Source organism: Pinus tabuliformis, chromosome 5_2 (genome assembly GCF_031772625.1).
Source record: "Pinus tabuliformis cultivar Carrire ecotype Pingquan chromosome 5_2, CPIR1, whole genome shotgun sequence".
NCBI classification, from domain to species: Eukaryota; Viridiplantae; Streptophyta; class Pinopsida; order Pinales; family Pinaceae; genus Pinus; species Pinus tabuliformis.
The window spans coordinates 461847951-461920039 of NC_142306.1; positions in this window are offsets into that span (position 1 = coordinate 461847951).

Genomic DNA, 72089 nt, shown 5'->3' on the forward strand with positions numbered 1-72089 from the left:
CACCATATAAATTTATTTATTTATATTTTAATTTAATAAAATCATAATTATTTTAAAAAATCAATTAAAACTATTTTAAAGAATTCTAAATAATATCTTATCTTTTTTAAATCAATTACACCAATTCTTTTTTCACTGCATGTGAATCATATTTAAATTTAAAAAACACGTTGTTATTTAATAATTAATAGTATATTTCATTAATCAATATCAACTTCAGATTTGGAAGTTGCAACATGTCTCCCAGCTATACCATAACATTGCAGCAATAAACAAATCCGGAAAATGATAAGTCCATCATGCATGTGCAAAGCGAATTTTCAGATTATAGAGAAAGGGCAGTAAGTTCTTGTCTGATTAAATTAATGGAACCATGATAAAGGGGGCGTCTTCTCCAATACCCGTATCGGTGAGATTGAGATCCTACAATAATTTAGTATTCAACGAACGAAAGGACATTTATACAGACTGTCTTATTTATTTATTTAACATGGGTTTAACTAAAGTTGGCAGTGGTCACGCATGGATTAGAGAGAGATAATGGCAGAGATATCTCAAGATGCTCCACATTTAGGGTTTAAAAAATGCGCAGCCAATAATGCCATTGGATCAATACGCCGTACCAAACGTCAGCACTTTCAGCTGCATGTTAATGGCATTTCTGAGAAGATTCGGATCGAATGTTCATCCAAATAGAAGACGACAAAATATGCGCACAGAATGCTGGGGAGACAGTGTCAGAGGAATCGACGGAGTGAGCATAACGAAAAGGAGGCTCATAATCCCATTTGTTTACCTCGGCCAATAAAGTGATTTTCGTATCTCTTTTGGCTGCGCTCGTCCCCAATTTATTAGAAATTTATATGGTGTTTGTTTGCTTTTTCCTCATTTTCACTGTTTACAAAGATTGCCTTTACCTTCTGGGGGAGATTCAATACCTTTTTTTATATGTGATATGCTTGCATGTCCATGGAAGTTGTTTTTTAACATCTGCTTTGTTTTAATATAAACATGGATGGACCCTTAAGGAAATTGATCAAACAGCCCAACCTTGCTAAATGTGGAAGTTAGATCTGTATTATTGGTTTCCAAATGTAACTAGGTATTTTTGTGTCAGGTTTGCTGGAGAAATTGATCAGAGCAGGGTAAGATAAAAATTTCACATTCGAAGTATTCTGGCGGATTATGCGATTTTAATAGTTATTTTGACTATTTTAATATGTCAAAGAAAATTGGCCCATCAAATTTTGGTGCTTATTTTGATTATTTTAATACAGAATGTTGATAGAATATTTTTTTGGCCCAAATCATATCATGGCGGCCCATTTTCATCCCATGCATAAAAGAATTGAACTTATGATAAATATAAAAGTTGGTGGGTATTACTGGTCTGATGTAGATATGCATTTTTGGTTAGGGTTTTCCCTCAGTTAATTTTTTGAAGTAAAATCCAATTTATGATTGTCTTTATTGATTATTTTTATATGAGACTTAATCCATGAATATCTTCCATGTGTTAATAACATATTTACTCCAATGTATATTTTTTCTTTGAATATTATTTAGATAGTTTTTATTCTTATATAAAATCTTATTGTTAAATTAAAAAATGTCGTAAATAAAACGAATAGAATACATATAATTTTTTATTCTTATATGAAATCTTATTGTGAAATTAAAAAATCCTTAAATAAAATAGGTAAAGAAATAATTGTGGCACTAAGTGTCAAAAATACAATTAATGATATATAGATAGTTGGTTATTCTTATATGAAATCTCATTGTTAGATAAAAAAACATTCCAAATAAATAAATAAAATAATTGTGATATTGTTTTTCTTAAATTTCAAAAATACAATTAATGATATATAAATATATGAAACTATTTACATTATAATATAATCAATTAGTAAATTTATTTTTGTTGGTCAAAGTAACTATATTATATTATCAAAATTTCAAAAACATCCTACATCAACAATTGAAGTGTATATATCGGTGCCGCCACATCAGGCAGGCAAAATAACAAGCTTAAGAGCTAACAAGAGAGTTGCTATTAACAAGATTGAGCCGGCAAGGAAGCCAAGACAACCCTCGTTTTTGGTTATTTCCAAAACAAAAGTTACACAAGAAGAGAATTTGCCAGAATTACACATTACGGAGGAGGGCTGGGGGAAACTATTGTGGGCCGGCAAAGAACAGTGCCCTCTCATGTGTGTGGTAGTCGATATGCTCTACTAAGGTCTCCAACACACGGATGTGGTCATTTGTTTGCCGACACTGCCACTGAAGGTTGTGTAGAGAGTTCAGGAGTTCATTATGCATGTCTTGGAGGTCGTTGATGTAGGCCACCAATTCATTATGATTGTCATAGCGCTGCTCCCTAGTAGTTTCCATGCTGAGGTGGAGAGTGTTTAGTTGAGCCGCTATGGAGTCCGAGGTAGTCGGGGCCTCTATGTGGCCCTTGGAGTGATCTGGGTATATGGCTTCCTCTGCACTAGAATCGTGGCTCTCAGTTGACTCCAAGCCTGAACTAGGTATGTCCTATGGGGGATGATTCTCTAGACGTTGACCGAATCCTTCTCTATAGGCACGACTTCGTTGCCGGAGCATGCAGCATGTCAGGTCCCTAAGTCATCATCGCACTTGCGCGAGTTTGGCACACATGATGGGTGCATTTAATCGACGAGTTGAGGATGAGTCATCACAGCGCGGGGGTGGACGAGTCGGGCGGTCGCATAAAACTGATGCGTTGGGATGTGTGCACCTAATCTACGAGTAGGTTCAACCAACGAGCTGAGCGGCACGCCCACATGGAGAGTAAAAAATTGGCTAAATATGGGAGAGCGTATGTCGATTTGATTATAGCGGACCGACGAGTTAGAGGAGCACCCCCACACTTGGGTTGAAGCATTAAAATATGACTAAGTGCCAAATTATGGGTCAGTTTGGCGGTGACACAGCCCACACCCATGGATGGAAAGCATATATGTAGGCGGGCAGATAAGTGGAGAAGGACATCATCTAAGTCCTCAACACATAGCACAGTCCAAGTTTGGGTGGACGAGCAAGCTAGAGGGTGGATCAGCACATGGTGATAGGCAGTAGCAAAAATTAATGAAGGGCCTGAGCGAAGGTGCAGTCTAGCCGCAGGTCGAGTGACAGCACAGTGTAGAGGGGCGGGTCTGTGGGCTGAGTCGCAAAGTGGAGGGTGAAGGTTGTAATGTCGTGGAGGTCGGAACAGTGGGTGGGTGTGGGCAATGAGTTGGCCAAGCCAACACGACTGCAACCCATGTGACATGATATAACAGAGGGTGGTGTGACCGGTGAACAGATAAGTAGTTGCAGTGGTATTTGTGACAACGAGCCAGGTAGCTGGGGCAGGGTTGCACAGTGCAACGGCTAAGTCGGGTGGACTGGCCAAGCTGCATGACAACGCATTTTTCTCTATGTTATGAATTATAACTTGGTCGAGTTATCTAGCGAGCATTGTAAAACAGATTTATAAAAGATTATTATTGTTATTACATATGTGTAATGTGTCTCTTTCATTCTTTGTGATGGTGAATATGTATGTTTATTTTGCAAACTAATAATGAAAATGATGAAAGATGAATGTGTTAGGCGTAGTCTAGGAAATGACCTAGAAAATAAAATCTTTAGGCATTTAGTCGGTGCCGCATGTGGACTAACTCATGAAAAAAGAATTGGGGGCATGACAAATGGTATCAGAGGTAAAAGATGCAGAGACCTGGTATGTATGTAGCCTGATGTTTTGGAAAGGAAATCTGGGATTCACAGTTTCAAGTTTCTAGACTTGGAAGTTCATGGCAAGAGTATCCAAGCGTTGGTGGACATAGGTCCCACACATAGCTTCATGACTACACGTTTGGCAAGAGAAGTTGGGTTGCAGATTATTCCTTCTAATGTGAAAGTCAAGACAGTGAACTTGAAGGCTAAAGTGTCACAATTGGAAAATGAAGTGCTAATTTGGATTGGAGACTAGCAGGGTTGTTTGGACTTCACGGTGATGGAGATGAATGACTTTAACATGATATTGGGGAAAGATTGTGTGAAGCTAAATAATGCAATTATTGTCCCCTTTTGCGATGAGATTATGTTGATTAGAGTCTCATGAACTTGGATGTTTCCTACTCATAACTAAAGGAAGGAAATCAAGGTGCAACATGTTTCTGCACTATGTTTGGACAAAGCTATGCAGGAGTCAGATGTGGAGACATATGTGATAGTTATCAGGGAGGTTGATAGCGATGATGGAGTGGGGACGCCTGCTCCACCTGAAATTTCTGATTTATTGGCCAATTATGTAGATCTGATGCCCGATGAACTACCAAAGACACTTCCACCAAGACGTGCACTAGACCATTGCATCGAGCTAGAGCCAAGGAAGGAACCTTTGGCAAAAGTTCCTTATCGACTATGAGGATCGGAGTTGGAAGAATTGAAATGACAGTTGAAGGAGTTGACTGATGCAGGTTTCATAAGACCTACAAGGTCCCCATATGGAGCTCTAGTATTCTTCCAGTGAAAGAAAGACACAAATGAGCTATGGATGTGTTGTGATTATCGTGCTCTTAACAAGAAAACGGTAAATAACATAGATCCTTTGCCATTAGTTGTAGATTGCTTCGACAGTCTTGAGAAAGCTCGAGTGTTTTCCAAGGTAGATTTGAGGCATCGGTATTATCAGAGGCGGATAGCGGAAGGAGATGAGAGGAAGACCACAATTGTAACAAGGTATGGAAGTTTTTAATTCCTTGTTATGCCATTCGGGTTGTGCAATGCTCCTGCCACATTTTTTAATTTGATAAATGATGTACTACGTCCATATTTGGATTCGTTCATAATAGTATACTTGGATGATATCATGATATACAATGATAACATGGAGGATCATAAGAAACACTTGGCTTTGGTGTTTGAGGCATTGAAGAAGAATTAGTTTCACTTGAAGAAGTCAAAGTGTATGTTTGTCCATACTGAGATTCTGTTCCTTGGGCACATTGTGGGCCAAGGGCACATATGGATGAAGCCGAGTAGAGTGAAGGCAATAGAGGATTGGGCTGAACCTAAGAATGTCCATGATATGAGGGTGTTTTTGGGGATGACCAACTACTAGTGGAAGTTTGTAGAGGGGTGCTCCAAAGTGACCTCGTCACTAATAGACCTTTTGAAGAAGGATAAACGATCGAATTGGATGGAGAAATGTCACAAAACATTTGAAGACTTGAAGAATAGGATGGTTTCAACACCAATACTAAAGTTACTTGATTTCGAAAGACTGTTTGAAGTAAACAGATGCTTTAGATTTTGCGATAGCAAGGGTTCTTATGCATGATGGGCAATCAGTGGCGTATGAGAGTCGAAAATTGCAAGATAGGGAATGAAGGTATTAGGTTCATGAGAAGGAGATGATTGTGATCATCCATTGTTTACAGGTATGAAGGATTTACTTGATTAGGAAGCCTTTTGTTGTCAAGACTGACAATGTTGCAGCAAGTTATTTTTCATCGCAATTGATGTTGTCCACAAAACAATCTTGTTGGCAAGAATTCTTGGCAGAGTTCAACATGACTATTGAGTACAGGAAAGGTAGACTCAATGCAGTTGTAGATGCCCTTAGCAGGAATGGATAGTTAGCCACACTTGGGGAGGAAGAAGACCAGGCAACACGAAGTAGGAGTCGGGTACAGATGACCGATGAGATGCAGAGTAAGCTTTGAGCAAGCATTGAAACTGATACCCAAGCATAGAATATTGTCAAGCAGGTGAAGGAGGGGAAGACACGAAATTTATTTCTACTAGATGGAGTCTTATTCTTCGGGAACCAAATTTACATTCTGAAGAAATCTGGACTTAGGAGACACCTTTTGAAGGAGTGCCATGATTCTCCATGGGCTAACCACCCAGGGCAACGTTCTTCTCTGGCATTATTGGAGAGAGGATTCTTTTGGGAGAATATGCGGGAGGATGTAGAGGAGTATGTGCATACATGTATTATTTGTCAGCAGGACAAATCAGATAACTAGAGACAGGGAGGATTGTTGTAGCCTTTGTCGATTCCGGAGATACCATGGATGAGTGTTTCAATGGACTTCACTACCCAATTACCACATGTACAAGGGTATAATGGGATTTTGGTCATGATTGATCATTTTTCCTATTGGGTTGTGTTATATTCTTTCCATGACTAGCCTAAGTAGTTAACTGGGGGGTTAGAGGGGGAGGTGGAGCCCCCCCTTCGTTACGTCGATTGCGTAGCGGAGGGGTCATAGGGGGTTTGAGGGGTGCAGGCAACCCCACTCTATGTGGTTTGGGGCAACACCATAGAAAATTTTGTTTTTGGACCCTATATTAGGTTGGGCAGACTTACCTATGTTTTTATGCATGTTTTTCACACATGGTTTTGGACGCGATGGTTTTCGATCCATTGTTTTAGATGTGATGGTTTTCAGTCCACAGTTTTGGATGCGATGGTTTTCAGTCCATGGTTTTGGATGCTTCAGCATGTATAAATATGTATTGTAGCATTGAAAGGAACATAATGAAAAATCAAGCTGGTAGTCCCAGTTTTGGGATCCAAGCGAAAATCTCTATGTATATGTGTTTTATGTTTTATGCTCTCACATTGTTTATTTTTCCATTTTATTAGAATTTGAATGCAGATAATTTCTGTACGGGGTTAAAACCTACATTTGGTATCAAAGTTGTTTTGGCTTTAAGGGAACGACTCTGTTGTTGAGGGGTTTTGCTTGGGCCTGTCATAGACCCTGTTCAGTGGGAGATCTACAGGATTGATTCTAGTGGTGAAAGACGATGGCGAGTAGTGGAAAGATAGAGATCGAGAAATTTAATGGTCAAAGTTTTGAGTTATGGAAACTCAAGATGGAGGATTTGTTGGTGGATAAAGATCAGTGGGTCGCTATAGATCTAGGTACTATACCAATGAGAGTGTCTGATGAAGAATGGAAGAAGCTGGATTAGAAGGATAAGAGCACAATAGGATTGTGTGTCTCAGATTCAGTATTGTTGAATTTATTAGGGGAAGCTATGGAGAAGGCTTTATGGGACAAGTTAGGGACATTGTACCAATCTATGTCTTTGGTGAATAAATTGTTCCTACGGAAAAAGCTATATAACCTGAGGATCAAAGATGTAGACTCGGTGACAGAACATCTGAATGCATTTAATGCTGTGGTATGTCAGTTATTATCTATTGATATTAAAATTTCAGATGAAGATAAGCGCATCAGTTTGTTGTGTTCTCTACCAAATTCGTGGGATAATCTAGTTATTGCAATAGGTACAAATGCAACTGCCTTGTAGTTTGATGAAATAGTTTCATCCTTATTGACGGAGGAGATGAGACGGAAAAATATGGAGAGCCAGAATGATGATGGCTTGTCTGTATGAGGACGGTCCCAGAACAGAAACAAAAATAAGTCTTCGAGTGGGAGATCTAAATCTAGAGGGAGATCTAAATGTCTAGGAAAATCTGTAAAGGTGGTGTGCTGGAAATGTGGAAACAAAGGGCACTAGAAAAGGGATTGTAAATCTAAAGCTCCTGATAAAGGAAAGAGATCAGATGATGATTCTTCTTTAGAGGTGAAAACCACCTCATATGAAGGTGGGGATGTGTACCTAGCTTCTTCAAGTACACATGTAGATCATGAGGCATGGTTGATTGACTCAGGTGCATCCTTTCACTTCACTCCCCATAGAGAGTGGTTCAGCGAGTATGAGAAATATGATGGTGGTGATGTCTTCTTGGGGGATGACAAGAAGGCTAGAATCATTGGTCGTGGAAAAGTAAAGTTGAAGTTGCAAGGTGGAAGGGTTAGAACACTTTCGAGTGTTCTACATATTCCTAGATTGGTTAGAAATTTTATTTCCGTAAGCAAGTTGCATGATGCAGGTGCAAAAATAGTGTTCAAGAAGGATATCTGCAAAATGGTTTGGGGAGCACTGGTATTGATGCGAGGAGTTCATATTGGAACTCTGTACAAGCTGCAAGGTAGCAATATTATTGATGGGTTCAATAGTTCTATTGTTCCTGAAAGTGGAGCAAAAAATCTAGTGGTCTTTGGAGAGAAGACCATGCTGTGGCATCAAAGGCTTGGACATATTGGAGAGAAGGGCCTTCGAATACTTCATGGTAAAGGTATCAGTAATAGGTCTCTGGATTTTGATTTTTGTGAAAGTTGTGTATAAGGGAAGCAGAAACAGGTGAGTTTCCCCTCTGGCGGTAAGAGGGTGAAACATATATTAGAGCTTGTGCATAGTGATATGTTTGGACTTGTGAAGGTTCCAACATTGAGTAAGTCTATGTACTATGTATCATTTATAGATGAATTCTCAAGGAATACATGGATATATTTCCTTAAGAATAAATCTGAAGTCTTCGATAGGTTTAAAGAATTTAAGGCTCTGGTGGAAAATCAGACAGAGAAGAGGATAAAGGTGTTGAGGACAGATAACAGTGGAGAGTTTTGCAGCAAGGAATTTGAAGAATTCTGTAAGAAGTGTAGTATAGCATGGCAAAAGACTACTCCATACACACCTGAGAAAAATGGAGTTACAGAAAGAATGAACAAGACATTGATGGAAAGGGCAAGAAGCATGCTCAGTGTTTCCAAGTTAGGACAAGAATTCTGGGTAGAGGCAGTGGAGACTGCATGTTACCTAGTCAACAGATCACCTTCATCAGCATTGGAGGATAAGACTCTACAAGAGGTATGAACTGGTAAGAAACCATTTGTTTCACATCTGAGGGTATTTGGATGTGATGCATATGTAGAGATTCCAAAGAAGAAATGAACCAAGTTGGATAGTAAATATAAAAAGTGCATCTTTATTGGGTATAAGGATGGTTTAAAGGGTTATAAGCTTTGGAACCCAGTAACAAGGAATGTTGTGTACAACCAAGATGTGGTGTTTAGAGAGGTGAAACACATTGTTAAACATGAAGTCCAAGCAAAGGAACCTGAGAAGATAGAGTTCCAACTTAAGGAGGAAGATTCAGACTCTACAACAGAGGAGGAATCAAAAGATGAACAGCCATAAACTTTGGGTGTGAGAAGATCAGTTCAAGAAAGAAGGAAGCCAGAAAGGTATAGTCCATCAACTTTCTGTTCAAAATTTTCTTTATCTATTACTGACAATCATCCCATAACTGTGAAGGAAGCAGTAAATTTAGAGGATGGAAAACTCTGGAAAGAGGCCATGGTTGATGAAATGGCATCTTTTTACAAAAATGTGTCTTGGAATCTGGTGGAGTTTCCGGCTAGAAGGAAACCCATTGACAGCAAATGGGTGTTCAAGAAGAAGACAAATGCAGAAGGAAAGGTGGAGAAATACAAAGCTCGGTTGGTAGCAAAAGTTTATTCCCAGGTGCAGGGAATTGATTTTAGTGATATTTTTTCTCCTGTTTCCAAGGTAACTTCTATTATATTAATTTTATCTATTACTATTGCTTTTGATTTTGAGGTAGAATAGATGGATGTGAAGACAACATTTCTTCATGGGGATCTAGAAGAGGAAATCTACATGAAGCAAACTGAAGGCTTTGCGGTGAAGGGTAAGAAAGAACTGTTATGCAAGTTAAAGAACTCTATGTCTGGGTTAAAATAGTCATCAAGGATGTGGTATCAAAAATTTGATACATTTATACGGGGACTTGGCTTCACTAGAAGAAAAGCATATCACAATGTGTATTTTAAATTAATTGGTGACCATGTTATTTATCTAGTCTTGTATGTGGATGATATGTTGCTGGTTGGAAATGACAAAGAAATTATCCAGGATTTGAAAACCCATTTGTCCTCCAAATTTGACATGAAAGATCTTGGTGCTACAAACTATATTTTGGGAATGGAAATTAAAAGATATCAGACAAAGAGGAAGCTCTGGTTAAACCAGAGGAAGTATGTCGAGATGATATTACAGAGGTTTATTATGCAGGATAGTAAACTGGTGAAGGTTCCTATTCCTATAGGTGTAAAGTTATCTACTGAACAATGTCCCAAGACATAAGAAGAGGAAGAGGACATGTCCCATGTTCCATATGCAAGTCTAGAGGGTAGCCTGATGTATGCAATGGTCTGTACTAGACCAGACATTGCACATGTAGTGGGAGTATTGAGTAGGTTTATATCAAAACCAGGGAAGGAGCACTGGACAGTAGTGAAGCGGATTTTTAGGTGTTTGCATGGCACTAGTTATTATAGTTTTTTCTACCAAGGAAGACCATGATTGGACAAAGTGTTGGATATTCACGGATTTGTTGATGCAGACTGGGCTGGAGATCTAGATCAGAGAAGATCTACAAGTGGGTGTGTGTTTAACCTATTTGGAGTTGTAGCCAGTTGGATGAGTAAGAGACAATATGTAGTGGCACTATTAACTACAGAGGCGGAATACATGGCAGCCTCTCATGCAAGCAAGGAACCAGTTTGGTTGTAGAGATTGTGTTTAAGTATGGGGTTAGTATAGGGAGCTAGAAGGATAGATTGTGGCAGCCAAAGTGCAATTTTCTTAGCAAAGAACCCTGCATATCATTCAAAGACAAAGCACATTGATGTTTAGTATCACTTTGTGAGGGATATGATAGAAGACAAAAAGGTGTTGCTAGTAAAGGTGGACACTTTGAAGAATACTACATATGCATTGAAAAAATATATGATGTTTGAGAAGTTCTCTTGGTTTAGAGAAACAATGGTCATTGTGAGGCTAGATAAATGACTAAGCTCTCTTGTGGCCCCCTGTGGAAAGAAAACAACAAGTGGAAGAATGTTGGTTTGTGTTATATTCTTTCAATGAATAGCTCACGTAGTTAACCGGGGGGTTAGAGGGGGGGCAGAGCCCCCCCTTTGTTGCGCCGATTGTGTAGTGAAGGGGTCACAAGGGGTTTGAGGGGTGTAGGCAACCCCACTGTATGGGGTCTGGGGCAGCGCCCTAGAAAATTTTGTTTTTGGACCCTATATTAGGTTGGGCGGACCTACCTATGGTTTTGTGCATGTTTTTCGCACATGGTTTTGGAAGCAATGGTTTTCGATCCATGGTTTTCGAAGTGATGGTTTTCAGTCCATGGTATTGGATGCTTCGACATGTATAAATATGTATTTTAACATTGAAAGGAACATAATGAAAAATCAAGCTGGTAGTCCCAATTTGGGATCCAAGGGAAAATCTCTGTGTATATGTGTTTTATGTGCTATGCTTTCACATTGTTTATTTTTCCGTGTCTTAGAATTTGTATGTAGATAATTTTTGTACGGGGTTAAAACCTACATTTCCAAGTATGTCATCTTAATTCCAATGAAGATACCATGTGAAGCCGAGAAGAATACTGAGTTGTTCTTCCAGAACATTGTGATATATTGGGGGATTCCATTGAGTATTGTATTGGACAAAGATCCGTGATTTACAGGCAGTTTTTGGACCACCTTGTTCAAGTTGATGGGGATAGAGTTGTTGATGAGTTCGAGTTACCATCCGTAGAAAGATGGGCAAACCAGGCGAATTAACGAATTTCTCGTGGACTACTTGAGACATTGTGTGATGTCTAATTAGAATAATTGGCCTTAACTCTTGGATGTAGCTCATTTTAGCTACAACATGCAGAAGAGTTCCATAACCAAGTATAGTCCATTTGAGTTGGTGAATGGACAGTTGCTAGTTTCTCCTCACACCGTATTATCGAGAGGTTTCTTAAGGAGTCCACATGTGAAGAGATTTATGACAGCATGGGAGGAGACCTTTGAGTTATGATGGTTACGCTTACATGAAGCTGCAAGTAGGATGAAGAAATGGGCAAATAAGGATAGACGGGATGCACACTTTAGTGAAGGAGATATGGTTTTTCTTAGGATTACCGAGGATTAGTTTCAGCCACCGAAAGGGACTGCGAGATCTTTGATAAGGAAGTATGAGGGGCCATTCCAAGTGAAGAAGCGAGTGGGAGAAGTTGCATATGATTTGGAGCTTCCAAACAACATACATTCGACACATCATGTTTTCCATATGAGTTAGATGAAGAGGTGTCGACTTGATGCACACCATCTAGATATGACAGAGCTACCGAGAGGGCCAGCCATGATTATTGACACACTGAACCTTCTTTTGGAGAAGATCGTCGCTCTTCGAATGACAGGTCTTGGGAGTAACATGTGACAGAAATTCTTAATTAAATGGAGGGATGAACTGGGGGAGAGTAGTTGGGAGACATAGGATTCACTATGGAGAAGGAGGAAGGAAATTGCAAAGTACAATGAGATGTTGAGACATGTAGCAGGATTACCGAGGACGAGAATGACTTCTGGAGGGGTAGGATGTCATGCCCCCAAGTCATCATCACACTTGAGTGAGTCGAGCATGCATGATGGGCATGTTTAACTGACGAGTTGAGGACGAGTCATCAGAGTGTACGAGTGGATGAGTCGTGCAATCACATGAAACCGACGAATTCCAACAAGCACATCTAACTGACGAGCTGAGTCAACCAAGGATCTGAGGGGCGCACCCACACAGAGAGTCAAAAATTGGCTAAGTATGGGAGAGCACGTGTCAACTTGTTTATAGGGGAGTGACGAGTTAGAAGGGCGCCCCCACACTTGGGCCGACGCACTAAAATATGACTAAGTGCCAAATGATGGGTCGACTTGGTGGTGACACACCTCACACCCATGGATGGCAAACATATATGTAGGCACGTGGTTAAGTGGAGAAGGAAACAATATGAGTCCTCAACATATAGAACAATCCAAGTTTGGGTCGACGAGGGAGCTGGAGGGTGGATGATCCCACAGTGATGGCAGTAGCAGAAATTAACAAAGGGGCCAAGCGAAGGTGTAGTATAGCCGTAGGCTCAGTGATAGCACAACGTAGAGGGGTAGGTTTGCCCACGGGTTTGTTGGCCGATTCACGTAGTGTAAGGTGGAGGTTGTAACGATGCAGAGGGTGGAGGCTATAACAATGCAGAGGTTAGAATAGTGGATGGGTGTGGGACACTAGTTGAGCAAGCCAAGATGGGCGCAACCTAGGTGACATGATATAATGGAGGACAGTACGACTGGTGAATAGATAAGTAGTTGTGGTGGTATTTGTGACACCGAGTTGGGTAGCTAGGCTAGCGCTGCATGGTGCACTGGCCGAGTCCGGTGGACCAGCCAAGCTGCATGACAGCCCAATTTTCTCTATGTTATGAATTATAACTTGGTCAAGTTATCTCCCCAACATTATAAAATAGATTTATAAAAGATTATTACTGTTATTACATATGTGTAATGTGTCTCTTTCATTCTTTGTGATGGTGAAGATTTATGTTTATTCCGCAAACTAATAATGAAAATGATGAAAGATGAATGTGTTAGGCATAGTCTGGGAAATGACTTACAAATAAAATGTTTAGGCATTTTGCCACTGCTACACATGGACTAACTCATGAAAAAAGAGTCGGGGGCATGGCACAATCGACTCCTCATATTCTCGTTACACGAACCTGGCTACCTAGAGAAACCCACCACACTAATTGAATATGAACCAAACACAAAAAGAAATAGCGTACCTCTCAGATTTCCTAGTGCAATTCTCATACACCTGCCCATTGGCGGCACGTTGCAAGTCATGATGGTAGACCAACCACTCTCAGGGAAGAGCTACACCCCCTGTTCTCTGCTTAACTAAAACTTCGGAGGAGAAATTACTTGCAATAAAAGGACCCAGAGTGAGGCAGGGGAAGAAAGATCCCATCACCCACTCACACAATTTCTGGGACTGCAATTCCCATTGTTGTAGCTTGTCCTATGCTCTTCCAAATCCCATGGCCAAAGAGGTTGCCAATTCCAATATCCTGCATACCCTTCAATCTTGAACCCATCCTACATCGTCGGCCCAAGCCCCTGCCTCAGCTAGGATGCCAATACCTCCCTGCTCTTCCTCACCCAACACTTCCTCCTCATTGCCCACTTGCTACAAATCACCATGTTCATGTCTCCTTCCTGCATTAAATAACACTCACGAGAGAGCCCGACTCCCAATAGCCATTAAATCGAGCATGTTGCGTGTGGAGGCCCAACTGACTCCATGCTCCAACCCGTAGCCACCTATCTCCTTGATTGCACACCCCCATCAAGATATAAATTAGTAAATTATAATAACGTAAATTTATCTTAAAATATTAAATTAAAAGAAACTTATATTTATGTATTGGATTATATCATAATTTTAATTTTATAAGTTATTTTAAAATTTATTAATTTCATTTTTGAAATTTAATTTACTAATATTAAATTATTTTACTTTATTAAATTTATCAATAATTTAAAATAAAAAGCTATAAATAAATAATACAATGAATATAATTTGTTAAAAGAAACGAGTTATTATTATTTTTTATTATTGTTATGGTTATAGATAAGTGTATTACTAAAATCAAATTATGATATTATTTTTTATTATTGTTATGGTTATAGATAAGTGTATTACTAAAATCAAATTATGATATGTCCTTTTCAGAAAATTGGGTAAAAAATTTAACCTTTTGTTTCATAAAATACTAACTATTTTTTTAATTTAATATATTATTTTATATATAGATATGTCTTTTTGTTTCGAAATAAGGATTCTCAAATTTTAATTTAATTATCAATTAAGATGATCATACGAACTTAACGTCCATAGAATATTTAAGAATGAAGGTTTTCAGACTTATAAATCATATTGGAAAAAATTATTATCAAAACAATTGTGTAGTTTTTATGAGACATCCCATATTTGTGATAAATGCTCCACTCGTCATGCATACACAAAATTTTCTGGAAAAAAAAAGTGAGAGTACAAGAATAGTTTAAAAGAATAGCTAAAAAAATTAACCAATTCTATTATCCTAACAACTCATATATTAATTATTTTCATCACTAATAATCTAACTATAATTGAGTTGATTTTATGATTTATTTTTTAAATTTGGTAATGTGAGATGTATCTTAAGATTTTAAGTTTGGCTTTTTCTTTATTAAACATTTATGTTTATCTACTTTTACCAACCATGTAATTTATATGAATATACTATTTAATATTCAAATATATATATATATATATATATATATATATATATATATATATATAGAGAGAGAGAGAGAGAGAGAGAGAGAGAGAGAGAGAGAGAGAGAGAGAGAGATATTCTCAGTCAGCGACTCAAAAAGCAAGATTAGTTGATCCCTTTGAGAGAAAATTCATAATAGTTCAAAATTTCTGAAAGCCTTCTATGCCTAGCTATTTACAATTATAGGAAAAAATCTAAAAAACATGAAATTTCAAGTATCTGAGGAGGTCATAGGTGTTGTGTCTTTAATGTTGTAACCATGTGGGGCCACAGATTGAGACTCACATTGTAAGTGCCTCTCCAAGTGTGCTATTTGAGCTTCAATGCTTTTGAGAGAATATCATTGTGATCTTTGAACATGTTGAACATCATTTAGGGTAGCAAATATAGTTTATTGTTCCAATTTCTTTTTATTCAAGTCTTTTCCAAGGAGAGTTTTGAGTTGCGACCACTAGGGTCGAGAAAAGTGAACCTCAAGATCCGGAGGAAGGTGAACACCTCTTCCACTAACAAATGGGGGTGAAGGTTGCTCCACTTCATTGTTAATAGCAGGCATGAAAAGAACCTCATCTCAATAGAGGTCATTAAGTAGTTAGGTTTGTCAACATCACCAGACAACAACCGTATCATTAGGTGGCTTTTGAAAGGACGAGATCTCCATGTTAGTCAACAATGTTGCCTACCCTACAATATGAAGCCTTTCATGGATGAGGTATTGTGTGATGTTGCTCCCATGAATCTTGTGACGATATATTAGGCCAACCATATTTACGGAAGTAGCATGTTGAGTATGAGTATAAACCTTGTAATGTTATTATTACTTTGGGTAGACAACTATATAGAATACCAGAGGTAGCCCCACATATTTCCATTTCTTTGATCTTTACTACACTATGTAATAATATCATCTTTCGGAATAGGAAATTTATCTTCCTACTGATTCACTCTAAAAGAAATGGAAATATTGTGGCTACATCCATGACCTCCACACAAGGCTCCTCCAAGAAGTGGTGGAAAGTGAATAAGATCATGGAAAAGTATAAAGACATCTTCTCCTCAGCCATGGGGCACCCCTCCACTATTAGATCAATTCTTCAATCAAATTGACCCTCAATGCACCGCTACCCAATGGAGTAATGTACCATTTCTCTCTTCTACAGAATGAGAAAATCAAGTAACAAATTCAAGAGCTACCCCAAAAAGGGCACATCCAACCAAAGTCCTCACCTTGTTGAAGCCCAATTGTACTTGTAGAGAAGAAATATGGGACTTAGTGACTCTACATTGATTAACGATCCCTCAAAAAAATCACACTCATGAATTGGTACCCAGTTCCTTAGGTTGACGGCCTCCTGAACTAGCTCAAAGGGGCCAAGTATTTCAGTAAGATTCATTTGAAGTTTGGATACCACCAAGTTGTAATAGAGCCAACTGATGTGTGGGAGACTCCATTCAAGTCCAAGGGTGGTATTTTTTAATGGTTGGTCATAAATTTTATTCTGAAAAATGCCCCATAAAATTTCATGAGGATGACAAATGATATATTGTGGCCTTTCACTGACTCATTCATTATTTTATATCTGGATGATATCCTCATATCCAACAAGATTTAATAAGAACAATTGTAACATATTCAATAGGTCCTCCATGCTCTAGGATAGTACAACCTATATGTTAACTTGGAAACATGGTCTTTTGACATGGACAAGATCCAATACCTGTGATACATTATTGATGAGAAAAGAGTGCATGTGGATTAAGCCAAGATCCAAGTCATTCAAGATTTCTTAGCATCAATGACTCTAATAGATCTTAATAACTTCTTAGTCCTTGATGTCACATGGAATGAGTCGTTCTTGGGGACAAGATCTACCTCCCTAGTATCTAATGATATCTAGTGACAAGCAAGCCAATCAAATCCTATCTTTCTCTAAATATGCAATTTATAAACAAAGGAAAACAAGTGTTTTAGGCCTACCTTGGGTCCAATGCAAGTTTGTGGAAGCCTCGCTCCTTTGAATCCAAATGAGCTCCCTTGTAGCGAATCTGCAAACACAAACAAGCACACAAATTAAATAGCACCTGAAAAGCCAATATCATAAAGCATACTTATCATGATGATCAAGGAATTCATGAAACAAATGACATAATACAATTTGTTGAGAAAAATGAATCTGATTGTATTAATTCAAATCAAAGAAGAACTTTACAACCTGTGCCTTGATGCTGTACAAGCTCCTCCTAGGGTCCAAAAAGAAGTCTCCTCTACTTTGACAAGTTTCACTCTCTTCCCAATGAAGCCAAGAGGTATGTGATCTCTCCTCTCAAGCTCAACTAGCAAGTCTCAATTCCACCAACATTTACCCTCAAAAAATTTCAGCTTCTAACCTCCCTAGCAACCAACCTAATGCCTTAATTTATAGTGCAATGGAGGGAAGTTACTAGGTCCACCTTCAAAGGGATAAATCCCTCCTTCAAAGGGATAGCTCCTCTCATCAAGGGATTAGCTCCTTCTCTTTTGGGATGCATGAACCACCTAAGAGCGAACCATCCACGTCAAAATTCATTCTAGAATCATATAGAATTAACCCAAAGTGAGTTTTTTAGAATAAACTTGCGCCTTTTTGACTTTCACACGGTCCGCACCCACTCCTTTAGAGATAGAGCAGGCAAGTCCATAGGTAATGTGAACAGGGGGTGTGGGACCGTAGGCAACAGTGAGAGAATGTGCGGAACCAGAACTTTAATGATTTTAAGGTCTTTCTCTCATTTTCAAAGCTTGACATGAAGAGCTGAGGTCTGAGACTTGCTTAGGAGGATAGTATGAATGATGATATACCCATACTGACTACAAATAGTCATGGTGACAATATTTTGTGTAACAGATTGCCCCCTAAAGTGCGAAGTCTGTAGTAGATGATGATTTCATTTATCATCTAGGAAGAGTGAAGTACTTTATCATTTCGAGGATCATCTGGTGGAGAGCCTGGTTGGAACCTGTAAAAACATTCAATGCAAAATATATATATGAGATCATATCATCGCTGAGGTAGGAATTCCCATACTCAGATCAAAACTGACTAGAAAACTAACTACTGCTCTGATATAGGAATGATCTTGTAATACATCACAAGTATAGACACATGTAGACACAGTATGGACGCAGCCATCTATTTATGAATAGTCCAAAGTATAATGAATACAAAATTCCTCGCAGCCTAGATGGTGGAAACTAGATCCAGGGTCTTCATTTCTACTTCCCGAAACAGTATGATTCTATCCATGTGAATGAATGTCTTGAAGTCGAACATGGTAGAAACCACTTAATTACCAGTCAATGATGTAAACTGTTAACAAGTGTGAGAGAAACCACCAGTAATGTCAATGGCTCTCAAAGTACTCAGTACAATCCATGAGATGTGAATAGATGTGCTGATGTCGAACATGTCACGGAATCCTTTGATCGAAGGTCAATGATGCAACCTATCATCGAAGGCGAGAAACCTGCCATTGAGGCATGCAGATCTCAAGGTACTGACAATTTCCAGATCATCTTTCTAGATAATGAGCTAAAGTTGATAGAAAGAGATCCGTTGTAGGCAAGCCCACAACAAGAAATCATAGATCAAGTTTGAAGAAATTTAGTTGCAAGTACTAACTCAGGGATGGTCAAGATGGATGATAGATATTTTGCAGATGAATGGCTTATTTGCACTGACCTCTTGAACACATAATGACACAGCAAATGATTTGGTGACAATTGACCCCAAGTTAATACCAAGAAACCGGTTGAAGACTTTCAATATGGTCTGATCAAATGTTAAGTAAAGGATTTCCCAACCCAGGTGAATAAAAGTGTCGTGTTCAAGAGTGGTTACAAAGTATGACAAACAGGCTCATTTTTCTCTCTTTTCCCCCACCATTTCTAGCAAGTACCTCTTTATTTTTGACAAGCTTGAGGAGGATAACATTTGCTTGATTATAAGCTCATCCTTCGGATGAGTCCAACTTAGTTTAAATTCGAACCCTAAGAAGGAGTGGTCCGTTCCTGTTTGTAATTGAACAAGTCCTTTACTATTAAATTTTAATGAGTCCAGTATAGGAGAAACTCGACGTTTTTCAATTTTAGAGAGTCTGAAAAAACTTAAGGAGACTCCATGGTTGACCTTTTTCGTAAATTGATGTCTCCCAAGCCCGAAAAAGTGTAAAATAATACTTGAGAGAACCGCTTGATCATTACGACCAAAGAGTAATTTTCGTAATTAGTTCCTCTGATCCGAAAAAGTAAAAAAGCAATCAATGACATGTCATTTTATAACCAATATTGAATTTGAAACGACAAAAATTCGGCAATCTTTTCATGTTTTTATGGTCAGAAAAAGAGTTGTAAGTGGACCGTATTTTTATTTCTGTTTTAACTAGTTTAAAAAGAAAAACTCAGCGATCTTTTCATGTTTTAGGAGTCAGAAAAGAGCTTAAAGGTGACTGTAATGTCTTTTCGTCGAAAATGACCGATTTCACCTGAAAAATCCGTTATCCTGAAAAAAAACTCAAACATTACTCATACCTGTTTAAAATGGATAAAAATGCTGCAAAAGTTACCTTTCTAAAGTGAAATATAAACAAACTAACAACTCATTTATTCAAAAAACTTATAAAAAGGGCTTTCATAAATTCATTTTTACCGCTTGAGTTTTGGGTGAGAAAATAGAGCTTTTGGTCAGAAACTTCCCATGAAGATTGCAGAAAATCCATCCGTTGGAATCGAGCGTCGTCTTGTCTAGGTAATCTACATCATCATTCTATTTAATTTCATCCATTTCAAATTGATTTTTAGGGTTTCATTTCATTTTTTAGGAGCTTTTAGGTCAAAAAACCCGCGCGCGGGGGTCCGCAGGTATAACACAGGGGACCTACAGACCCCAACGTTTTCGCATGAGGAAAAAAGTCGGGGTTCCGCACCTGCCCTTCAGGCAACGTGCAAACCCACCCACTGTCTCTAACAGAGAGGGTGCGTACCTCGCGCAAAGGTTTTTAAACATAAAAAAACTCAACTTTCACCCAAAATTTCAATTTTACATATTCTAATTCACCTTTTTGTTGAATGTAGAGTATACATCATGCTTGATTGGTGAGAACAGGAGCATGAGGACGTAGATCTTGCTACGATAAATCATCAAACTTCGATTGATGCATTGAAGGCATGCAGCTTATATAAATTCTGGGCCATACCTGGCATGAGGGCCTAGGTGGACTTTCTGCAGTGGCTGGTAGACAGGTGGAGCATACAAGACCAGTGCTTCTTCATTGGTGGTCACCAGCTCGAAATGGAGCAGGTAGAAATATACTTTTTGACTGGTTTGCCTAAGAGAGGTGAACACTTGACTCTATTCGGGACTAGGCCAGGTGGCCAGTCTGTCGATAACCTCCGGCTAGAGTTCTGTAACAACCAAACTAGAGAAAAAGGGATAGATATCAAAACCATATCCCTTCCGAACTCAAGGTAATAGCGTTTACTATTACCAGGCTCTGTGGGAGCGCAACACTACATGTAACCACTGGATCCCAGATGCGGATGGTAGTTGACTGCTTTCGAGGCACCAGCTTCAACCGGTGCAATGCTGTGTTGGCTAATATAAAAGGCCAACTAACTAGAGCCAAGAACGGACAACTGAAGACCTTTGGATATGGTGCTTTAGTCATGAGCTTTGGTCTGGAGAGGGTCCCAATGTTGGTCCCACAACACCTCACTGTTGGAGCTGGACTTCCTCGAGAGCCCAAACTGATGCGATGGGTTGCAGTTATGGCCTGTCATCCTGAGGAGGGGACAGAGGTCGTTCGATTCACACCTGAGTATTTCCATTGGTTGGAAAACCAGGTTTTTGCTATTCAGGACTTTCCTTACGCTGGGGTAGATTTTCGTGGTGACCCAGACATGGCTCTTCCACCAGGAGAGCAATGGGATGACTCAGGTAAAATCATTTTCAACATTTTCCTAATTTTTTTTTTTTTGTTTTTATCTCGTCCCAAAATTGATAGTAAAAGTTTCAAATGCAGATGTGGGTCCACGGTGACCAGCCGGTCTCCAGCCCTACGAGAGGAAACAACCAGCTGCAGTGGCACCAGCCCCACTGGACAAATCAGCAGAGACCTTGGCTGAATTGGAGAGCCATCTAGAGTGTTTGACAGGAGACATTCCGGAGACCGGCATAGATGACATTCCTCTTCGACTACAGCGCTATGTGATTAGGGTCCCAGGACCTTTCAGGAGGTTCCTTTGTAAGGTGGCCCGTACAGTGGTTTCTTATCGAGATCATCACTAGTGATAGGATGATCGCCTATTGTAGACACATATGACATTTTGCTTTTTGTACTATCATTTTTGCCAATCATAAGGTGTTTTTCAACCTATGATCGAGGACGATGTACATTTTGACACACTCCTATATTATACTATATCACTATTACCGGCTTATCTTGTAGAACATGTTATGGAATGTTTTTAAAATTATTTGTATAATTACTGCAAATGTCTACTTAACATTCGAGAAGCAATTGCATCTGCTAATGTATTTAAATATCTTGGAATATGCTGATATTCAATATAATCAAATTCACGTTCCAGGAGACACATTCTCAAAAATAATCTCAATAACACTGGATTTCTAATGGCATATACTCTATTAAGCTGTAATACAACGAGTTCAAAATCTAACCTCACTATCAAACTCCGAATCCCAAATGAAATAGATTCAGATAATAACTTAATCACTGCACTATACTCTGCAATGTTGTTCGTTGTTTGACTGAGGCTTACCCCATGCATAGATACCAACTCATCAGAGGGCGAATAAATAACCCAAGCTGTGGAAGAAATGTTCTGTGTATTACGACAAGCACCATCAGCAAAACCAATGTATGTTTGGAGAGGCGTCGAAATCTGCAATATCAAGAGTAAAACCAAGATAAGCAGGAATAATGAGAAAAAACACTCTCTAAGCTAAGCACACTTTTTAAACTAAAACACACCAGCTAGAAAGAAAAATAACCTAAGTAAAAATCTCCACACCGAGATTTTAAGCATAATACCTCTTCAGGTAAAGACCATTTCTGGGTTTACCTAAAGAGACCCCATCAAAGTCTACCAATTCATAGGCTCCTTTTGCCAGCTTCCGCTTGACAACATAAGGATCATGCCACATAGGAACGAATTTTCCAGCGCCTAATTTATCATTTGCTTGATCGTACAATAAGACTAGGTCTCCTTCCGAAAAATTTCGAGGGGTAACATTTCGATCATACTGAGCTTTAATACGTTTGGCATGAGTTTTGATCGCCAATGCAGCATCACGTCGATTCTCATCTAGCTGAGCCAAGTATAACAAACGTTTTTCCTCTTCGGAAGTGGCTGGAAGTAACTCGATGGCCATTTGCAATGACGGGATTTCGCATTCAATGGGTAACACAGCTTCCAGACCATAAACTAGTTGGAAAGGAGTGAAACTTGTTGATTTTTCTAATGAGGTTCGATACGCCCAAAGCGCTGAAAATAGCATGTTATGCCAATTCAACCTATGAATCCCAATGATTCGTCGGATCATGATGACTAGAACTTTGTTGATGGCTTCAACCAGACCATTAGCTTGTGGATAATATGGAGTTGAACTATCGTGATGAAAGCCAAGCTGGCTTGTAAGTTCAGTCATCATAACGTTTCAAAAATGATGCCCATGATCAGTGATAATCACTTGTAGAACACCAAACCTATCAATTATATGATTGAACACGAAAATCGCAGCTGTTTTTCAACTTGCCTCAAATGTAGGCATCGCCTCGGCCCACTTGGTAAAATAATCTACCGCAAGGATGATATACGCATGCCCCCCGGCCGAGTGAGGGTTACATGTAATAAAATCGATACCCCATTTTGCAAATGGATTGACGGCAATTATAGGGTGGAGAGGAGCAGGTGGAGCGCGCATCTTTCGATCAAAAATTTGGCAGTTGTGGCATTTTCGGACCACGTTAATACAATCTTTAAACAAAGACGACCAGAAGTAGCTAGCGCGCAATATCTTTTGGGCTGTGGCAAACCCAGACATATGACTGCCACACACTCCAGAGTGACAGTCATTCACAACCCTTTCAGCTTCCTCGTGAGTTAAACAATGTCGAAAAATAGAGTCCGCCCCATAGCGAGAAAGAGTATCTCCAATAATTCTGAATTGTTGGGATTGGAATCGTATTTTTTGACGTTTTGACCTTGAAATTTCTGGCCAAAATGATTGGGTCTAGAGATAAACGATGATATCCCCATATCATGGATCTAAAGTGCTGATTAGAAACAAGGATTCATCTGCAATGGGCTCCTCCACTACAGTTTCCGTGTCAGCACGCGGGAAGTCACACATTAACTCCGCAAAAACTAAATATTTCTTCGACTTAGACTTTTCAAATTCCAGGTCGAACTCCTGCAGGATCACAATCCATTTGGAGTACTTGCCCCCTAGCAATTTCTTGGTTAAAATATAGATCATAGGGTTGCAATCCAAAATTACTGTAGTTTTACATAGTAAAATGTAATGACGAAAACGTTGGATAGCTTGAACAGCTGCCAATGCCAATTTCTCCACATGTGAGTATTTTAGCTCAGTTGGATTTAAAGTTCGACTAAGGTAATATATCACATGTTCAGTATCGAATTCATCTTCCTGAACTAACACCATTCCAATGGTGGAATGGGAGGTGGCGAGATACAAGAAGTAGTCTTGGTTGTAGTTGGGAGGATGCAATAACGGTGCATGGGTCAACGCGTGTTTTAGTGCATCAAAAGATTTATCAGCTATCTCATCCCAAAAGAATGGAGTATTTTGTTTCAACAACCGGGTAAAACCCTTTGTGATCTCGGCGTAGTTAGGAATGAATCAATGTAAAAAGTTTGCTTTCCCTTGCAAACTTTGGAGTTGGCGAAGACTCGAAGGAGGAGGCAATTTTACAATAGCTTCAACCTTCGAGGGATCGACACGAATGCTGGCTTTCAAAACAACAAATGCCAGTAACCGACCCATTTCTATATAGAAAACACACTTTTGTGGATTCAACCTAATCCGATAATGCCTACACCTCATAAAGATTGCTCGTAAATGGATGAGATGATCAGCTCGATGTAATCAATGAGCAGGTAAATCATCAAGATAGGGTTGCACAATGTGCTTGATGTCATGAAACGTGTAAGACATGGGCCTTTGAAAAGTTTCCCCAGCGTTCTTGAGCCCAAAAGGTAATTTACAATAAGAAAATGTCCCCCATGGACAAATGAAAGCCGTTTTTGGTTGATTAGCAGGTAGATTATTGATTTGATTGTATCCAAAAAAACCATCCATGAAGGAAAATATTTCACTGCCGGCACAATCATCAATGATTTGATCGATATAGGGATTTGGGTAATTGTCTTTTGGACAGGCTCGATTAATATCCCTATAATCGATATATAATTCTTATTGTCCCTTGCTTTTTGTTAACAGGAACAATATTCGATACCCAATCCGTTAACGGAATCGGATAAATGAAACCTACTTTGAGTAATTTTTGAACTTCTGCTTTAATAGCTGCAGCTTTTCGCGGGTGGATCTGACGCAAACGTTGCCGGACAGGTTTAGCATCCGAGTAAGTTTTGATTTCATGAACAATGATTGCGGGGTCAATTCCTGGCATTTCCTCATATGACCAGGGAAACACGTCGCAGAATTCTTGAAATAGGGCCTTATATGTTTGAATTTCATCTTCCGTACAAGAGGTACCTATATGAATGTTTTCAACAATTCCAGGCTTAACCGAAATATCAATAGGAATAGTTCGAGAAATGTTTCCCAAATTTAACTCTGAATCAGGATTTTTCATTGGATTCTGAGGTTCCTTGACATATTCAGTCGTAAAAATAGATGAAAAATCATTTTCGAAACGGTCACTCTCGGGCAAAAACGAAGATCTATGATGAAGATCTTCCCATGGTAACTCATCGACACATAGGATTTCACGAATTTGCTCATCAGTGTGAACAAGTTCGGAAAACGTTGTTGAATCCGAGTTTGATGTTGAAAATGATTCCTCATGGACCACATTCATTAAGTCAATTTTGGTTGAAGATGGGTCGAAAAGCGACTGCACGGCCTGATACGCAATTTCATATGGACTCAAAGGCATAACATCACCAAATGAGTCTATCTCAGATTCGGAAGGTATGATCCAAGGATCATCATAAACAATAGTGTCTGACGAAATCATATGAATGGTTGTAGTAGAAGATGATGCGTTGATAGGAGGAAAAGGAAAAGTTCCTAGTAAACCAGAATCTTTAACTAGTCCTACTCCAACATCCTTATACAGGATAATTGTTTTGCCGACATGATGAATACTTTCAGAAGAGGCTGGGTCGGATGAAAAGTAAGTCAATTGGTCTATAGTTACGATCTTTCCATTATGAGGGAACTTTATAAGCCGAAATACCAATGAAACAACAACTGTCATAGCGTAAGACCAACTACGACCCAAGAGAAGGTTGTAATCTAGAGGGGCATCAACCACCTCCACATCTAGATTAATAGTTTTGCCTTCAACCCCTATAGGTAAATCCTGTAGAATGCCAAAAGGATGAAACCCACGGCCATCAAAGGCCTTTAGAATCGTCAGGGATTGATTTAGTGAAGGAGAACCAAGCAATCTCCAACACTGTATCGACATAATACACGTTGAGGCTCCCTCATCAATCACAGTCCTATAACAAGGTCTGCTTTTTACTAACACTGGGATCTGGAAAGCCATTTGATGAGGTAAGCGTGGCGTACTATTTTCTAGATCAAAAATTATAAAGTTCGAGTGCTGAACGTCAACAGCTCCTATAGCTGACAATAGTAATTTACGTTATGCTGGGCATGATTGCAACACTTCCAAATCCGACATTGCTGAAGGTGAAACAGCCAAATCTTCAACAATGTTATAGTTCTGAGCCGCTCTCACATGTGGATTGAAAGCTGACTTTCGAAGTATACCCTTGGTGGGCGGTTTGATTACTAAGTCTGGGTTAGGTTTCTCGATCTGTAGCGGATCGGAACCGGGAGCTGAGGTTGATGGGTTCGAATGAGAAGATTCTGCTTCCTTACCATCAACAGGACTTTTACTTCCATAATCATGCGATCGAGTCGCAATCCTAACATGGGACATCATCATTATGGGTTCTTTGGAGGCATTTGAGGAAGAACCTATCATCTTACTGTCTTGACTTGGAAAAGGATCCTTCAAAACAGCAGGCGTTTGGGAACCTTTGACAATTTTCACAACCTCTACACGATGAGGGCAATCTCTTGTAAAATGCTCTTCATAAAAAATGAGACAAGGATAACGAGGTTTGCGTTTCTCATCATTTGATTCCGCTTTTTCTGGTTTCTCTTTCGAATTTTTATCTGTTTTATTTTCTTCTTCCCTTTCTTCTTACCTCCGGATTTTGATTTGGCTGTAGATGACTCTACAACATGAATATCGGTGGAAATTTCCGCGGAAGAATCTCCTGCCGGGGAATCTGGTAAAGTTATGATAGGAGAAGAATTCTTGGAAGATTTCTTCTTACTTTTAGTATTAACCGTACCAATCATACCATCAGCGGCATGAGACCCTGAAGGACCTGCAGTTATCTGATTTTGTTTAGGAAGATCGGGGATTTTATCGTGTAACGTACCTGACTGCCTATAAACTAAGTCAAGGTACTGAGCTTGAGCAATTACTTGCTCCTCAGTAACGACTGCAGCCTTAGCTACATCCTCAGTGATCTTCAGTAACAAAGATTTTACAAACCATTCAGCTAAGATCTGATCCAGAATAAAAAATTTCACTAAACGTCATCGACGTCTCCATTCATGAATGTGATCTGAAATGTAGGTGGATGTTGACTGCTTTAATGAAGTTAATAATTCCGTGCCATTGTCATATCTGACTGGCAACTGAAAATGAGTTAAAAACGAAGTAGCTAGCTGACTAAAATTATAAAAAGTGGCTCGCGGTAACTCAATGTACCACTTGGCCGCAAGACCAATTAGAGTGTGCTGGAAAAGCCTTAAACGGATTGAATCATTTGAAATGGAATTAGACACACACCAGAGGTGATAAGTCATCACATGGTTCGACGGGTCCTCTCCCGATTTGCCTTCAAACTTAGGAATATCACTAGGCAAATTATTCGGCATTGGCGGCCAAAACGGAAGATAGTTAATTGGATCGTTCGTAAGGCGCGACAAGTCAGGCAAGTCCAAAGTTGCAATAAATGGTAACTGACGATTAGGGTCCCTAAAACTCTGGGTCATGAGACCAGCCCCAGGAGGAGGATATCCAGGATAACTAGGAATTGGAATTGCATTTGGGATATTATATCCTCCCGGAAAACCAATATTAACTAGACCGTATTGGGGTTGTCGAGGTTGTTGATATGTATACCCAGGGTACGGTTGATACTGATAGACTGGCTGTTGCACAGCAGGACTAAATTGGTACTGTCTCTGGTACAATTGATAAGTAAATTGAGGTTGACTTGTGACAACCGTACTTGAACCAGGTTGTCCTACAGGCATTTGAACCGAAGTTTGAATTGTGGATCCAGACTGAGGTAAAGATGTCTAAGGAGTAGATACAGGAACAGTAGAAACCAGAGTTGTCGATACTCCAGAAGTAGGTGGGGTAGATTGAACAGATGTTGCAGCAATTGCAGCAGCCCTTTGAGGCGGAGTACGAGGCGTACTAGGCCCAGGCTGAGAAACTACAGAAGGTGCAGAAGTTTGAATAGTAGACTGGACGGGTTACTAGGGTGAACCAGAAACCAAGGGTTGCCCAGTTTGAGATGACAACTGCACATTTGGTTGCAAGACCTGTTGAGTTTGAGATGGATCCCACACTATGTTCGTTCCGGGGTACGGACCCATAACAGGTTGAGAATATTGAGGACCATAACAGGGTTGAGGATAGGGTTGATAATTCAAAGGTACATTTCCAGCTCCTTGGACATATGATTGACCGGAAGGTGGTTGGTAACCTTGGGTTGGGTACTGACCTTGAGGTTGATAACCTTGAGGTACGTACTAATACTGGGGTTGACATTGAGGTACATATTGATACTGGGGTTGACCTTGAGGTACATATTGAGTCTGGGGTTGACCTTGAGGAACGTACTATCCCGTAGGTATGTATTGTCCTTGAGGTTTCGCCCCAAGCGCAAATTGGGTACCTTGAGGTTGCCCCCCGAGGCAATAATTGAGGACTTTAAGGCTGCCCCTCAGGCGGTAACTGGCCACCTTGAGGTTGAGGATTAGGAATAGTACCTGACATCATGAGAATATCTTCTACACTCAACGACTTAGTGTCATTATTTCCAGTTAATAACCCTTGTTCAATAGGTTGAGGAGATGCTCCCGAAAAAGTACCAGTAAGTGACTGATACCCAAAGGGAACAGAAGGACCGCCGTATAAAAAGGTTTCTGGAGATTGAGAAAACATTGACAACTGTCTTGACATATTTAACGGAGGATAGTAACCTCTAGGTGTTGGGTGAAAAGGAATACGAGGTGGTGAAAAACTTAGTCCTGGGTTTTCCAAAAAATTGGTCAATGAAAGATACCAAGCGTTGCTCCTAGGTGGACTGTAAAAGATCGATTCATGCTCCCTAAGTTCTATAACAGTTTGATTTTCAGGGATAGGGATACCTTCTTCTTCCGGAGTAGCAAGTTCTTCAATAGGTATAAGTCCAGAAGGAAGATTTTGGGTAATTATTCTTTCTAACCTGGGCGAACCAGGACCACTAGAAGTTGGAGAGGTAAATCCCGATGTTGGAGTAGCAGCAAATTCAGTTTCAGGTTCAGATATTTCAGGTTCCTCACCTAAATCACTAGTAGATGAAAAACTACTAGTAACTTCGGAAATAGACACAGATTGTGTATTATAATCTGCTACTAGAGCTTGATAATCAGGATGTACCACTAAGGAAGACTCTCCTTCTTCAGGTGACCCAACTCTACTGTCTCTAGGAGTTACAAGGGCTCATAACCCTTCAGGCTGGCTCGGTGAAAACTCAGGAGGTTGGCCCCGAAGTCTACAAGACTTCCTCGGTAATTCAACCATGATTAAATATTTTAACTACTTCACACGCAAACAAAGTAAAATCTCAATGAAAACCACATAAAGCCTCTAAAGAACCAAACAAATTTGGAATCACACACCTAAAGAATATAGGAGATCAAACCACACACAAATAGTAACTTTCCGTACTGAAAACACTAGTTAGTGATGAAATCCAACGTCGTAGAGTTCAATACAGAAATGGAAGTTGGAACAATTACCCCAGAAACCTGCTTAATGAATAGACTGGCACATGTTTCTTCACTAAACAGTCTTGAGTGAAGAGAACCCCCCAGAAAATCCAAGTGAGTCTAGCTGACATCTGCTCCAAGTACAGTGGGATCTTCCCGCTACCGTCACGTTAGGAAAGAATCCTATAGAATATGGTCACTATGGTTACCAACGGAAACAGATATACCTGGGGGAACAGTCTACGATCCGATATGCACGCAAGGGCAGAGTAACAAGCTCAATCCCCTTGAAGGCTCCTTAACATAATCCAAGGTTTACCAACAAGTGACCCCAGGATCCTCGACAATGGTTAATCCGAGGTTTACCGTTTTTAATACATGAATATCTGGCGTCGATCCCAATGAGGAAGGATTGACTTCCACATTGGTTCAGACATGATCTCGTGCTTCTCCTTTAAGAGGAGCTTTCCCAGAGCATAGATGCAACAATTGGATTTTTCTCCTACCGCAAGATACAGCTACGTGTTTGTTTTACTGTCTTGGAGAGTTAATTACTCCCTACTCCAAAATAATAGCCTAAGCTATGTTGGTGTAATAGAGCCCTAGAAATAAAAATATTACTAGATAGATTTTACTTTAAGTGCTATTTTTATTGGTTTTTCTTTAATCAAGAGGTGCGGAGATGAAACTTATGGTGTGAAGACTCGACTCGAAATCACTAAAAAAATGCACTTAAGATGATAAGCAATCTTTTCCCTTCAACGAATTTCTAGCTAGGAAAGAGTTGAGAATGAAAATGCTTGTAAAAACAAATCTTTTCCTTAACAAACAAATCAAAAGAAGAGCTTTTTGTGTCTTTTCCAATGCACTCAAAACGAGACAACTAGTTATGCTCACAAAAATTTCCCTTTTCTTTCAAACAATCGAATGCTACAAAAACAAACTTTTTCCAAAACAATTTTTTATTTTTATTTTTATAAAACACTCAAAACTATAGAAAAATCTAATCTTGAGATCTGTAAATTCTAAGAACTATTTGAAGTAAAAGCTTACAAGATTTCTTTTCAAGGATGTTTTACTTAGCTATAAGAAAACTAAGGACTAATTTGTCCAGAATCACAAATCAGTCAAAAAACAACCAATTTTTGTTTTCTTTTCTAAAAATGAAATCCAAACTTTTAACACAAGTCTTTTCGAGGTCTCGCAAAGAGAAAACACAAGATGGATTCCTCAAGAAAGGTAGATTTTGCAAATGGTCAGACTCATACGAAGGTCAGTAAAAACCAAGGTGATCTGAGGTTTCTAAGGCTTCTAAGCTTTGAGCTACCACAAGACCAAAATGAAAATCAAGCTCGGTAACCAAAACTTCTAGGAATTTCACCTAAAACCCTAACAGCAATGGAATTAACCTAAGAAAATTTCCTGACAAGTCACATGCAGGTCTGGGCAGAAGATAACAACACCTAAACAAAAACTAAGCTAATTGAAAGAGAAAATCTCAAGTTTTCCAAAATTTTGACAGGGTCCACAGGCCCACAGTTCACACAGGTGCGGTACCGCTCTGTGTGAAAAGCAAAAGTGTGGATAGGTCCGCACTGTGTTGCAAGCCCAGGGTGCGGTCCTCTACCAAAGTTATGAAAAACAAAAAATAATCCACTACTAAATCTACCCAATTCCACACACAGCAAGCCAAAAACAGAACCAAAAACACAGTTTCTCAAGTCAAAGTAAAGCAAATCAAGAAATCAAGTCCCCAGCGGAGTCGCCATTTTGTCACATAGAATGAGTCATTCTTGCGGACAAGATCGACCTCCCTAGTATCTAATGATATCTAGTGACAAGCAAGCCAATCAAATCCTATCTTTCTCTAAATATGCAATTTATAAACAAAGGAAAACAAGTGTTTTAGGCCTACCTTGGGTCCAATGCAAGTTTGTGGAAGCCTCGCTCCTTTGATCCAAATGAGCTCCCTTGTAGCGAATTTGCAAACACAAACAAGCACACAAATTAAATAGCACCTGAAAAGCCAATATCATAAAGCATACTTATCATGATGATCAAGGAATTCATGAAACAAATGACATAAGACAATTTGTTGAGAAAAATGAATCTAATTGTATTAATTCAAATCAAAGAAGAACTTTATAACCTGTGCCTTGATGTTGTACAAGCTCCTCCCAGGGTCCAACAAAAAGTCTCCTCTACTTTGACAAGTTTCACTCTCTTCCCAATGAAGCCAAGAGGTATGTGATCTCTCCTCTCAAGCTCAACTAGCAAGTCTCAATTCCACCAGCATTTACCCTCAAAAATGTTCAGCTTCTAACCTCCTTAGCAACCAGCCCAATGCCTTAAATTATAGTGCAATGGAGGGAAGTTACAAGGTCCACCTTAAAAGGGATAAAGCCCTCCTTCAAAGGGATAGCTCCTCTCATCAAGGGATTAGCTCCTTCTCTTTTGGGATGCATGAACCACCTAAGAGCGAACCATCCACGTCAAAATTCCTTCTAGAATCATCTAGAATTAACCCAAAGTGAGTTTTTTAGAATAAACTTGTGGATTTTTTACTTTCACAGGGGTCCGCACCCACTCCTTTAGAGACAAAGTGGGCAGGTCCACAGGTAATGTTAACAGGGGGTGTAGGACTGCAGGCAACAGTGAGAGAAAGTGCAGAACCAGAACTTTAATGATTTTTAAGGTCTTTCTCTCATTTTCAAAGCTTGACATGAAGAGCTGAGGTCTGAGACTTGCTTAGGAGGATAGTATGAATGATGATAGACCCATACTGACTGCAAATAGTCATGGTGACAATATTTTGTGTAACACTTGATTACTTTTATCAAAGGTTCATGCCAATGTTCTCTTATATTTCTAGACACTTAAGTCAAGTAACCAAGGGTAGAGATAAGGATTAAATTTTTTGGTAAAAATCACAACAAAATGCATTCAATGAGCTAAAACACCACCTTTTCTCTACATCAGTCCTCATGTTGACAGACCTGCAATAACCATTTGAGATTAAGACAGATGACTAACTATGTTATTAGGGTAGCACTCATTTACTAGAGACTTTCGATGGCTTATCATAGTGAAACACTCTCTTATGCTATCCAAAGATACCCCACATATGATAAGGAGATGTATTCCATATTGTAACTGGAAATGAAATAATTATATTTTGGGGAGGAAGATGATCACCCACACCAATCATAGGCCTATTTAATTTATATAGACACAAGGTAATTCCATCATAAATGGTTGACATACCTGCACCAATCATGTTGTATAATGCCTCAATCAACCCCTAGTTGTGGAGCTAACATTAGTTCTCAAATCTTGTTGGTATGAGATCTATGGCTAGCCACAACTATACAAAAGTGACTCAAAATTCACTACCACATACCAGATGTTGATGGTAGGAAATAAAGTTCCAGACTTCCACCTTGAGTATGTGTTTTTATGCTACCTAGGGACCATTTTGTTCCTTCAAGAAACCATGGCAAGCTAATATGGGTAACACATTATAATTGAGTAGAAGGTCACTCTGGTGTGCTGAAAATAGTGGTAGTACTGCAAAATTATTTTTATTGGTTGAAACTTTGATAGGATGTTGGAAATTATATCAGGTTATGCATCACATACACCATTTCCAAACTAATTGTTAAGAAGAAAGGCATATACACCCCTCTTCCTACTCCTAATCATCCTTGGAATCCATCTCGATGGATTATATGCGTCTCCTTCCTATTACCAAGCATGGTAATTACTGTGTGTTTGTGGTCATTCATAGATTTGTTAAGATTGTTATTCTGACTTCTTGCAAGAAGAGTATCACAGCATAAACCACTGCTTATCTTTTCCTTGAATGCATATGGGTACATTTTGGGAACCCACAGGCCATCATATCAAATCCAGATAGTAGGTTACTCATAACATTCTAGTTGAGCCTCTAATCATTTTTGGACACCCATCTAACCAAACCAACTGCCTTATGCCCCTAGAATGATGACTAGAAAGAGGTTGTCAATAGGATGATCATGCAAATTTTACATATATATAACTATAAGCATCAAGGAACATGGAATGATAGTCTCCCTTATATTCAACACAACTATAATAGAGCCCTTCGTAGCTCAATTAGCCACAACCCATTTTAGGTGAGCATGGGATTTCAACCTTTGCATCCCATCAATGTCACACTACCATTTGCAGTTGCATAGGACAAACCTCAAATTTTTAATCTAAGGCTTGTAAAGCTACTACGTTTATTTAAAAAATTAAACACATCCACCAATGCTATCTTGGAAAACACCAGTGCTAAGTACAAACAATGTAATGATCAACATTAGGTTCCACATAAGTTTTAGGTGCGAGACAACATTTGGTTACATTTGCAAAAGGAATGCCTTACAATGCACATCAAAAGCTTTATCGACTCCTGTATGGACCTTATACCATCATGAAGGTTGCATAGGACAACGTTTTCGAAGCAACTACTCCCCCCTTGGCCTACATCTACAATTCGATGTAGACTACCTTTAATCATACTATCCATCATTGTTTGACACATTAGAAGTCACAGAGAAATTGAAACTGATAAAGCTCAACCTAGGTTCCATTGAACATGCCATAATTTATCAAATCATGGTCACACAACTTAATAGAACTCACCAACAGAGGATCTAGTTGTATCAGGTTGTCACAGCAAGCCAACTTCTGCACCAAGGAAAGTGGCTCAATAGGGACCAAGTTCAACACAAGTTTCCCCATCTAATGGAGGCACTCAATGGAATAGAGAACATTTCTTCCTAAGGGGGGAGGACTGATGCACGTGGATATCAGTGGCCACCCACCTATTCCACGTAGCTCGCAAAATAATTTTGTATTTTGTAGCACAATATCCTATTTTGGTAGTTTTTTTCGTCTTGAACATACGAAGCCATTTAAGGGCCCTAAAAAATGTTTATTGGGGAAGTGGGACAATAGTAGTCATATACTTTATCGGCAATCAAAAATTTTACTCCTCATATAAACCTTTGGAATGCGTTATCTAGTGAACCAAACATAAATCATATGCCAATGTTCTAACCCCGAGAAGTTGACGTTCCAACGTACCCCATTGAAGTCCATAAGTCTTTGGCATTTCATCTCCCACATTTAGTTATTTAGGTATTTAGGATTTTATTATTGATTTTTCATTATAAAAACGCCTCAGAGACTCATTGTATTACAACTTAGAAAGGCTCATAGTCACCACATCTCTTCTCAGAGATATGATATCATCATTGAAGCTAGTTTGCTTTCATTATACTTGTATACAATTTTCAAAATTTTCTATTATTCAATTAAAATTAAGTTTTATTGTATCCTTGCCTTTTTGGTTAGTAATCTATATTTCATTTCGTTCCCTTCATAAACTTGGATCACGACATTTATTTCCTATGCTTGTATACTTCCTATTTCATTGTGGTTCACGTACACTCAGTGGTCGCTACATCCTTGGGAAAATCTAGGCAAATCAACCCAAAGGGAGCTACTTGTCATCCAAACTAGTAGGGCCTAACCTTAAGGGCATCAACAAGATTTGACCCTGTGATCTCCCAATTGGCCAGCTACTTAGCAACGAGAACTTGACCAACTGAGCTATCCATTGGGAATTATGCTTGTACACTTACTAATGAATGCCAAAGTGCTAAAGGCATATTCTAAGGATTTGTATTCTATGTTGATTCGTGATTTATGGGAAAAAAGAGAGTCCATAAATTATTATACTATCTCTTTACAAATGTATTGGGAAAATAACGAACATTTAAAATTTCTTAGGGAATATTTCAAAAACGTTTTTAAGAAATTTCTTATCTTCAATCTTCTTTACATGAATTTTGAGTTGATTCACGATTACCATCACTCTAGTTATGAAACGATCAATGTTTTTTGGGTCCTTTATATTCACCATTTAAAAATCTCTCCTTAGGTTCAAAGTTTCATTGTATTTACTTTATTGCTACCTTAATATGCTATCTCTAGGATACCCCAAGATTTGTCTAGTCTAGTTACTCCTATTATCTTCAGAGTATCTAAGTCATTCTTGACACAGTACTTGATCTAGTTGTCCATTTTATTTTATTTTACAAGTCCATTTATTTGGGAATTATTCATTTTCTTTATATCTATTTGTTTGGATCTAATACTCAATTCTCCACCATCTCCCAACATTCCTAAAGTTGTAGGATTGTTTTCATCCTCAAAGACCCGAACTGATAGTTCTTTCTAATAAGAAATGGTCGATATATTTTACTATGTTACTTGTGGAAGCCATTTAAAGAAAACATTGAAAACCCCAAGAGATAATGAGAATAGAATAAAAAATCTCATTTTTAACACTCACCACACATTTCTTAAATATATTTATAGTTTTTTTTTTCTTTTTTTCTTTTTTTGTCTTTGAGGTTTTTGCGAGTTACATCATTGTGTAGATTATCTTCCAGATACATCGCATTAGGTTTCCTTTTCGATCGACGTTTCGAACCAGCAACGATGGTTCATCTTCAGGATTTGACATATTATTTGAAAGATTGTTCTCAATTTTTCTTCACATATATATAGATGAGATGCTTAGCCGATAGATAATTAGAGTTTAAATTTATTTATTTAGTTATTTATTTATTTATTTATTATTATATATATATATATATATATATATATATATATATATATATTCATTGTATGGAGAATTTATGAGTTTGTTTAGTGATTGTAAGTTTTTCCAGTCTAACAGCTTTTAATGCCGAAGCTGAGTCAATTAATGCCCATAACTCTGGTTTGATTGAATTAGCTAAATTTGTATGTAGCTTATATATATATATATATAAGCTACAAATATCTATATATCATAATAATAATAATAATAATAATAATAATAAAAAATAAATAAATTTAAACTCTAATTATCTGTCGGCTAAGCATCTCATCTATATATATGTGAAGAAAAATTGAGAACAGTCTTTCAAATAATATGTCAAATCCGGAAGATAATCTACACAAATATATTTATAGTATCAAAACTCATTAGAACTTTGGTGATAGGTTGTACTCCTATTTTTTATATTTCTCCCTAGTCAAGAGATTTTTCCTCAATTGCTATGGTTGCATTTTCAAAGCTTGAAAGCTTCAGTTAAGAATATAATGAACTCGAAGATGAGATCTCTTCCCTATTTCCAATCCTCATCTCCGCTCATGTCCCCACCTAGTTTCGGTAACTTAGAGAAGCATATGAAGAAATATAACACACCTCATTAGGGAATGATGAACCTCCATAGTAACTACCCTCTTCAACCTCAATCTAAGAAAAAAATCTCTTCCTCAAAGGTGTATTTTGTAGCTTGCTAAACCAATAAAATATTCCCAGTTATTTATGTGTTCTATATTATATGAATATTTTTACAAAACTTACTTTAACACCATGTTAATCTATAAATAAAGATAAACATTACAAATACAAAAATATTAGAACTTAAAGTAACACTAGTCATTATTAACATAAATTAATATAAATAATAGTAACTAAATTTGATGTACCCCACTACTAAATATATTCTAATTAACAACTAATATAATTCTATCTAATCATTTAACATAAAGGAAAAAAAAACTCACTAAATTACCAATACTAATCAACATAGTAAAAGTTGTAAACTTTAACAAACTATTACATTATATAATAAAATATATTATTATATATTTTATAATATTAAAAATTTGAAACATAATATTCACAATCGTGTTATAGACATTTTTGGGCACTGCAACCCCAATCAAAATATGTCCATAAACCAAGGGCTACTAAGTCCCTAAAAGTGTTGTTCCATACCCTAGAAGAACAAGGTCAGCTGATTACATCATCTCCCAGAAGTTCTCCATGAAAAACTGCTCAGAACTGGTCAAAACTGGACCATCTCACCTGCTCCATGGGCAAAGTGCGATGCATCCCACCTAAATGCACATGGGAGGTGCGATGCATACTGAAAATCCCTTCTATGGGGTGCGATGGGTGAGAGTGGACAAATGGCATAGTCAAGTTGAGAGGTGGATGATCATCGAATCTTCCAGAAACTTCTCCTGTGACACTTGCCTCTCTGAATTCACTCAGGGATGAGTAAGAGATCATCAATCTCCAAGTGGAATCAAGAACTATCAGAGAGGGGACACTAATCAAATCTCAGAAGCTGACTCACCTCCCTGCAATCATCTATATATGGATCCCTCATCCCAGAGATCCAGAGGCTAGAATTTTGTATCTTGTAAGGAAGTGCTGCTGGTTTCTTGGTGTAACATCATAGTGTTGGGTGATCTAAGATTTTCATGAGGTGAAGAAGGGCTTTCTTGCTGAGAGGATGACACTGGGTCAGAACAATTGGTTGTAATCCTCTTTGCTATTCTTGATATTAATAAAGCTATTCAAGTTTTCCTCCACATTCTTGTATGATTGATGATATATGCATTTGTGTGGTCAATATATATCTGGTCCTATATTGTTTGTGATAGTAGATCTCTGTTCTTGGATAGTGTTATGCTGCTTTGATTCCACAGGTGCTCTTTGAAGCTGGGTAGATGAGGAAGCGAGTGGCAAAGATCTATCAGAAGGGAGAGGAATCAAGCAGGGAACCAAGCGCAAGATATAGGTTGGTCTCCTTTCTTCCCCTCTTATCTACTTCTCATAATGGAAAACGAAAGTAGTTTTAGTTAGTTTGTTTCTAAGATAGCTACCAGTCTTAGTGGGACTAGCAGCTCTGCATGGACACTAGATTTCCCGATAACAAAATGGCGACTCCGCTGGGGAGTGAATAGCTTGTTTACTTTTCTATACTTGTTTGTTTTATAAACTTAGAGACGGAGCCTAAAGTCAAGCCAACTAGCCTTTGGACTGCATTTGCTATGCAAGTGCAAAGTAGATCAATGCTGCTTCAGTCTATCTCCGGGTTTTGTTTATAGATTGAACAATTGATTTGTAAACATCCTAATTGCCCTTGTGGTGGCTATAGTAACCTCCTTAGATCTACCAATGTGATTTATTTACTGATTATCACTTGGTCGGCCTAAATGCCTGAACTGTGCTGCAAACTGTGATCAAGAATTGGATCAAAAGTCTCGCGCTGTACCATCACGCCCTCTCTTCAAGGAAATCTGGATGCATCTCACTTCGCGTGTGCAATAGGTGGGATGCATCCCTGTTTGGCTGTGTTACAGGTGCGATGATCAGAAACGGCTAATTTTGCCTCCAGGTCTTGGTTTTTCTTCATTCTTTTCAGCTCTATTATGGAGTTTTGCTGTCTGTGATCAGTATACCACTGTGGAAACCCCCTTCCTTTCCATCATTCTGCCTCCATTGTGCAAAGAACTGTAAATGTTTTTATGTATTGTGAGCCATTTTCAGTTCTCTTTTACAAAGAAGTAGCGTAATTGAACTGTCGTTTCTTGATTTGGAAGTGTTGCAAGTGTCGTTTTCGGTCATAGAAAAGAATATGATTATTCTTGATAGTTGATTACACTGTTACTCTTGTATTTTATTTTAATTAGTAGTTTTTCAAGTGTCGAAAGCAAGTTTTCAATTCCAAATTGCAAAGTGTCGTCATTGTCTTCATTTTGTCTTGAAAAGAAGCTTGTTAGTAATGTCACTATGAAAAATAATTCAAATTTGCGCTTAGCTTTCTTTTTATCATTCACACATTAAGAAGGCTGAAAACAAATACATGCATGTGCATTTGCATTTTACTGTTTGTTGGTTTGATTTAGGACAGTGCATATAGTGTGTGCTCTCTGCTCTATGTTGAAAGAATATCATCTCTCTTTCTTTAGTAGCTAGGATTTTCATTGCAAAAAGAAGAATAAACGATTGTTTATCATCTTAGATTGCATTTTAGGAATTGTATATCTACATCACGCGGTGAACTTGAAAGGAAAATTTATTAAACAAGATCAACTGTAAAATAAATTTAATGAATCTAAAAATTCTTTGGAACCTAACGCACAACATTTAGAAGTCTAGGCTATAGATGTATTTCGGTGTCGTAAAGCCTGGTAATTGTTGTTTTCATTACTGGTTGGGTGATTCCTCCACTTTCAGACAACAAGTGCCAGTACGGACTTGTGCTCCCACGTACCGTCGAGTATATATTGGGAGACCACAATAGGCTATATCCTTTATCCATAGGAAGCTGTGTCTGCCGCCCTATCGATCGCAATGCACTGAACACAGCATTCAGGAAGATTGACTACCGTACCATAAAAAGTATTCTGCAGTTTTGCGATTGGTTTGGTAATCCTTCTGTCTAGATTTCTAAAGTAGTCTCTTTCATTCCTTTTCAGACTCCTTAAAGAGCACTTGTCACTTCAAGCTCATTAAAAATCGAAGGCGACTAGAGTCATCTTTTGTTTTTTCTCGACTCTTAAAAATTGAAAAAACAAGTTGTGTCAAAGCGTCTAAAATTCATTTAATTCGAAAACACATTTCCCCTTGATTTTTAGTTGATCGAGTAGTCCACAATCATGGAGGAAATTCAATTAAAACCCTGTCGTTCGCGGAGGCTTACGAGTCAACCATCTTTGTCTCCAGAATGAAAACTATTACGGACAAAGCGAACTCATTTAACCGGTTCAAAATCCCCTGGTAAAGTTGGAACAAGTGTTCCGACACCATCGGAGACTCCGGTTACTCCAAACATTTCTGGTATCCTTGCCTTTACAGAAGAAGTTCCGCAGCCACCAAAGGACAGTAGAGTTGATCCTAGTGTGAAGGTAAACACTTGTATTACTGAACCAGCTCCATCTACAGCTGATTCGGAAGGTGTTATTCCCCAAACATCTATCGCTGCAGAATCTATACCTTCTTCGACACTAGAAATATTTTATGGACCTGACGGTCTACCTCTTCCACCTGGTCTGATTGCTATAGAAGAGATTCTGGAGGATCCTCTATCTAGTACTCCATCACAATTTGGAGTCAGGATCACCCTATATCCTTCTTCATCAGAAATTAGTCTACCATTATCGGAAGCTCCTGTAGAATCGCTAGGAAATCTTTTTGATAGACTAGAAATGTCTGAACAACCATCGACATCTAGGACTGTGTCATCGGACACAGCGATGGCAGAACTTCCTGCTGTCACTCCAACAATGTTTGCTGGCATACCATCTATCCGAGCTAGCTCTCAATCGCTAGATGGGGCCCACCCAGGGGCTATTTCTACAGTATGGTCCGTTACCATTTGTTCATCTGGAATAATATCCGGGAGCTCTTATGTTGAGTCTCAGCAAATTGATCATTCACGGTGTCAATTTGGGCAGTCCGGTCCTTAAGGGAAAATCATTCCTTTGAGTACCGGATTACTACCATATGGGGGGCAATATACCCTTTCGTTGTCTCCTCTGGGAGAACAACCATACAAGAGTTCACAAAAAAATTCAGGTTATGCTGGAATTACGTGGCAATACTGCCTCAACAACCAAGAGTTGTATACTCGATGCAACAATGTTTACCTATGTCAAATATACCAACTACGCCAGCTATTGTGACGGTGTCGCAAGTACAAGCATTCCCTATTGTATGCTGACCTTAGGTTTCTCAGGTCGTAACACAACAGCCTCTTATCCTCGTGACTCAACCACAATTGCCAACTAGTGGAATGACACAGGCCCAAACGGGTACAGTTACCCCTCATATTGGTCAAAAAGCCAGTATTGGATAACAGCACATCACTTCACAACCATGGCTGGTGCGATATCAACAACCACAATTCCAACAAGCTTACCAAGGATCTGAGCAACATACCTTTGCAAATAATGGGTAGCTGTATATTCAAAACAGTCAATATCAACCATTCCATAATGGTTATGCCCATCAACCCTACCAAAGTTACCAGCATCAATTGCATTATGTTGGTATGCAAAGACCAACTGCTCAGGCAATTCCATCTTATCCTTGGTATGCTTCGCCAAACCTGAATCAACAGTTACCCTTCGTGGCAACTTTAGAGTTACTGGATCTAAATCGGCTAACGAACGATCCAATTTCTTATGCCCCTTGGTGGCCAGCGATTCCTCATAAACTTTCATCAGATATTCCTAAATTTAATGGAAATCCCGGTGAAGACCCATCGAATCATGTGATGACCTTTCACTTGTGGTGTTCGTCTAACACTCTAAATGATGATTCAATCAGGCTTCGCCTCTTTTAGCGAACGTTAATTGGTCCGGTGGCAAAATGGTACATCGAATTTCCTAGAGCTTCATTTGATAACTTCAGTGCCCTAGCCACAACCTTTTTAACCCATTTTCAGTTACCCATAAGGTACGAAATGGGAACAGAACGTCGTCGTAGAATGGTAAAAACATATGTTCCTGATGAGCTTTTGGCTGAATGGTTTGTTAATTCATTGTTACCTTCTATTACGGAAGATGTGGCAAAGGGAGGAGTCATCACCGAAGAGCAAGTAATTGCTCATGCACAATATCTAGACTTGATCTATACTCAATTTGGCATGCTCTACGATAAAATCCCTAATGCTCCTAGACCGGAACTTTCCATTCCTCCATCTCCTAAATCAAACAAAGACTCTCATGGCGGGGACAATGTGATTGGAACGACCAACACGAAAACCGCTAAGGCTAAGTCGAAAAAGGCCCGTACGGTTTCAAGTCAAAATGCAAATGAAGAACTTCTTGCCTCGGAAGTAAATGCCGTCTCAACTGACAAAGGCAAAGAAACTAAGCAACCAGGAGGCAAGAAGGAAAACAAAGGGAAGAAGAAGAAACAGGAGGAATCATCACCTGAAAAATCTTCTGCAAACCATTCTAGAGATAAGAAACCAAATCGTCCATGTGTTATATGTGATGAGGATCATTGGATAAGAGATTTTCCATATAAAGCTGAGCTTAAAAAATTATTCGAGAATTAAAAAACCTCAGCGGTATTAACTGATCCGTTTCCAAATCCAGGAAAAAATCTGGTTGCCAGTGACAATGCTTCCCCGTCCCAAGTGCTGATGTTGTCAGTTTCGAAGCAGAAAAATGATTCTTTGATAACGACAAGGAATAATGATTACGAGAATCCACAGCTGTCGAACAACAAGGATAAAGATCAACCTAGTAGTTCGAGAACGACTTCAACAAAAGTTGTGCCGCCCATCATTCAAGAGCTAACCATAAAACCGCCGAAGGGAGTAGTACATAAGTCGACATTTAATCCTCATGCCAGAGCAGCACAACATTATAATATAGTGGAATATCTGGCCCAATCGCCATCCGCTATGTCGACACTTGAGGTACTGCAAAATTGCCCCTCCCAAAAGCAGGCTTTATTATCAGCAATAGGTGGGATTGACCCAAAGGATTCTAATCTTGTGTCCTTTAATCACAAAGGATATGATCCTTAGTTACCAGCTCAACTAGCTTTCCTCATTCAAGTGAAATCCCTCAACAAAACTGTTCATCGAACAATTATTGATGAGGGGGCATCTACATGTATTATGTCGATGAGTTGCTAGAAAACTTTAGGATCTCCAACCTTTTCGCGATCTTTGGTGACATTAAAAGCATTTGATGGACGAACATATACCCCATATTGGATTTTAAGTAACTTGCAAGTTGAACTGGGGGGAAAATAGTAGAAATAGATGTTGAAGTAATTGACGGAAACCTCGATTACAACATCCTACTGGGAAGGCCATGGATATATGCTATGGCAGTCGTTGTGTCAACCTACTTCAGGAAGATTACATTTCCCTTTCAAGGAGGAATTACAATCGTCGACCAACAAACATTTCTCCCCAACAGTTCACAAGCTACGGGAAGCATTCCGATGATCCATGGAAGCTCTCATTCACTTCAAAATATCGGAGTAGGCCTACTAAATGACCCTACATTGATGGGTAATTTTTCCCTACCGCCTCCAAACAATCTGGCGGAAGTGGCCACGGTGGCAACCTGCAACATGATATCTTCTAGATTTAGAAGATTCCTGAACATTTTGTCAGCATGGATCATCGCTCTAATAGAAATATTGTAGCAATCAATTTTCTTGGCATGGGGGGCAAACCCAAATCAACGCTCATCGAGTGTTTGGATAGACAGGTCTAATGAATATGGCACCTCTTCAGATCCTTGGTTGCAAGTACATTCTACAGACAAAGGAATCATTCAGTCAAACATGATACGAGAGGCACCATGGGATGATTACCACCATTGTTCCCATCTTCCAGATTACCATGAAGATTATTCCAGCAACCTTAATCATCCTTCAGTTTTTTATTTTCTATCAAATACTGTAAATATGGTGGATTCCGAGGAGAATTCTTATCTCGTGTCGACCTCGTTAAAAATGAAACAAGGAGTAATGAGGATAGTTCTTTTACTGTGTTGACCTCATTAAAAAATGAAACAACTCCCTTTCCAACTCGAGTCTTTCAAAGATCTCGGAGGTAAACCTTCATTCCAATCACCTCGTTGAATGCAATGAAGCTTGGGGGGCATGCACCTTGATTTGTGTCATTATGCTGGGGGCATGAAAACTTATCACGAGCAGTGTTACCACAGGGTTCAAGCTCATTAGAAAATCAACCCGCCACGAGCAGTGTTACCGCAGGGTTCAAGCTCGTCAAAAAATAAACCCGCCACAAGCAGTGTTACCGCAAGGTTCAAGCTCGTTAAAACATAAACCCGCCACGAGCAGTGTTACAGCAGGGTTCAAGCTCATTAAAAAATAAACCCGCCGCGAGCAGTGTTAAAGCAGGGTTCGAGCTCGTTAAAAAATAAACCCGCCGTGAGCAGTGTTAACACAGGGTTCAAGCTCGTTAAAAAATAAACCCGCCACGAGCAGTTTTAACGCGGAATTCAAGCTTGTTAAAAAATAAACATAAGCAATGAGCAAACGTTCCCCCAGAGTTTAAGCTCATTAAAAAATGAACCAATTTCCGGTAAATAACCATTGTGAATGCATTATCATCAGCTTTTGAGCCTTGGTCATGTTCTCATCATCACCTCCACTCTGTTTTAGCCAATCATTCACCTCCATTTGATTGTTTACCCCTTTTGAGGAACAGCTGCGAAGAGTGATCCTGTTAGCCATCCTTGTGACACTGTCGTGACTGGAAAATTCCAAACCTTACCTGGAATCAACTGCTACCCGAAATTATCACTCGTTCCTCAAAAAACGAGTCTCCTTTAAGCTCTTTTCAACTGACTCGTAAAATATGAAAAGATTGTCGAGTGATTGGTCTTTCCAGCTCGTTAAAGCGACCAAAAGTGCTATCCCTCCTTCTAGATTTTAATATTTTTGGACTTGAGGGATTATTACACAAAAGGATCGAGCACTTGTCTTGTTTGGCTCGCTAAAATTACCGAAAATTCGTCCCTTTTGTATTTTATACTTTTTCAGACTTAAGGGATTATATGACGAAAAAGGATCATTGGATTTTCCTTTACGTCCCTTTTTAGACTCTCTAAAATTGAAAAGGACCAAGTTATCTTTGTCGTTAAACTCGTTAAAACCGAATAGCGACAAACTTGTCCACACAGACAAGAACGAGTTTCACTGTCGCTAGGCTCATTAAAATATAGTGATAGGTTTTCCCGAAGGGAAAATTATAGAACAAGCATATGTTATCCTCCTCAAGCTTGACAAAAATAAAGAGGTACTAGTCAGCAATGACTGGGGAAAAATTGGGAAGAAAACTTGGAGAAACTTTATTGGTAGCAAGTCGCACTTGAACATGACACTTTCACTCCGCATCTGAGTCGGGTTGGGTTGTTCCGTTCACTGGTCATATCACCATTTGTCCATCACACCATCCACATTTGGGGTTAACGCTACCAATCCATCATGTCAATGTCACTGGTATGTTCAAGAGAATTCGTTCAGAGAATTCACCTGTGTCTCATCCGCTGCAATACATTCACACTCCATTCTTTCATGACTGCCACCCTGAACCTTGTATCGTCAAACTGTTTTCACCTCCAAAATCATTTACTCCATTCCGTGTCGTAGATGTGGGATTCATTAAGGCCCTCCTATGGCGAGTCACTTCTTGTCGACATCAGCTCATTATCCAAGAAGTCGACTTAGGAACAACCCCTTCAGTACTTTGAAGCTTGCATGCCTCAATGGCAAGTTTCTCACTTCCAGCGACAGGTTTCCATCAATGGCCTTTGACCGAAAGATTTTGCGTGGTGTTCGACGCCAAGTCCCACCATGTGAATTGTACTGTAGTACCTTGAGGATCATCATCATTATCAGTGATTCCTCTCGCGCCTGTTAACAGCTTACATCATTGGCTGGTAATCAGGCGATGTCTTTCCATGTTCGACTCCAGAACATCTTTCACATGGATCGACTTGTACTCCGAGTGAAGATTGAACGAGTTTGAAGACCCCAGATCTAGTTTCATCCATCAGAGATGCGATATATTCAGGAAAATAAAGACATTAAATGTACATTGCTGCTGCACAGATGATCATCCGAATCAAAGGATGATGACTCTACCAGAATCATCAGTCTCCCGCACAAATGGTTGTATGTCTTATGTACATGGAAATGAATTTATAAAGCTGAGCATGGGAATGCCCGCCTTAGCTAGATCATGAAAAATATTATGAAGATAATGTATTGTTTTGTATCTTATTACAGGTCGCCTTCCAGCTCGAAAAAACTTCGGATCGTCATGATAAAGCATTTCACATGACATCAAAAGATTAAAATGACCTCATGCTTTAGGGGCCAACTATTATAGACACTTTTGGGCACTGCAACCCCAATCAAAACATGTCCATAAACCAAGGGCTCCTAATTCCCTAAAATTTTTGTTCCATACCCTAAAAGAACAAGGTCAGCTGATTACATCATCTCCCAAAAGTTCTCCATGAAAAACTGCTCAAAACTCGTCAAAACTGGACCATCTCACCTGCTCCATGGTCAAAGTGCGATGCATCCCACCTAAATGCACACGGGGGGTGCGATGCATACTGAAAAACCCTTTTATGGGGTGCAATGGGCGAGAGTGGACAAATGGAAAAGTCAAGTTGAGAGGTGGATGATCATGGAATCTTCTAGAAACTTCTCCTGTGACACTTGCCTCTCTGAATTCACCCCGGGATGAGTAAGAGATCATCAATCTCCAAGTGGAATCAAGAACTATCAGAGAGAGGACACTAATCAAATCTCAGAAGCTGACTCACCTCCCTGCAATCATCTATATATGGATCCCTCATCCTAGAGATCCAGAGGCTGGAATTTTGTATCTTGTAAGGAAGTGTTGCTGGTTTCTTGGTGTAACATCATAGTGTTGGGTGATCTAAGCTTTTCATGAGGTGAAGAAGGGCTTTCTTACAGAGAGGATGACGCCGGGTCAGAACAATTGGTTGTAATCCTCTTTGCTATTCTTGATATTAATAAAGCTATTCAAGTTTTCCTCCACATTCTTGTATGATTGATGATATATGCATTTGTGTGGTCAATATATATCTGGTCCTATATTGTTTGTGATAGTAGATCTTTGTTCTTGGATAGTGTTATACTGCTTTGATTCCACAGGTGCTCTTTGAAGCTGGGTAGACGAGGAAGCGAGTGGCAAAGATCTATCAGAAGGGAGAGGAATCAAGCAAGGAACCAAGCGCAAGACAGAGGTTGGTCTCCTTTGTTCCCCTCTTATCTACTTCTCATAAAGGAAAATGAAAGTAGTTTTAGTTTTTTTGTTTCTAAGGTAGCTACCAGTCTTAGTGGGACTAGCAGCTCTGCATGGACACTAGATTTCCCGATAACAACTTGGTAATACACACAAAATGTAAATCTTCATTAAGAGGAAAACAATGCCTCTCGAACTGAAGTGTGTAATCTACATTAAACAACTATATAACAATTACTTCTTTAGATAGTATATTGTGTCGATATTATCTAATTAAAATTTAAATAGAGATGTTATTTTATATAAAAGATAATAATTAATATATATTTATATATATATGGGCTATGAAAAAATAAAAAAGTAATTATTTATGTTAAAAGTACTTAATATTATTCAAAAATACTTATTCATTTAAACTTATTAACTAGAGTTTCCAATGTATTGTGATATGTCATAGGGTACATATTCTAAACTTACATTAGGTTGTATAATATGCTTATGTATAGAGAGGAAATTACATTACTACACTCTATAACTTCAAAGTCTAGCACTAATAAGTTTGATTGAACATTAGATCAAGCTAATGAAATCATGATGTTATTAGGAAACTTTATTTCACTAATTAGTTAATGCTATCTTCTATAAATCCCAATTATTATGGTTGAAAACTTTAATATAAATTAATATGTAAATTGAAAGATTATTATAGAAAAGAAACACATGACACTTTGCAAGAAAATAAATCTCCCTTTCAAATTAAAAATTATTTAAATAAAAACACTAAAAAAAAATTGCATTTCCCAATACCCTATTCTAGTAAAACTATACTTCTAGAAACAAAGAAATAAATTAAACTACAACAACCTACCGTATTTAAGCACTCACCTAAAGATGAGCATGTTGTAATCTAAATTAGATCCCAAAAAACCCTTTATTCCATCCTAAATTGAAAATTCTCTAAGATTGCCCCTTCATAATGCAAGAATATATATATATATATATATATATATATATAAAAGCAATAAAAGCATCTAGTGTTCCAGAAAGAACCGAGGCAAGCTGCCCTAATTCACGTCTACTATTTTGACTACAACATAATATGGAGCATTGGGCTTCCAAACTCACATACAATGACCACCACAACCATTTGTTAATTGCAGTCTTGAAGCAAGCAACTAAAATAGTTCACTAAGGAAGATCGATATGATGGATTAGTTGTAGGATGTTATACTATAATGTACCCAGGCAAGAATATGCATGGATCGTTGTGATGGAAATGCCTTGGTTAAATGTGTAGAAGCCAACCATTATGAATAATGTTTTATCCCTTTATCAAGTTGAAGAAGCTATGTTCCACATAGTTGAAGATTCCTTAACATCATGTTTTATCCCTTTATCAAGTTGAAGAAGCTATGTTCCAATGAGTTGAAGATTCCTTGGTGTCGTCATAAATATGGGTATCTTCTTCAATTTGTCTTGATTCCGTGAAACCACCTTCGTGCCACGCAGAAAATGTCCCAAGCGATGAATTTGATGGTGTGGCTCTATTGAAATTCACTCTTTAGGAATTATAAGAGAATTGGTGTGGGCATGCAGAAATTTCCGTTCCCTAATGAGAAACGAATCATGCCGAGATTTTTCCTCCAACCAATAAAAATGGATATTTCATCACTTATTAACTTCCCGAAATGACTGTAATTCCAATTAAGTTTATATAACAATTTAAATTTTTACTAGGGAATTTAAAACTTCAATTAACTAATTGAACTTTTAATTAAGTGTTTGTGAAAACTATTTTTTCTTTAGATTTTGTTTGATTTGCAATAATTAGAGGGGATTTGAGAATCAATCGAAAATGGCTCAATGCAAATGGATGTGCAGATATTTTTATGTATTCCACGTTTGAAAAAAAGGACTTCGATATTCGGTTTTAAAGTTCCACTTGATGAGGAATGAAGTGAAGCGATATTGTGTGAAGAATAATGTAATATGTGTGTATATCCAAAAACTGTAAACGAATAAAGAAAGTGTAGTGATATTATTTGCGGAGTAGTGTATGTATATATATCCAAAAACTACCGAATATATAAAATGCAATTTTTTCTGTGCGAAAGTATGCCAGCATTGTTTTGCATCATTAATGGAAAGTAAAAAGGTGACGGCATCCCGTTCTTTCTAGGCTGCTTCTTTGTCAGAACCGTTCATGGTATTTTCATGAAAGATCTAACTAGCTTTATGGAGCTCCACCAAATATTGTATCACCATATGTCATGTTGAGTTGTATTTAGTTTTATCTAAAAGAAAAAGGAAGGGCGTCTGCATTATCATAATTATAATAATTGATTTGCTTTTGGATTATTATTAGTTAGTTTATTTTAACCTTTATATTATTTAGTACATAACTATATATATAAATTATATTTCTAAAATTTGTTTGATAACTAAAATAATTTAAATGTTTTTATTTTTATTTCTATATATTTGGTTATTAATTAATATGATTAGTTGTTATTAATTAATATATACTAATTTTTTAATTTCATTTAATAAAACCACTTAGAATCTGTAAAAAAAACTATGAATAATAACTATATCTAAAATTTAATTGGATTTAAAATTTGAAATTAGTGATTTCTATTTCTTCAAATATTATATAAATTGTTATTTTATTTTTGAGAAAAATTTTAGTTAATTATTGGAAACTTATTTGACATTGATTTTTTACTTTTATTTCTATATATTTTGTTGTTAATTAACATGATTAGTTGTTATTAATTAATATATATTAAATTTTTAATATCATTTAATAAAACCACTTAAAATCTTTTAAAAAAAAATCATGGATAATAATTATATCTATTTAATAAAATCACTTAAAATCTGTAAAAAAAACTATGAATAATAACTATATCTAAAATTTAATTGGATTTAGAATTTGAAATTAGTCATTTCTATTTCTTAAAATATTATATAAATTGTTATTTTATTTTTGAAAAATTTTAGTTAATTATTGGAAACTTATTTGACATTGATTACATTCTATATAGCACTTTATAAATATAGCACTTTATAAATGGAGTGGATAGGTTTATAATACAAGTTCTTTACATTTTGATATGATGGTGCTAAGTTAAATATAATTACTTAAAGTTTATATTTCTAATAATATATATTATTAAATAGTTGGCCATTCTTTTGTAGAGGGAGTTGAAAGTGCTTGAATTCCAAAACCTTAGATCTATAAATTGATATTACTAGATATAATATTTCTTTTTCTTTATAATAATAAATTATGTAATAAACCTAACCATTGATTTTTTACACCATACTTATATATTTTTCTAATACACATTACTACTTTTCACCTCATCAAAGTGATGGATTTTATCTTTATATAGCACGAAATCTTCTTCGTGCAAAACTTCTTCCTGCAATTCCAAGAATGATTAACAACTCACAATGTTATATTCAAACATTAATCTATGCACAAGACTTTATATTACTTTTATGTTAATACTATAGTTGGATATAGAATTCAAACATACACGGGTAACCATATTACATGAGAGAACTCTCCCCTTTTTTTCTTTGATACTTTGAAAACTATTTAACAATCGTTTGTTTTCATACTCTAAGTAAGAAGGGTCTTGTCATATACCCATGGTGCCATTTTTAAGTCCAAATGATGCGAATTTGATGCCATTGTTCTAAACTATGGTAGCATTGCACCTCACGGCCTTGTCAATCCTTGAAACATATAGGTAACTTATATTAAATACGATGTTTCCTTAAGTTTGTGCCTCCTCGACTTAGGTTTTGTAATGGGTTTTTTCATACGTTATGTTGTTTGGTTTTAACTATACCACTTTCGACATACTCATAGTGCATTGTATTGTTTGGACATTATTTTCCCACCGGACACTATATTTTGTCTATACGTATACATGCATTTTCAGAAGTGTCATTTAATTGTTTCCTCTATGGCATTTATGTTAGCTGTCATGATTACGATCATGATTTACTCGTACATATGGACATTGGGGATTGAATAGGATGTGGCTAGGGTAACCACCTTACTTTTGTTTTGTTGTTCGATCTTAATTTTTCCAAAGATTTTTGAGAAAATTTCTCTGCAAATTTTTTTTAGAAAATAGTTGAAATTATTTACATTCTCCACTGTAAGACTCTACTACTTGCCAGAACTCCTTGGATTAACCAGGTTCCTCAATGGTCTTCCATCTAATACTTTTTTTAGCAACCCTTCGATTATTTTCAATACCTTTCTGGTTATTTCTTGAAGCCTTATTTTCCTCTTCTTCCTAATTTGTGAGCAATATAGATTTATGGTTCTGTTTTCTCAAGGGTTTGTCGAATCCAACATTGAAATGGTTCTATTCTTTCAGGGATTCGACTCAGTTCCTAGTTTTTATCTTGCATGATAGAAACACCAATGAGTTGTGCTCCAACCTAGATGGTCGTAGGCCTTTGTTGTTCTTATTGAATGTACATAAAGAAAAAATGTTAAGTCCCAACAAGACTTTTTATATTTAAATTTCTTTTGTACTCCCTTTCTGAACAAAGTGAACATGGGTTTTAATATAAAAGATGTTCCATCTATTTTTCAAGGAATACATGTATGCTGCATTCCCTATAATGTGATTTCATTTATTTATATACTTTTGCAAGAATTTTCTTCTCATTCATTTTATTTCCATGGCAAGGAAAATATATAACTAATATGAGGGTTTAAATACTTGCCCTGCAACCACATATATGAACTGTTACAATTTTTTTCTTCCCTTCTATTTCTTTTCATTTTTCTTAACATGTATATGTACATATAAATGCATATTTATAGGCCAACATTTCCTTATTGAAGATTGTTATATTTTTTTTAATTCAAACAATTGATGCTTATTTTCTCTTTCTTTTCTCATTATGTGAGTTTTCTATTTATTAACTATTTGGCCCTACAAACACTCTTCTCAAATGTTTTGGAAGCTATAAACATGTACATTGTTATTACTGTAGGTTTTTTAGTCTAACCTACTTATCTATCAATACACAATTATGATTCTATTTTGTAAAATCTTCTGCTAGACTAGAGAAACTCAAGGGATCTTTGTAATGGGGAACCCCTCTGATTATCTCTAGGACCTGATCCTCTCATTGAGGACTGGAAGTTTTGTTGTATATATATATATATATATATATATATATATATAGATATATATATATATATATATAGATTCCTGTGTAGCAATATTTCCAACAAAATATTCATTTTAACTTGAACATGATTCAATACCCGCAATCAACATAGATTATTAGTATAACAATTATGTGTCATAAATGTTTTTTTTGTTCATTCCTCTCTCAGTCCATATCTATCCTGTAGAGTTTCACATTTAGTCTTACAAAATATTTCATATTTATTCTTTTCTACACAGAGGCTATACTCATGCACCAATACATAGTTTTAGGTGCAAATTTTCTTATGAAACACACACTTAGTCGATATGAAAATCTCTTCTATATATAATATCATTTATTTTTCGACACATCTACACTCATAAAAATTTAACCTAGGGATGTTAGCTTAACTATGAGAGGAGATGTGGTGGCTACATGCTTCTAAAATTTGTTACAATGAGGCTCGTAGGGCTTTTTATTATTGAGAAATAAGGGAAAACCCCAAGAATATGAAAACCTAACCCTAGGAGATGAAGCACCAAAAGTTTGTGGGTCCCATTGGGGTTAGTTGCTACACTAACTTCCTGGGGTCATAGCTTTGGAATACGACCTTTGTTTAACGCATACGATACCTTACTAGAAATATATATCCAAGGACTACAACTTTGCACTACAAACCCATGCCTTTGGATGAGGGTATCCATGTTTTCCAAATGAATAGTGTTTATGGCCTCAAAACGGCTTTGGAAGCTCAAGACCCGAAAAACTACCAAAAATAGTAAATTGTGCTACCATTAAGGAAACTGAAAGAAATAGTGCACGGGGTCGAGGTGGAATAGGTGGGTGGCCACCAATATCCAGTTGGATCAATCCTCCTGCCTTACGAAGCAATGGTCCCCATTGCATTGAATGCCTCCATGAGATGGGGAAATTTTGGCTAATCTTGTTCCCCGGTGAGCCACTTTCCTTGGTGCAAGATTTGGCCAGCTTTGACAACTCGATACAGTTGAATCCTCTATTTACAATTGTTCTTGATTTGTGTGCCCATCATCTGATTAGTTGAGTAATGTTCAATGCAGTCCGGGTTGAGCTATGTTGGTGTCAACTACTCAATAATGTCTCATGTGTCCAACAATGGTGGAAAGTATGGCTGAATTTCACGTTGAATACAAGGTTAAGTGAGGGAATGGGGGCATACTAAGCCCAAAAGTTTTGTCTCCCATAACCTTGATGATGGTTTAAGGCCCATGTAGGGGTTGTCAAAGCCTACGAAGGGCTCCAAGGAGGTGCTATTTTTGTGGATTTAACCAAACTTATTTCCCACCTGAAACTTATGGAGAAACCAATGTTGATCATGCGTTGTTTTTCTTTGGCACTGGAATACTCTAAGATGTTGTGAACTTGCTAGAGGATGTGCTAAATGTGCTCAATAAATCTGGTGGCTTTATCAACTTTGCACTGAACATGGAAAAATTCTTCCTGTGTAGTTTCGAATGGAAGTGCAGCATCAATGGGACATAATGGTTGAAATCATAGGGGCACTTCAAAGGGGTTGTGCCCAGTAGAGTTACAGATATCTCTATTATAGTTGTGTTGTACATATGGAAAAATATCATCCCATGTTTGTGCATTCTTAGAGTTGTACATGTGTAGCATGTGCACAATCATCTTGTTGATGACCTATGTTTAGCAATCAGTTTGGGGGTCGAATGCAATCGACTTGGTGACCTTTGTGTCCAAAAATGAACAAAGGTTGGGCAAAAATGTGCTTAGGAACCTACTATATTGATTTAATACAATCATTTGTGGGAGCCACACATGTACCAACACTCATTCAAATAATATTCTAACAGTGGCCTCCGATGTGATACTCTTCTTGTAGGTAGCCAATATGGCTATCTCAGAAAATTTGTCGATGACCACAAATACACAGTCGTTTCCATGCTTGGTAGAATGAAGGTGAGATATATAGTCAATGGAGATGGATTTCTAAGGCTGACTAGGAGTAGGCAGAGGAGTATATAGGCATTGCTTCTTAATAGTTAGATTGGTGATGACATAGCAAGTGCAGGATCTGATGTATTTTCTAACATCATGTGAGAGGTTTGGACAATAAAAATATATTTGTAGTACAACCACAATTTTCTCCACACCAAAGTATCATGCAAGGAAAATTTTAAGGATGGAAAATTTTCTTGAAGTTTAAAAACATTGGTGAATCTCACTAATCCCTAATATGCAAAATATAAGATGTTTATTGATATATTTGTAAAATTATTAAAATTGATAATGATTTTATATATAGTCTCTATATATTGTTGGCAATTTTTAAGGTAAAATAATTTTATATTCTAAAATTTGGGTGAATCCTTTTTGTGGAAAAATTATGGAAAATTAGCCCACTGGGCAAAGATTAGCCCCTAAAATTTTCCATGGTGTCATGCAAAATGACTATAGTACACCTCCCAAAATCAGCTTGGCAAACTCACTTGCAGGAACACAAAGGTGGCCCAGATAGCATAATAATACATCTTAGAGGTGGAAGTATGGAACTTTCTTTCCATCCACTGACATCTGGTATGTGGTGGAAAACTCTAGATAATTTTTATATAGTTGTGGGGCCATCCAGAGGTATCGTGGCCACAAGAGTTCAAAACAAATGACAATGTGCAACATGATTGGTGATTCCCTTCTTGTATTTGATATTCAAATGGAGTTTTTGAAGATATGTGTACCACTTCTAATGGCTATCATTCTACAACTTCCCTTGGGCCTATATAAACCACAAAGGTCGATGATCTATGTGGATGATTGTCTCCTTCCCTAAAATATATTGTTTCCATTTCTAAAAAGCCTTCATGATGGAATACATCTCCTTATCATAGGTGGGATATTTCCAAATTGTTTCAAAAAGTTTCCCACTAAGATAGGCCATTAGATGCCCTTGTTGGTCGAGAATTGCACAAACTGCATATTCAAATGCATCTATCTTAATTTCAAATGGTTGTTGCAACTCTAGAAATGTGATTATTGGTGCAGAGTAGAGGTGGTCCTTTAGGTGAACAAACACCTTTTGTTGGGACTTGGACCAGAAAAAAATTTCTTTCGCGCTTCCCTTGGTAACTTAACTCAACGATCAAGTGATATGAGAGAATCCCAACACAAACGTATGATAAAAATTGACAAGGCACAAAAAGATACGAAGCTCTGTTATAGTGGTCAGGGCTTGTCAATCCCAAATTACTAGGATCTTAGTTGGATCCACATGCATGCCTTTCTCATCAATGATGTAACATAGATATTGGACTTAGCCCGTGTAAGTTGCATTTCTACAAGTTGGAACATAGTTTGTGCTACCGCAAGGTTTGAAGGACCTTTTGAATGTGTTGCAAGTGCTCTTCCCAACAGTTAATGAATATGAGGATGTCTTCCAGATATACAACCAAGAATGTGTTGGTAAAAGGCCATAATATGTCATCCATCAACCTCATAAAAGTTTTAGGGGAGTTAGTCGACCCGAAAGGCATGACCAACCTCTCAAAAAGGCCCTACCTGGATTTGAAGGTGGTCTTCATACATCTGTGGGATCTATTGGAACCTGGTGATAACCAGACCTCAAATCAAAATTTCAAAATACTTGGCCCATTTGAGTTTATCAATAAGGTCATCAATTCATGGGTTTGAATATGTGTTCCTAATAGTGATTTTATTTAGTTCCTAATAACCAATGCAGAGCCTCCATGTCCCATCCTTCTTCTGTACAAGTACAATCAAGCTTCTAAAAGGTGAGAATCTTGATTGGATGTGCCCTTTTTGCAGCAATTCCTAGATATGTCGCTTTATTTATTCATTTTAGGTAATATAGAACTGTTATATTGACCTATTGGGTAGAGGTGCTCTAGGAGTCAGATCAATCGCATGCTTGACCTGATAGTATGAAGGTACTCTTGTGAGTGAGGAGAAGATGTCTAGATATTCTTCCATGACCTTATCCATTTTCTTCTGCTGTGCGGTGGAACCCTTGGCGGGTCCATGGATGTGACCACAATATTTCCCTTAATTTGACAACTAATAAAATATAAAATCACAAACTTCAAGAGGAGAAACATCAAATAGTACCTCATCCATGAAAGGATTAATGTTGTAGGGAAGGTGGCACTATTGGCTCATGTGGAGATCTCATCCCTGGTGAATCCACCCAATGGTGTACGGATATAGGTGTGGTATGATCAGTAGGCTCAACTGCTTCATGACCTCTAGTGAAATGAGGTTATTTTGGCTCCCACTATCGACTATGAACTGCATTAGAAAACCCATCCCCCACATCTGTGAGTGCAAGAGACACTCCTCCTCCTCTACATATTTGGGCTCAATCTTCTAGATATTTGTGCTAGAAATAGTGGTGTTGGGCATTACACCAATAATCTACTTCCAATTGTCATTCCCCTTACTAGGTTTTGACTTAGAGTCAGAACATGCATATGAAGTTGAAGCCATCAGCTCGACCACTAGTAATTGTTTGGCTTAACACTCACTTGTGTTGTTAGTGGGGATCTTATGGAACTCACACCACTTTCCTATGTCCTTCTATGTCTTCGTGGTGATTTAATTTTATTTCATCTTTGATGGGTTGTCCTGGGTCACCCCGCCTTGTCTTTGTACTTGTTCTATAGTTTTGGGACACCTTTCCCTTGCTTCGAATTTACACATCCAAAGTCTCACGTACTCTGTATAATTGTTTTTTGATCTCAATATGGTATTGATAGGCAACGCTCAACGAGGAGATGTCTAGGAATTCCATCTTGTCTTGGATGTATTTGTGTAGACATTCGTAATACTTGATTACTAGATGTTGCTCAGAATCCTTGATACCCAACTTCGTGCGAAAGGTACAAAATTTTTTTGTGAATTCTAGCATATCTTGGTCCCTTTCTTGTCGTAGTGTGGTCCACTTTATGTACTAATCTTCATAGCTCTCGACAGGGTAAAAATGTTTTTTGATGGCATCTCAGAAATAATTACAAGTTGGTGTGGCTGAAAACAACGAGGGTTCCCTCTCATCCCTTTTCTCATAGTAGGTTTACAACTAGTCCTTGATTTGGGGGGGGGGGCAGATTTGAGGAGTGGAAAAGTAATATTTTTGCAATTGGAAAATTCATGAATCGAAAAATATTCTTCCAATAGAAATTAACCATTTATCCACGTCATTTGCATCTATGTGGCCTTTAAATATGGGAATGTAAAATTTGACTTGTACCTTAAAGGGAGTGGTGCCTCCAAGGAGGCCGCTGGATGAAGATGCATTTCTTGTGGGCATCCATCGAAGGATCTTGGAAAAGTTTTCCATCATCTTATTTCTTTCTCTATGGAGAGCTTCTTCGAGCAATATTTTGGAAGAATCTCTTGCTATTGTTGGGTGTGTGTTATATTCTTTCCATGACTACTCCACAGATGAGGGGGTCACAGGAGGGGTGGTAGCCCTCATGTACGTTGCGATGGGCATAGTGCCCAGGGAAATTTTATTTTTTGGACCCCATATTAGGTGGGAATATCTACCTATCATTTTTTGCATGGATTTCACACATGGTTTTGGGCATGATGGTTTTTGTCCATGGTATTTTTTAGCTCCGGTCAAGCGAACTACGGTTATGTTCTAATATAGGGTTAATGGATGCTTTGACATGTATATATATGTATTGCAAAATTGAAAGGAATATAATGAAAAATCAATATGGTAGTCTCATTCTTAGGATCCAGGGGAAAATATTTATTTATGTATGTTTTATGTTTTATTCTCTTTCCATTGTTTATTTTCTATTTTTTAGAATTTGTATGTAGGTAATTTATGTACAGGGTTAAAATTCATTTGGTATCAAAGTTGTTCTAGTTTCAAGGGGATTCCTTTGCTACTGAGGGGTTTTTTTTAGGCATGTGGTAGACCCTATACAGTGGGAGATTTGCGGGATAGATTGATGTGGTGAAAGAAGATGGTGAGTAGTCGAAAGATAGAGATCGAGAAATTTAATGGTCAGAGTTTTGAGTTGTGGAAACTCAAGATGGAGGATTTGATGGTGGATAAAGATTAGTGGATCACGATAGATCTAGGTACTAAACCGACAACAATATCGGCCAAAGACTGGGTGAAGTTGGATAAGAAGGAAAAGAGTACAATACGATTGTGTGTCTTAGATTCAATATTATTGAATGTATCAGCGGAAGCTTCAGCGAATGCTGTGTGGGACAGGTTAAGGAATTTGTACCAATCTAAGCCTCAAGTGAATAAATTTTTCCTACATAAAAAGTTGTATAACCTGAGGATGAAAGATGGAGACTCGGTGACAAAGAATCTGAACGCCTTTAATACTGTGGTAAGCTAGTTATTATTTGTTGATATTAAAATTTCATATGAAGATAAGTGCATCAGTTCGTTGTGTTCTCTACTATATTCATGGTATAGTCTAGTTGTTGCAATAGGTAGCAATGCAACAACCTTGTAGTTTGATGAAATAGTCCCATCCTTATTGTTGGAGGAGATGAGATGGAAAAATATGTAGGTTCAAAATGGTGATGCCTTTTCTGTACGAGGACGATCCCATAAATGAAACAAGAATAAGTCTTTGAGTTGGATATCTAAATCTAGAGGGACATCTAAATCTCCAGGAAAGCCTGTAAAGGTGTGCTGTAAATGTGGAAAGGAAGGGCACTTCAAAAGTGATTGTAAATCTAAAGTTCCTAAGAAAGTAAAGGGATTTGATGATGCTCCTTCTACAGAGAGTAAAACCACCTTAGATGAAGGTGGGGATGTGTACTTGGATTCTTCTTCAAGTACACATGTAGATCATGAGGCATGATTGATTGACTCAGGTGCATCCTTTCACTTCACTCCCCATATAGAGAAGTTTTGTGAGTATGAGAAATATGATGGTGGTGATGTCTTCGTAGGGGATGACAAAAAGGCTAGAATAATTGGTCGCAGAAAATTCATGTTGAAGGTACAAGGTGGAAGGATTAGAACACTTCTGGGTGTTCTGCATATTCCTACATTGGCCGGAAATCTGATTTTTGTAAGCAAGTTGGATTATGCAAGGGTAAAAACAATATTCGAGAAATATACTTGCAAGATTGTTTGAGGAGCAGTGATATTGTTGCGGGGAGTTAAGATTGGAGCTTTATACAAGCTCCAGGGTAGCACTGTTATTGATGGGTGCAATAGTTATGTGGTTCCTAAAAGTGGACCAGATAATCCATTGGTCTCTTGAAAAAAGACCATGCTATGGCATCAAAGGTTTGCACATATTAGAGATAAGGGCCTTCGAATACTTCATGGTAATGGTATGGTCGAAGGTATGTCTAATTTCTCTCTAGATTTTGATTTCTGTCAAAATTGTGTATATGGGAAGTAGAATCAGGTGAGTTTCCCCTTTGGTGTTAAGAGGGTGGAACAAATATTAGACCTTGTGCATAGTGATGTGTTTGGACCTATGAAGGTTCCATCACTGGATAAGTATATGTACTAGGTATCTTTTATAGATGATTTGTCAAGGAGTAGATGAATATATTTCCTCAAGAAGATATCTGAAGTCTTTGATAGGCTTGAAGAATGTAAGGCTCTGGTGCAAGACCAGACAGAGATGAAGATAAAGGTGCCGAGGACAGATAATGATGGAGAGTTTTGCAAAAAGGAATTTGAAGAGTTCCGTAAGAAGTGTGGTATAGCATGACAAGAGACTACTCCATACACACCTCAACAAAATGGAGTTGCAGAAAGAACAAACAAGACATTGATGGAAAGGGCAAGAAACATGCTTAGTGGTGTTGGGTTAGGACAAGAATTCTAGGCAGAGGCAGTGGAGATTGCATGTTACCTGGTCAACAGATCACCTTCATCTGAATTGGAAGATAAGATCCCATACGAGGTATGGACTGGTAAGAAACCTTCTCTTTCACATATAAGGGTATTTGGATGTGATGCATATGTACATGTTCCAAAGGAGAAAATAACAAAGTTGGATAGTAAATCTGAAAGGTGAATATTTATTGGTTATAAGGATGGTTTAAAAGGTTATAAGCTTTGGAACCCAGAAAAAAGGAATGTTGTGTGCAACCGAGATGTAGTGTTTACAGAGGTGAAATATATTAAAAATGAATTCCTACCAAAGGAACCTCAGAAGATAGAGTTTGAGCTAAAGAAGGAAGACGTAGAGTCTACAACAAAAGATGAATCATAAGATGAAGAGCCACAAACTCGAGCTATGAGAAGATCAGTTCGAGAAAGAAGGCAACCATAAATGTATAGTCCATTTTCTTTCTATTCAAATTTGTCTTTATCTACCACTGATGATTATCCCAAAACTGTGAGGGAAGCAATAGATTTAGATGATGTAAAACTCTAGAAAGAGGCCATGGTTGATGAAATGACATATTTGCACAAAAATGAGGCTTTGGATGTAGTGGACTTGCTGGCTGGAAGGAAACCCATTGGAGACAAATGGTTGTTTAAGAAGAAGATGAATGCAGAAGGCAAGGTGGAGAAATACAAAGCTTCATTGGTGACAAAAGGTTATTCATAGGTGCTAGGAATTGATTTTGCTGATATTTTTTCTCCTATTGCTAAGGTAGCTTCTATTAGATTACTATTATTTGTTGTTGCTTCTTTTGATTTTGAGGTAGAATAGATGGATGTGAAGAAAACATTTCTTCACGGGGATCTATAAGAACAGATCTACATGAAGCAACCTAAAGGATTTGCAGTGAAGGGTAAGAAAGAACTGGTACGCTGTTTTTGGGAAAACTAGTGCCTTTTTGATTGACTAGCCCTCTAGGATTGGCAGCTACCCTAGAAACAAACAGTTTAAAGCAATTTGCAATTTCCTATATGTATGATAGATAAGAGAGAGGCAAAGGAACCAACCTAGATCTTCCACTTAACTCCTTGCTTGATCTCTCCCCCCTTGACAGAGCTTGCACCCCCTCTCCTACTTATCCCGCTTAGAGATTACCTATAGAAACAAAGCAACAAAATACCATCAAAGTATCTTGATCTGTTATATCATAAGCATTGAAAAATCAGAAATACAATGAACATACAATGGCATTCACAAATAATAGCATTCACAAATACACAATTGTATGGCGGAAAACTCAAAGAACTTTATTAAATAAGAGGGAGAATTACAACCCAGCTGTCTAATCCAACATCATCCTCCCAACATCAAAGCCCTCTTCACCTCATGAAAAGTAAGAGCACCCAACAATACAATGTTCTTTCTTAGATATAAACTATCAACACTTCCTTACAAATTACAAAATTCCAACCTTTAGATCTCTCAGATGAGGGATCCATTTATAGATGTATGCAAGGGTGTGAGTCATCTCTCGATTTTTTATTAGTGTCATTCCACTTGTTTTCTTTGGTTCCACTTGGGGATTTCTTTGCTCTCTCACTCATCCCTGGGCGAATTTAGAGAAGCAAGTGTCATAGGAGAAGTTTCTAGAAGATTCCATGAGCATCCACTTAGCAAACTGTCTCGGAAATTTGTCCATTCTCACTCATCACACCCCACAGAAGGCCTCTTCAGTATGCATCACACTTGGCTAGTGTTGAAGTTAGTATGCATCACACCCTGACAGTGGAGCTTTCAGTATGGTCCAGTTTAGGCCAGTTCTGGATGGTTTCTCAGGTGGAACTTTTCAGGAATGATGTAATCAGTTGACCATGATATTTTAGGGTATGAAACAACACTTTTAGGGGTTAAAAAGCCCTATTTTATTGACATATAAGATTGGGGTTGAAGTGCCCAAATATGTCTATAACAGTTGCCCCCTAAAGCATGAAGTCGTAAATCTTTGATGTTGGGTGAAATGCTTTAACCTGAGGATCCGAGGTTTCGAAAATGGAAGGTGACCTGTATAAGATACAATACAATACATCATCATAATATAATTTTTCATGATCTATCTGAGGCGGGAATTCCCATTCTTAGCTTTATAAATTCATTTCATGTACATAGAACAGATAATCGTCTGCAGTTGCAGACTGGTGATTCTTCATATGTAGGGTCGTCGTCCCTGGCTTGGATGACCATCTGTGGAGCTTCTGTGTACATTTTATGTCATTATATTCCTGAATATATCACAGCCTGGATGGATGAAACTAGACCCGGGGTCTTCAAAATCATTCAATCTTCACCCGATGTACAAGTCGATCCATGTGAAAAGATGTTCTAAAGTCGAACATGGAAAGACATCGCCTGATTACCAACCAATAATGTCAGTTGTTAATAGACACGAGAGGAATCATCAATAATGATAATGAACCTAAAGGTACTACAGTACAATTCACGTGGTGTGAATATATGATCTGATGTCAAACACCATGCAAAATCTTTCAGTCAAAGGCCATTGATGTCGACCTATCGCCAGAAGTGAGAAACTTGCCATTAAGGCATGCAAGCTTCAAAGTACTCAAAGGGTTGTTTCTATTTCAACTTCTTGGATAATGAGTTGATGTCGACAAGAAGTGACCCATTGTAGGAGGGCCTTAATGTACCCCACATCTATGACACAAAATGAAGCAAATGATTTTCTGGAGGTGAAAACGATCGACGACACAAGGTTTAGGAATGGCGGTCATGAAAAATGGAGGTTGAAGGTATTGCAGTGGATGAGGCATTATCTGGATGGTGAATTCTAAACTAAACAAATTCTCTTGAACATATTGGCAACACTGAGATGGATTGGCAGCGTTAACCCCAAAAATGGATGGTGTTAAAGACCAATGGTGAAATGACCGGTGAACGGAATAACCCAACCTGACTCAATCATGATGATGGAGTGAAAGTGTCATGTTCAAGAGAGACCTACTACCATAAAATTATTCAAGCTTTCTTCCCTTCTTCCCCAGTCATTGCTGACCAGTACCTCTTTATTTTTTTCAAGCTTGAGGAGGATAACATATGCTTGTTCTATAATTTTCCCTTCGGGCAAACCTGTCGCTATGTTCTTAGCGAGTCTAGCGACAGTGAAACTCGTTCTTGTCTTGGTGGACAAGTTTTTCACTATTGTTTTAATGAGTTTAATGACAAGGATAACTCAGTCCTTTTCATGTTTAGAGAGTTTGAAAAGGGACGAAAAGGAAACTCCAGTAGTTATTTTTTGTAGCATAATCCCTTAGGTGTGAAAAAGATTAAAATAATACAAAAGGGATGACTTTTTAATCACTTTAGTGAGCCAAAAAAGACAAGTGCTTGAACATTTTCGTAAGGTAATCCCTCAGGTCTAAAAAAGATTAAAATCTACATGAGGAATGGCATTTACCAACACTTTAACGAGTTGGAAAGCCCAATTGCTTAACAATCTTTTCATATTTAATGAGTCTGAAAAGGATTTAAAGAGAACTCGTTTTTGAGGAACGAGTGGTGTCTAGGGTAGCAATTGGTTCTGGGTAAGTTTAGAACTTCTCAAAACTTGGTGATGTGAAGAGGGTGGCTAATAGGACCACTCGTCGTAGCTGTTCCGCAAAAGGGGTAAACAATCAAGTGGAAGCCTATGATCGGCCAAAAGAATGGAGGTGATGGAAGGAACACAACTAAAGCAATCACAAAGGTTATTTACCGAAGGTAGGTTCACTTTTTAACGAGCTTGAACTCTAGGGGAACATATGCTCTGTGTGGGTACGGGTTCATTTCTTAATGAGATTGAACCTTGCGGAAACTATGCTCAGGGGTAGGTTTATTTTTTAACGAGCTTGAACCATGCGACAACATATGCTCAGTTTTTTTAGGTTTTCTTTTTATATGAACTAGAAATGACAAAATTAAGAAAAAACTAGAAAAGTCAAAACTAAAAAGCTAAAAAAACTAAAAAGCTAAGGAACTACTGAGTTTAGGTAGGATGGTTTCATTCGCGGTTAGAAAAAATACTTCCTTTACTTCATCCGCAACACAGACAAAGGTGAATAGTGTGTTGGACCAATAACCCAACCTAAGGAGTTAAAAAGCTAAAAAAACTAAAAAGCTAAAAAGCTAAAAAAAAAATGTTTGCATGCCCTTAGCATGATGAAAAAGAGAATCTCCAGTAACCATACAGAAATCATTGTGATTAAGCAGGATGGTTTTTTGTCAGTGGTTAGACAAAATACTTCTTGGGCTTCATCTGCCAAATAGACGAAGGTTAATGGTGTCTCAGACCAATCACATAACCTACAGGGAGACCTATTTTTCCAATTGGGTTCATTTGCCAAATAGACAAGGGTGCATGCCCCCTAAGCTTTGTTACATTTACCAGACTACTTGCGTTAATTAGGTGGATGGAATGAAGGTTGCAGAGACATTTTTGATATAAAAGGACCATTTAGGGATGATGATTGACTTGGAGCTATGTCTGAACCAGGAAATGAAAGCTGGTCAATGGTGACAATTTTGCCTTCATGTGGGAAACACATCTCTCGAAAGAGTGTTGAAACAATAGCCTCCATGTTATAAACATAGTCACATCCAAGGAGTAGATTGTAATCTAATGGTCCTTGGACTACCATCACATCTAGGTGAACGGTTTTCCTTCCCAAAGTTATCGGTAACTTAGGAAGGATCCCTAACAGTCATCGGGTTCCTTTGTTAAAGCCTGACAAATTCTATGTAACAAGCATAAGTGATGGCGAACCAAGCGCTTTCCAAGCTATTGAGGAAATGATACTCACTAACACACCCTCATCTATGATATTTCCTGATACAATCATTTTGTAAACTTGTACTATGATCCGGAAAGGTACATAAGAAGGAAGACGAGATCTCACTAGTCAATTCCAATCAAAGGAAGTGACTAGACTGCTTGGAGGGGGAACTTAATAAATGGTTGAACTCACCCTTTGAGTAGCGGGAACTGGGGAATTCTCTTCCTATTTTGAAGGAATGGGTGGATTGCCCCCAAGTTAGTCGGACTCTGAAATAACAAAGAGAATTTGAATGGTATCATTCTCACTCTCTTGAGGATGGATATGATCTTCTAAAGGTAAAGCTGGGTCGACTACCATCTCGACCTATTGACCTTGTTCTGGTATGGACTCAGAAGATTCACTTTCAACTGTAGGTGTTTTGATCGATGGTTCAATTAAGTTAGTTGGATTTTCAACTAGTAATGGACTTGGGGAGAGTTTTCTGTATCCAGGTGGAAGTCGCTGCAATGAAGCAGGACAGTTATGCAAGACTCTTTTGGCTTCATCCAAAAAAGGACAACGGGGAAGGGTATGGTCCCCTTCACATAACCTACATGGAACTTTGACCTTTCCTTTCTATCCATGGACTTCATTATCACTAGTTGATGGTGTGCTGTCAACATGATCACCAGAGGTTGATGACACCAGTTGGTGCAAACAGGGAGACCATTCTCTCAAGATCCAAGGAATGCATGGACATTCTCGATGAAAATGGTCTCCTCTACAAATTATGCATGGAGATCTGGGTTTAGGAGCTTTAATGTGTGGATTTTCACCAGTTGATGCATCAAAATATATGGTTGCTTGGTTGTCCCCTTGCTGAATTGACTTATTCTTCTTCTCCTTACCTTTCTTCTTCTTGTTAGCCACCTGGTTATTAACATCACTACTTTCACCAAGTGAAGAGGAAGAAGGGGAGAGAGAAACAAATGAAGAAGAAGGCGAAGGGTCAACTTTAGTATCAACTAGATGCTGATTCGATTGTTGAGGAATCACGTTATTTTGAACCACAAAGGTTGAGAACAGCCATACTGGCAAGCCAATAGTAAGTCCCGGAAGGGACAATGTGGCCATATGAGGAGCACCAATATTTCGCCAAGAAGTAAAAGGACTAGGATTCCCCTCCAAAGGGATTCCTTGATTGGTGGACTCCATTATCTCAACCTAAGACCAATGAAGGAATAGGGTTGTTATTCCGAATTAATAAATTTTAATGACGCTTTGACACAAATTTTCTTTTTCAGTTTTTAAGAGTCAAGAAAAAGCTAAAAATGACTCTAGTCCCCTTCAATTTTTAATGAGCCTCAAGTGACAACTGCTCAGATGGACCTTTTCTTTTAAAGAGTCGAAAAGGAATGAAAGTGACTACTCTAGAAATCCAGATAGAGGGATTACCAAAACAATCGCAAAACTGCAATATACACCTTGGTGATAAATTAAACAAAAATTACCAAGGACTTACGTACGGAAGTCAATCTTCCCGAATGTTGTGTTCAGTGCATTGTGATCGATAGGGCAGCAAACACGGCTTCCTATGGATAAAGGATATAAGCCTATTGTGGTCTCCCAATATATACTCAATGTTACGGGGAGCACAAGTCCATGCTAGCACTTATCGTATCAAAGAGGAGGAATCACCCAACCTTCGATGAAAATAATAGTTACTAGTTTTTATGATGCGAGAACACGTCTGTAGCCTAGACCTCTAGATGTGTTGCATTAGGTTCCAAAGCATTGTTAAGTTCATTGAAATTTATTTTAGAGTTGATCTTGTTTAAAATTTTTCCTTTCAATGGTTCACCAGTGATGTAGATTTAAAATTCCTAAATATACAGTCTACAATGATAAACAATCGTTGTTTATTTTGAGCAATGAAAATCCTAGCTACTAAGGAAAGAAGATTACGATTCTTTCAAAGAGCACACACTAAATGAACTTTTCTTAAATCATTTTTGACACACAGTCTAAATGCAAAGTCAAATGCATGTATTTTTTTTCATTCCCCTTAAAGTGAAAAATGCCAAAAAAGGAAAACTAAGTAGAGCAAAGATCTAAAATAGTTTTACTCAAAGCGACATTTCGACAATTTCTTTTTCAAAATATAAAGGAAGACTAAACAACACTTTTCGATTTCAAATAGAAAATGCTTTTGACACTTCAAATATCAAATAATCAAATCAATTACATGAGAAAAAGTTCAATCGATTATCTAGGGAAGGAATACTCAACGACACTTCACTTTTTGACACAAAACGACAGTTATGACACTTTTTGTACCAAAATGACAGTTCGATTTAAGCAACTTTTCGACAAAGGATTGTAAATGATGGAAAAATACATAAAAACATTTACTAATCCTAATCAATGGACACTGATCTATATGATGCAAGGAGGCTTCAGTAATGAGGTAATGTTCATAAGTAGCAAAACAACTAAACAAAGTTGAAAACAAGGACAAAAACCCAAAATTTCAAGAAGGGAAATAGGCTCGGTCAGTCGTCGCACCTGGGCTTCACAGAAACATGGATGCATCACACTTTTAAGGCTCAGGAGGTGTGATGTATACTGGTTGACAGTGATAGACAGTGTGATGGGCTAGGGAGCTCAACTGAGATGGGTTTTGGCCCAAATTTGTAGCTGATTTCAATGAGTTAAGATGAGCTATGATAGACAGTAAAAAGCAAAGTACAGAGGTATGATATTGAGAGGTTTCTGAGTTACCAAAAGGGCATCTAGAATGTTTGTAAGTGAAATGTTCAATTCATAAACTAAATCGGAGATTGACTGAAGTAGCATTCATCTACTATGCAATTGCAGAGAAAGAGAAGTTCAAAGGCTATCTGGCTAACTTCAGGCTCTGTCTATAGTTTATAAAAAAAACAAAAGTAACAAACAAACATCTATTCACTCCCCAACGGAGTGGCCATTTTGTTTTTAGGAAAACTAGTGTCTTTTTGATTGACTAGCCCTTTAGGATTGGCAGCTACCCTAGAAACAAACAATTTAAAGCAATTTGCGATTTCCTCTATGTATGATAGATAAGAGAGAGGAAAAGGAACCGACCTGGATCTTTCGCTTAACTCCTTGCTTGATCTCTCTCCCCCTTGACAGAGCTTGCACCTCCTCTCCTACTTATCTCGCTTAGAGAATACCTGTAGAACAAAGTAACAAAACACTATCAAAGTATCTTGATCTATTTTCTCACAAGCATTGCAGAATCATAAATACAATGAGCATACAATGGCATTCACAAATACACAATTGTATGGAGGAAAACTCAAAGAACTTTATTAAATAAGAGGGAGAATTACAACCCAACTATCTGATCCAGCATCATCCTCCTAGCATCAAAGCCCTCTTCACCTCATGAAAAGCAAGATCACCCAACAATACAATGTTCTTTTTCAGATATAAACTATCAGCACTTCCTTACAAATTACAAAATTCGAGGCTTTAGATCTCTCAGATGAGGGATCCATTTATAGATGTATTCAAGGGTGTGAGTTATCTCTGGGTCTTTGATTAGTGTCATTCCACTTGTTGTTCTTGGTTCCAGTTGGAGATTTCTTCAATCTCTTACTCATCCCTGGGTGAATTCAGAGAAGCAAGTGTCATAGGAGAAGTTTCTAGAAGAATCCATGAGCATCCACTTAGCAAACTATCTCGGACATTTGTCCATTCTCGCTCATCGCACCCCACAGAAGGCCTCTTCAGTATGCATCACACCTGGCTAGTGTAGAAGTTAGTATGCATTGCACCCTGATAGTGGAGCTTTCAATATGGTCCAGTTTAGGCCATTTCTGGATTGTTTTTCAGGTGGAACTTTGGGGAATGATGTAATCAGTTGACCATGATCTTTTAGGGTATGAAACAACACTTTTAGGGGTTAAAGAGCCCTGGTTTATCGACATATAATACTGGGGTTGAAGTGCCCAAATATGTCTATAACATTTGCAAGTTAAAAAAATATTTGTATGGGTTAAAACAATCAACAAGGATGTGGTATCAGAAATTTGATACATTTATATAGGGACTTGGCTTCACCATAAGCAAAGCAGATCACTTTGTGTATTTTAAATTAATTGGTCACCATGTTATTTATATGGTCTTGTAGGTGGATGATATGTTGTTCATTGGAAATGACAAAGAAATTATCCAGGATTTGAAGACCCAATTGTCCTCCAAATTCGACATGAAAGATATTGGTGTTGCAAACTATATTTTGGGCATGGAAATTAAATGAGATCAAGCAAAGAGGAAGCTCTAGATAAATGAGAGGAAGTATGTTGAGACAATAGTGAAGAGGTTTAATATGTAGTATAATAAACCGATGAAGCTTCCTATTCCTGTGGGTTTAAATTTATCTGTTGAACAATGTCCCAAAACCAAGAAGAGGAAGAGGACATATCCCATTTTCCATATGAAAGTGTGGTCGGTAGCTTGATGTATGAAATAATTTGTACTAGACTAGACATTGCACATGTAGTGGGATTATCGAACAGGTTTATTGAAAAACTAGGGAAGACGCATTGGACAACATTGAAGCGGGTTTTCAGGTATTTGCATGGCACTAGTGATTATGGTTTGTGCTACCAAGGAAGACTAAGATTGGACAAATTTTTGGACATCTGTGGCTTTGTTGACGCAGACTGGGTTATATATCTAGATCATAGAATATCTACAAGTGGGTATGTGTTTAACCTATTTTGAGGTGCACTTAGTTGGATGAGTAAGAGACAGTATGTAGTGGAACTTTCAACTATAGAGGCAAAATACATGGCAACAACTCATGCAACCAAGGAAGCAGTTTGGTTGCAGATATTGTGTTCAAGTATGGGGTTAGTAAAACGAGCAATAAGGATAGACTTTGACAACCAAAGTGCAATTTTCTTAGCAAAGAACCCTGCTTATCATTCAAAGACAGAGAACATTGATGTTCAATATCACTTTGTGAGGGATATGGTTGACGATAAAAAGGTGTTGCTGGTAATGGTGAACACATTGAAGAATACTGCAGATGCATTGACAAAGACTGTGAAGTTCTCTTGATCTAGAGAAACAATGGGTGTTGCAGGGCGGGACCTACCCATCATTTTATGCATAGATATTGCACATGTTTTTGTGCATGATGGTTTTTTGTCCATGGTATTTTGTAGACCCGGTCAAGGGAATTATAGTTATCTTCTAATATAGGGTTAATGGATTGGGGTTTATGGATGCTTTTGCATGTATATATATGTATTGTAACATTGAAAGGAATATAATGAAAAATCAATCTAGTAGTCCTCATTTTGGGATCCAAGGGAAAATATCTATGTATATATGTTTTATGTTTTATGCTCTCTCCATTGTTTATTTTTTGTTTTTTAGAATTCGTATGCAGGTAAATTATGTACGGGGTTAAAACCTTTAGCTCCCTCATATTTCTTTTCTTCTTCCATCGTAGTCAGTTGGGGTCGATAAGGCTAATGTTGCAAAGGTTCACCTAGTTCAAGCCCTAGCTCCTTATACCCCAACCTCATTGGGGATTTGCACATAAAAATATAGAAATGGCTCTAGAAAATAGAAAAACTCATGCCATTACAGTCAAAAGTTGTAGTCCTCGGATAGATATTTATAATGAGGTATTGAAAAATTTTCTATGATGCACAATTTATAACTTATATATCAATGCAGCGTACACTTTATAGCTTATGTATCAATGCTCAATTTATAATATTTGTTGGGCAGCAGATCCCCCCATAGCATGTTTTTGGGGCTTGAAGCTCGAATTTTGGTCGAGTGTAATGTAAAGACCCCGCAAAATGAAAGCGCAAAGCGTGAGAGTCTAAGGTTGTCCACCCTAAAATAATGTAATTTAATGAATGGGATGTCGGCCTACCCATGGTCTGTGGACCATGGGATTGTATAAATAGAGCGAGGCTCTAAGTGAAATGTGAGTCTTAGTAAGTTTGGAGAACTAACAGATAGATGCGAAGGCATGGTTAGAAGATAGAAGGGAATCTGAAGTGTATTGGGTTGTAGTAGTAGGTAGAGGCTCTGCAGCTGAGTGCGTAGAGGCCTAGAAGAGTCCACAGCTGAGTGTGCAGACCCCTGCAGCTGAGTGCACAAGGCGGAGTTAGGTATGTAACTAAACTTAAGTATTAATAAAGATAAGATTGATTCAGAATATTGTGCATCTGCTTGTAGATTTGTATTTCTATGTTTTGGTTATTCTTTATGCATTTATATTATTTTCAAGTATGAATCCTAATATGAAAGTTGAACAAGTAATAAGATAATTGGGTCTGCACAAACTAAGTTTAGCACTAATATAATAGTAAGGAATGGATCAGATTGGAATAATACGAAGGTGTGCGCAGGTTGCGAAGAATAGGAAGCTGCGCAGAGCAGCGTAGCGCGTAGATTAGGATCAAGAACTTCCACAACCCTCATCAAGACATCACTAGGGTGCAGAAACCTGGTTCCAACACCCTCCCATACTACCTTGTGTGAGACCTCAGTCTGCACTTCGCAGAATGTTGCCGAAAGGACCAGTAGTATCGCGATTTTCTTGGCTAAACTCACTGTTGAACCTAGGTCAGGCCCCACGTAACCAAAAAATGGCTCCATTGCCAAGACCGGGATCTACCTAAGGGATGTCTGATGTTGTGCCACTAGAACCCAACAAAGAAGGAAATTAAAAGAGTGGTTGGACAAGAAGATTCACAAGTTTGTAACACAAGAAAATAGAACTCCGTAGGTATCCGAGAAAAGGTGACTGGATCACTACATGGATATGGAAATCCACGAGATCTTCTTCACATCCTTTCCTTCTGAACTATACGAGTGGATCATGAGGTTAGCTGACAGCCAGGGAAGGTGTAAGCTCAACCAACCAATAGTGTGGACTCCAGAATTAGTGCGTAGACTAGAGGCATCAGAAGATAAGATCGCGCGAGTTGTGGACCATTGGCTCAACCAGATAATAGGTGGATTTATCACTGAGTTTACGATAGACACGACCATGAGCTACAATGAAGCAGAACAACATTTTCTCAAGGGAC